At 39.0% G+C, this 72,089-nt stretch overlaps 3 protein-coding genes, 1 long non-coding RNA gene, 1 other non-coding gene and 1 pseudogene across 6 annotated transcripts in view; 1 reads left to right on the top strand and 5 right to left on the bottom strand.

Moving 5' to 3' along the window:
- PSKH2 (protein serine kinase H2) overlaps positions 1–12,597 on the bottom strand; it is a 15,484-nt gene extending 2,887 nt beyond the window's left edge. The window contains exons 1-2 of the mRNA XM_069466264.1: positions 12,413–12,597; positions 7,748–8,414 (exon numbers count right to left, since the gene is read on the bottom strand). Of these exons, the coding sequence (XP_069322365.1) occupies positions 7,748–8,414; positions 12,413–12,597 (852 nt within the window). The remainder of the gene's footprint in view (positions 1–7,747; positions 8,415–12,412) is intronic.
- Positions 12,598–22,559: 9,962 nt separating this feature from the next.
- On the bottom strand, positions 22,560–30,384 carry LOC138381771 (uncharacterized). Of its 2 annotated transcripts, none has more exons than XR_011233173.1 (5): positions 30,309–30,384; positions 26,969–27,085; positions 26,067–26,106; positions 24,350–24,404; positions 22,560–22,980 (listed from the first exon to the last, which is right to left on the bottom strand). It is a non-coding gene; the product is annotated as an uncharacterized lncRNA (long non-coding RNA). The 2 variants fall into 2 exon arrangements; XR_011233172.1 differs by lacking the exon at positions 30,309–30,384 and adding an exon at positions 30,018–30,214.
- An 18,543-nt stretch (positions 30,385–48,927) lies between these two features.
- On the bottom strand, positions 48,928–49,036 carry LOC138382095 (U6 spliceosomal RNA). The gene has a single exon (XR_011233263.1). It is a non-coding gene; the product is annotated as a U6 spliceosomal RNA (small nuclear RNA).
- Positions 49,037–49,954: 918 nt separating this feature from the next.
- On the bottom strand, positions 49,955–57,520 carry LOC138381390 (SNRPN upstream reading frame protein-like). The gene is made up of 2 exons (XM_069465608.1): positions 57,391–57,520; positions 49,955–50,181 (listed from the first exon to the last, which is right to left on the bottom strand). The coding sequence occupies exons 1-2, from the start codon at positions 57,518–57,520 to the stop codon at positions 49,955–49,957; spliced, it is 357 nt and encodes a 118-aa protein (XP_069321709.1).
- Positions 57,521–57,988: 468 nt separating this feature from the next.
- LOC138381389 (solute carrier family 7 member 13-like) lies at positions 57,989–71,887 on the top strand. The gene is made up of 4 exons (XM_069465607.1): positions 57,989–58,673; positions 63,591–63,722; positions 68,837–69,198; positions 71,621–71,887. Exons 1-4 carry the CDS (start codon positions 57,989–57,991, stop codon positions 71,885–71,887), a joined length of 1,446 nt encoding a protein of 481 aa, XP_069321708.1.
- On the bottom strand, positions 59,213–59,313 carry LOC138382099 (U6 spliceosomal RNA; annotated as a pseudogene).
- Positions 71,888–72,089: the final 202 nt, after the last annotated feature.

Raw genomic sequence — 72,089 nt, 5'->3', positions numbered from 1 at the left:
CTCCCAGGTTTGGTCAACCCTACTCTTTGCCTCAAAAATTCCCCTTGTTTGGCTTTTCTCAGTAGTCTCAGGTAGACACTGCCCAGGCCAGCCTGTTAACTCATCTTAATGTGAAAAATGCATGAGGTCAGTGTATCTGGGCTGGACAGGTTGTCTGGCCACACACGTCTCTGCAACTTCAGGGTCTCCATCTCCTTTTCAGAAAAATGGGGATCACCATATCTCTTTCACAAGATTGTTATTAGGACCATATTAGATCAAGGATGTGACAGATGGTTTTCAAAGTATAAAATACTATATAGACTTTTGTGGTTGTTCTTTTTACTATTCAGTCCTCACAGCTGAACTCTCTCCTTGGTCCTTTTGTGGACACATTCATTGACTGTACTTACAGAACTGGAATATGAAAATTGTCCAGTATTTCTCAGGCCAATTCCACTTATTAAAGTGTGATAAAGGTGTGCCCTCAAAACAAACAAACAGACAAAAAAAAAACTTCTGTGTTAAGAGGTAATGAAAGGTAGCACTTTCTTTTATCCCAAGATTATTCAATTAATTTCTTTGCAAGTAAATTGTAATATTAGCATAAAGAGATTTGGTCATGAGGGAAGGAATGTTCCTACTTCTTTACCCATAAGAAAAACACTAAATTTAAAGAGCGTTGGGCCTTTACTTTTTTCCTTCTTTTTTCATTTCCTCATCTGGTTTTTTTGCCTATTTTTCTGTCTTCTCCCATAGACACGGGCTTAACTGTATAAAACAACAATAACCAAAACAGAGGTGTAAAACTGAAATTTAGTACTAGTGATTGCACTACTTACTGGCTTTGGAGGAATAAAAGGAATTTAGAGGGTTGCTATCTTATATGTTATAGATGTCTTGACTCTCACCTTCAGACAGAAAAAAAGTAAGCAATGATTGCAGTTTGTTACTTTCCAGTTTCCTGATGAACAATCTTCTAATGGTTGCCTAAGTCCAGGCCCTTTAAAAGAGCCTCACTCTCTTAGCACTGCACAGCCTGGAGCCCGCCCTGGTGAGGACCTGGATGGATCATTCTCCAGGACATCCTCCCACTTCCTCTCAGTCTGTGGCTCTCAGTCTCTGACCCATCTTCCCACCTTTTCACCCACCGGCTCTCTACTCCAGCTCCATCCTTTCCTGCCCTCTACCTCCTTCCTGCCCTCCTCCTTGGTCTGGCAATCAGACCTCACTTTCCTCTCCAGTGTTCTACATCAGCTCACAAAGTAACTTCTCTGTTCAGGGTTCTTTTTATCTAGGGGTTGCCCGCCACTTTGTGCGCCAAAGGCCCCTTCCCTCCCCTCCCCACTATGAGCCCCTAGGGTCCCCATGGAGAGCTATGGCACCCCCTCCAGGAGACAAAAGAGTCACATACTTAAGATTAACATTTTCATTCTCTTCTTTTTATGAACACCAATTAATGGGGCTAATGTAATAGCTTGTGCAAAAGATTGATAAATATACAAAAACTGACTAAGTAACTGGTTTAAAGAATCAGGTTTGATTCCCAGCTAATGTACTAGGCCAACAACAACGACAAAGAATGAATAATATTCCTACAACTAGTCAAAGCTTTCATATTTATTTCTTGGTTCCTTTGCATAAAGGCCCACAAAGAATCATTATTAAAAATAATTATTAAAAAGCTAGACACACACACACACACACACACACAAAACATAGACACAGTTCCTAAAATTTCAGATGCAAACCTTTGAATTTTAGCATTGTAATTAACATTGCAATTTGCTAAATGTAGCACTTACTAAAGTATAGGGTAATTACTGGTAGATTTAATCAAAGAATTTTCAGAAAAGCTACAAAGAGCTATTTTTTCAAATAGATGGATAAGCTATTGTTCAACCCCTTACACTAAAAGCACTCAATGTAGCATTTATCCACTCAAAAATAGTAATTTTTATCAAAAATTTCTATTGGTAACAACCTTCTGATTCATTTTCCTTCCTTCTTTGATCATTAGTGTATGGTCTTCATAGGATTTAACTCAAGGCTCTGCAACCAACTTTTATGCAAATGTGCCCCGAAATACTGACTAACTCTTCCTGACTTTGTTAATTGTAGACTTGGCAAAAATCATTCTTCTTCACCTCAGGCAGCAGGAGATTCCCTACATCATCTTTATGTCATAGATATTTGACTGTTTTTCTTTCTTTATAACTCAATCTACAGAACAGATTTTAAATTGTGCTTTATCTTTGCCAAAGGTGAAAATGCTCAACATGTCAGAATGCTCTATCTATTGGGGTATTTGGAAACTCTGGAAAAAAGTGAATAAACATTCACAAATTATAGGTGACATCTAATTTTAAAATGGAAAGTTACTTAATACTACTATATCAGGCTCGCAAAGTGGGTATTTTTGTGAGTAGAGGTTTAGATATGAGGGAAGGGATGTTTCCACTTCTTCACTCACAACAAAAACCCTAAATTTAAAGAGGGTTGCATAGAGTTTGAGCACCTACCATTTTTGGAAGCACCAGAGGTTAAGAAGAGAGGTATTTTATCTTCTCCAAGGAAAGAGGAACAGAAAAAGAGTGACCAAAATGAATGGATTGGACTTTGAACCCCAATTCAACAGTTGCCTCGTTCTTCTATACCTAATATATATTTAGAACAAGTTCCTGTAGTATAAACCTCATAAATCATAATATAAACAATATAAACATAATATTAAGTTGGTTTCTAAAAACTTTACTCAAATAGTTCTTTTCTCTTCAACTCCATAAATTCCACTGATGATGTCAAGGTCAAAGAACTGCAATGTAATCCAGGAAGCAGATAACATGCTACTTTTCCACTCCAATAACTATCCCCTTATATCTAAAGGTAATATCTACACAGTCAAAATGAAATGCACCACCACCACTTTAATTCCTAGAAACACTCATTCTTTGTGATTGAGTTTAAGGGAAGAAGACTTATATCTGTTCAATTTAAGACAAGTCAAAGAAGAGATGAAGATGAAAATCAACTCATGGTGGATAACAGACTTAAACCTAAGGCATAAACTATAAGCATTCTAGAAGAAAATGTTGGAAAAACTCTTACAGACATTGGCCTAGGCAAAGAATTTATGAAGAAGACCCCAAAGGCAATCACAGCAACAATAAAAATAAATAAATGGGACCTGATCAATTTAAAAAGTTTCTGCACAGCCAAGGAAATTATCATGAGAGCAAACAGACAATCTACAGAATGGGAGAAAATATTCACATGCTACATGTCTGATAAAGGGCTGATAACTAGAATCTATATAGAACTCAGGAAAATTAGCAAGAAAAAAATCAGACAACCCCATCAAAAGGTGGGCAAAGGACATGAACAGAAACTTTTCAAAAGAAGGTAGACTAATGGCCAACAAACATATGAAAGAACGCTCAACATCTCTAATCATCAGGGAAATGCAAATCAAAACCACAATGAGATATTACTTAACTTCAGTGACAATGGCTTTTATCAAAATGTCCCAAAACAATAAATGCTGGCAGGGATGGTGGAGTGATAGGAACACTCATATACTGCTGGTGGGACTGCAAACTAGTACAACCTCTGTGGAAAGTAATATGGAGATACCTCAAAGAGCTACAAGTAAACCTACCATTTGATCCAGCAATCCCATTACTGGGCATCTACCCAAAGGAAAAAAAGACATTCTATAAAAAAGACATCTGCACTAGAATGTTTATAGCAGCACAATTCACAATTGCAAAGATGTGGAAACAACCCAAGTGCCCATCAGTACATGAGTGGAATAATAAAATGTGGTATATGTATACTATGGAGTTCTACTCAGCCACAAAAAACAATGGTGATCTGGCACCTCTTGTATTATCCTGGATAGAGCTGGAGCCCATTCTACTAAGTGAAGTATTCCAAGAATGAAAAATAATCACCACATGTACTCACCATCAAATTGGTATTAACTGATCAATACTTATGTGCACATTTAGTAATAACATTCATCAGGTGTCAGGCAAGTTGGAGGGGGAGGAGAGGATGGGTATATTCACACCTAATGGGTGTGCACCATCTTGGGGGATGGACATGCTTGAAGTGGAGCATGCTCGGGTGGGACAAAAGCAATATATGTAACCTAAACATTTGTACTCCTGTAATATGCTGAAATAGAAAATAATAATAAAATAAAATAGAAAATAAAATAAAGTATGTTTAGTAAAATTTTATAACTGTTAAAATTATTTTCCATAAAATATCTTTTAAAATAAAAATATCATTAAAAACTATTGAGCACCACATTTTTATTTTTTGGTAAGCATAAGTATTTAGAAACTAAACCATAGGAATGAGAGCCAAATTACAGGAATTATGGCTTAGCAGACCTAAATGAAATATGGAATAATAGTCATAACATGAATAGAGAACAAATAGAATAAGGATAGAATAAACGAAATTAGTGGAGAAAAAGAGACAAAACAAAACTGGGGTCCAGGCTAGTGCAAATGACCACAATCCATAAAAATGTCACTTCTAAGGGAGTATATCAATAAATGCTTTTCTTGGCCAGGCGCCGGTGGCTCACGCCTGTAATCCTAGCACTCTGAGAGGCCTAGGTGGGCAGATCGTTTGAGCTCAGGAGTTCGAGACCAGCCTGAGCAACAGCAAGACCCCATCTCTACTAAAAACATAGAAAGAAATTAGCTGGACAACTAAAAATATATATAGAAAAAATTAGCCTGACATGGTGGCATATACCTGTAATCCCAGCCACTTGGGAGGCTGAGGCGGGAGGATCGCTTGAGCCCAGGAGTTTGAGGTTGCTGTGAGCTAGGCTGATGTCATGGCACTCTAGCCCGGGCAACAGAGTGAGACTGTGTCTCAAAAAAATAAAGAAATAAATGCTTTTCTTAACAGTATAGGAATCACAGGTAAATCTAAGCAGATGGAAACCATTTTCTATCAATGTCTGAGTGGGTCTTGCTCTGTGTTCTGTCACCCGGGCTGGAGTGCAGTGATGCAATGATAGTTCACGGCAGCCTCAAACTCCTGGGCTCAAGTGATCCTCTTGACTCAGGCTGGGACTACAGGTGCCTGCCACCACATCCAGCTAATTTTTCTTATTTTTTGATAGAGACAGAGTCTCGCTATTTTGCTCAGGCTGGTGTTGAGCTCCTGGCCTCCAGCAATCCTCCCACCTCAGCCTCCCAAAGTACTGGGATTACAGGCATGAGGCACCACAGCTGGCTTAAAATTTTGTTTTTAGTATCAGTGTCTATCCTTGTCAGCTGGATGATATGGTTATAAGTCTCATTTTATTATCAATTTATTTCACACCAAAAAAAAATAAACTACTGTGATACAATGGAATATAGACAAGAATACATGATTCCCAATTCATGGGCAAGAATTCTTATAATTTGTCATTAGTGTTAAAGTTCTAACACCACACTTTTCTCACTATTCCATGTAAAAGATAAAAAAGGTATACTTGATAAATGAAGTTTGTACTGCAAAAATAAACCCATAAAACTAATGATTTGCTTAAGCAAAATTCAAACTTTCAGTCCCAGTCTCATATGCTAATAGTGACAATAGCATTTCTATATAACACTGATTCTATATGTATTAATATATGGAGCTTTTCTGGGCACTTATATCTATTAGCTCATTTGATCTTGGCAACAACCCTGTTAGGTAGATACCATCATGATTACCATTTTACAAATGCAGAAACTGAGATACAGAGAAATTTAAAAACATGCCCAAAGTTATTTAGTAAATGGCAGAGCTGTTAATGGAATCCAGCCAGTATTGGTCCAGATTGTGTTCTTAACCATCATATTACACTGCTTTTCAAAATACTCATATCAACATGCATGCATGTACACACACACACATCCAGACTCTTATGTTTCACTAGTCAATTTTTTCCCTTTTACATGCTTTTGCAAATGTTGTTCTGTCTATTTGGAATATGTTAATCTCCCCTTCTAGAAACTCCTACCCTTCCTCCAAGACAGCTCAAATGTGGCCTTCTTTAAGGAATCTGGCCCAACTTTCCTAAGCAATGATAGGTTCTCTTCCATTGCTCCCGTGAATTTTGAGACTTTGTTCCTACTCGTATTAAAGCACTTATACTTGAAGAAATATGTAATAATACTTGGTCTGTCAGCCAAAACCACTAGATCCCTAGAGCAGGGACACTGAGCATTTTTCATGTGAGTATCCCCAGAGCTGAGCAATATTCCTGGCCTGATTAGAAGGAAGGGGAGGGGACCACATAATGAGGCACTCAAACAGTCTTTAGGATGAGTCCTTTACTTACCGTCTCCAGCACGAGCTCTGCCACCCTGTGGAAAGCCCTGGAGATGGCATTGCTAATCAAGCAGATAAATGAAGGCTTCCCTCGTCCAGTGGGAAGGAAATCTTTGTTCTCTTCTATTCCTTCTCCACCATCTGCTGTGCCTTTCTACCTTGGTTGCTCCTCGAGCATTGCAGGAGGCAGCTAGAAAGGGGAACTCCCACCCTAAACCTGCAAAACCCTGGGAATCTCTTCATAATAAATCACTTGCACAAGAATCTTCTCAGTGTTGCTTCTAAGGAACCCTCTGAAGTAAACCTAACAAAAGGAGCTTTTAACAGAATATCATTCTTTCATATTAAAAAATTAATTGTGATATCTAGTCTAATTACAGCCCCAATGGACCACACCCCCAATAGCCACACTCTGTGTGGTTGCCTCCTGCATTGAATCACAGTTGGCCCAGGACTCCTAATAACCAATAGAACGAGGCAGAAGGGAAACTGTGCTATTTCCAAGTCCAGCCTTGAAGAGGACTGGCAGCCTCCATATCTCCCTCTTGGAATGTTCCCTGTTGGAAGCCCTAACTTGCCATGTTTAATACATGTACAATAACGTACTAAAGTTCTGTCAGATATAGAAAATATTACACTTAAATTTGTTAACTTTAATTTTGCTTATGTTGTTGCTGTACCTACAGATGTTACATTTTAAGTAGCTACAATCAAACTATCAATATTTTTATGAGAACTTAAAAGTAAAATAAATGTGCTCATTTGCTCTACATGAAACAAATTTCCTATTTTGTCAGGCTTCCCACACACAAGCATTGGCAACTTTCCTTCCCTGCCCAAAAGAACAAAAAGTTAACACATTCATGAACACTGGGAGTTTCAAGTTTAAACAATGGGTAAATATTTCACACAAGCTGTGAGGTTAAACATTCCACTGTGAAAACACTACATCACAAAGAGGGCTTGGATCGCCTACATTTTAGGCAGAAAATCTCTGCCAAACACCCAAGCATCCCGCTGAGCGTCTGAGTACACACGGGTTTAGGCAGCAGCTCAGGCTCTGCATACTGATTAAAGAACAAACACACTGCAGACAAACCCACATATCTACTTGATCATCAATTTCAAGTTCTAACTACAGGCAGCTCAGTGACCAAGGCCCTTGTTACCTGAGAGCAACAGCTCTCAGTCACAGCAATTTTGCCCCACAGGGAGCATTTCACAATGTCTGGAGATATCTGTGAGTGTCACAACTGGGGGAGGTGTGTCACTGGTATCTAGTGGGTAGAGGCTAAGGATGCTGCTAAACATCCTACAGTGCACAGGACAGCCCCCCTCCCCAGTAAAGAACCATCCAGCCTCAAATGTCAATAGTGGCAAGGTGAGAAACCCTACTCCAGGCCAACACAACAGGAATAACATAATGATCTCTTACCTCTCCTGTGTAATTATATTTGCCTTTCAGAATCTTCCTGTAAAGTCTTGTATGGCTTTCATCATCAAAAGGCAGGAATCCGCTCAGTAAAACGTATGTGATTACACCAAGAGCCCACATGTCCACTGCACTGGTATAAGGTTTCCTTAGCAAAACCTCAGGGGCTATGTACTCTGGGGTCCCACAGAGTGTCCTCATCATCCAGTCACCTCTTTTGTTCCCAGAGTGTGCCAAACCAAAATCTGTGATTAAAATTTTTGACTCAGCACCTGGATGATAGTATAAGAGATTTTCAGGCTTTAGGTCCCTGTGAGTGATTTGCAAAGTGTGCAAATACCTAATCCCCTCAGCAACCATCCGGAGGATTCTGACGGCGTCCCCCTCCGTAAAGGATCCCTGAGCGATGAGTCGGTCGAAGAGCTCTCCTCCTGTAGCCAGCTCCATCACCACGTAAACTCGATCCTGGGCCTCAAAGATCTCTAGGAGCTGGACAATGTAACAGTGGCGAACCCGCCTCAGGACGTTGAGCTCAGAGTCACACACTTCTCTGCCTTCTCTCACTCTGGTTTCCATCACTTTTATTGCAAAAGGCTTCTTGGTGGTCTTCTGCTCTACCCTGACAACCCAGCTGAAACTGCCTGTCCCAATAAGAGCCTTGATGTCATATCTGTTGGGAAGAAAAACCAAACCTATCATCCTCTGAAGTGTAATTCTCAAAATTAGGTAAGTCCATGCTTTATACCATCTTTTCTATCCTTATATTCCCTCCACCAGATTTCCTTGCTTATTGTTACTTAACTGTGTTTATTATTTTTGAAAGCTGCCCCAAATCCTCTTTTGAAATGGAGGCAAATGATATAAAGGTAATTAGTTGATAGAAAGACAGTTTTAATAACAATAGCTACCATTTATTATACACTTATGCCACGCATTTTATTTTTTTTAAATTTTATACTTATAAAACCCTACTAGGTGATATAATAATGTCCCCCTTCATCAGATAGGGAAATTAAGACTAAAAAAATATTAAGTGATTTCTTAAGGCCACACAGATTGTGGCTAGAGTGGATGGGATTCAAATGCAACCCCTCAAAATGCGTTTAACCAAAATTTCTTTAAAGAATTTTAGACATTCCTTTTACCATTTTCTTTCTTTCCTCCAGCCCTTGTTTTTATCATTCTTCAACAACAACCAAATAAACTGGGAAGAATAAGGAAGAAGCTTACTCCTGTTTATAACTTCTCAAAACAGGGATCCATGTAAACCTCTACTAAAGTTAAAGAATCGTACCAAATTAAACCCTCTACCTTTATTTTAGACATTCTGAGAAAATGTTAGACTTAAAACCATGATTTTACAGCTGGAATTATTAAAGAATGATTTAACTGAACCCCTCATTTTACAGATGAGGAAATTTGAAGAACAGGTTAGCCAATTGGTTGTTCATGTTGTAGAGTCAGGATTGGAACCCAGATCTCCCTACGTACACCATAATGTAGTCTCTTCTCACTTTATTAAAAACCTCTCCCAAGTAAGGATCCCAGAGAATGGAATGTGCCCAGGGAGTACCCAAGGAGAAGGCAATGTTTTATATCACATATTCGATACCAAAGATTCAAACACAAATATCAATCTGTGCTTTAAATAGCCTTATTTCTTTTTGTGGAGCTTATTCTTCCTGTAATTTTTATTTTTTGCCCTCTTATTTGTTCCTTATATTCCTGTGCATACTGAATAAAAATGACATTTGGCTGAACTAGTCTATAGAAAACAGCTTTGTTCTCCAGAGTGCATTTAATTTTCTGGCCAATTACCTTATCAAAACAGATAGCAATTTAGTAAACTTGAATAGATTCTTTCTCCTCTTCCCTTTGCAACTTTGCTTTTTTGATTCACGTGCACTTCCAGTGTGATTTTGAAGATAATCACAGGCATTTCAAATTCTATTGCTTTGCAGACCAGCCAGGTTTTACATTACTTCTATGTAAATGAAAGCACTTTGCAAATACTAATTTATCGCTATGCTCTCAAAACTGCCAGCAAACTCATTTGTTCACTGAATTAATCATCAGATATTAGACAAGCTACCACTTCTGAGGACCTATACTGGTTTGCTTGAATAAAAGAGGCTTTTTTCAATACTGCTAAGGGAGCTTCATATTCCAAATATTTGAAAAAATGCTGGTGATTTGGCATTGGAGGAAACAGTAGGCTTTAAGACAAGATATTGAGTAGTGGGAATAAATGCCTCAGACTGTTATTCAACTTGTCCCATAACAAATTCTTATAGCTACAGCCTTGCTCATGAGTACCCAATGGCCATAGATGGTGTCCATCTTTATGACTTGAGTGGCTAGACCTTGTAAAGTGCCTAGCACAGAGGGGGCAGCAATGAATGCTGAATGGAAGAGACATTCCCTGAATACATATTTTTCCTGCAGCATCACATTTATTTTGAAAATATTAAGAATGCATTTGCAAGGTCTTTTCATTCCCTCCACTTCCACTCCACCCCCACCAAACAGTAGCCTCGTGGTCAGTTTTGTAGATGGTTCAATTTCACATTATTCCAGAGATTATGTAAATTGGAAATATTTAACCAATATCAGCTATAACCTCAGCTGATACACACTGTGAATTTTTTAACATGGATAAAAAAATGATATATGGAAATAATGATATCATGCCCTGTTTGATAGAGGTAATTGTAATGTACACCAAAGAAAAAAGTAATATAGTCAGATTTAAATTCTATCATCTCTATTCTGCAAAAGTTTTAGATGGAATCCCAATGGAGAGGGAGGACAGCTGTGCTCTAGGCCCAATTCTGCCATTAACTTGGACAAGTCACTTCTTACCCTTCTGGGGCTCAACTCCTCACCTGTTAAAGATGACCCTTGAGTTAAAGCCTTCTGCTTCTATGATTCTTGTATACTCTAAGGGGCTGGGACTAATGTGGGGGTAGGGATTAGGAGGGTGGATAAAGTTCAGACCAGAGAAGCATCATCTCCCTGACTACAGATGACCAGAGATACTGCTTAACCCATTCAGTCTTGCCAAGACCCCATATCTACTCAGATTCAAATTCACTCACATCAGCCAGCCTTCTTCTTCTCTAAACTGGACTGATTCTCTAGGAGTCATTGTAGTAAAAGTTCTCAAGGAGGCCAGGAAATGGCCCTACATGGACTCTGGGCAGAGCACTGTGATGAAGTGAGCATCCAGTTCTAGAACTAGAAGTGCCCTTGGAAGCCAGCTGAGCCATCCACCATTGTGTCCCACCCAACACTGCAGAAGGGAAGGAGATTCTGGGATTTCCTCACACAACATGTCCAACATGGCACACTCTGAGGAAATGATTTCTCAGACCAACCAACTGCAATCTTTGCTTATTTTCTACATAGGGTCAGCCAGGTCTTACTTATACTTCATGAAGGCAATAGTAAGCGCTGCATCTATTCCTTTAAATGAGGACTTGTGCCATACACTGTGCAGCATAATTTAGACATATTACTTTAATTATCCTCACAACAATCTTTTGTGATAGATATTATTATTAATTCTATTTTAAAGAGGCAGAAACTGAGGAGGAAGAAAAGTTAAGGAACATTCTAAATGGCACATGATCGAAGAGATGGGAATGGATCACAAGTCAGGCAGACTTAAAGGCTCGTTCTATTCCACTAACTATAATCCCAATTTCTAGAATTTAGTAGAGGATCCTTCACACAACAGGTCTGGTGGGACCCAGCCCCAGTATATGGGTGGCAACGCTCCCTTCTTCCATAGACTCTGCCGGAGGCTGGGAGCCGGTGCCCCTCCCCTCCCCAGGATGGGATCACCCTTCCTTTTTTGTTGCTGCTCCTGCTCTCCTTCCCCATCCTCTTCACTCTCTGCTCAGAGATGTCAAAGAGAAAATGTACTGGCATGAAAAACAGCAAGGAAACCCAGTTGTGATGGCTCATGCCTGTGATCCCACACTTTGGGAAACTGAGGCAGGAGGATCACTTGATCACCGGAGTTCAAGAGTAGCTTGGGCAATAGCGAGCGAGACACAGTCTCGACAAAAAGTTTTAAAATTAGCTGGATATGGTGGCTGGCGACTGCCTGCAGTCCCAACTACTCAGGATGCTGAGGCGGGAGGATCACTTGAGCGGAGGAGTTGGAGGCCACATTGAGCTGTGATCAGGCCACTGCATGCCAGCCTGAGTGACAGAAGGAGACAAAAACAAACAAACAAACAACAACAACAACAAAAACAGCACAACAAGGAAGACGTTACCCCAGATTCAATGGCAATATGACAATAGGGGTAAAGACTGCTGCAATAGCGGAGAGAGCAGAGTCCTGGGATTAGGCCATCTGCGTTTGCAAACTGGCCTTAGGAAAGTGGAAGTCAGGCTCCCACCCTCCCACAGAGACTGGGAAATAGCGGCCCTAAAGCTCTTCATCACGTTTCAAAGGGATTGCTCCTGATCCCAGAAAAAAAAAGACATTCCTGGGTTGGAGAAGCTTTACAATTCAAAGGGGCAGGGAAAGAATTAGGGAGGTCAGTGGTCTGTAACCCAAAAGAAGCCTGTCCAAAGTTCAGCCCAGCTGGAGGGAGCTTTGGGCGGTCTATCTTTCTCTACCAGCCCCACGCCCGCCCAAGCGCGGCGCTTTACCTGGCAAGGACCCGGGGGTCGAACTTGGCTCGGAAGCGAGCCACCTGCATGCTGCGCGCCACCTGGGCCGCCGCCTCCGGCCCGGGCCCTGAGCCTCCGGCGCTGCCTGGGCTTTGACCCCGGTGTTTGACCTCGGCCCTCGCGGGCGGCTCCGGGACCACCTTCCTGCTGGCGCTGCACCCCATGCCCGCAGATGGCAGCCCGCGCCCCGCCTGGCCGCCCGGCCGCCCCTTTATCCCAAGCACAGCGGGGAGGGGGCGGGACACTCCGAAACAAACCCCGCTGCGGGGTCTTTGTTAGGATGAAAGCCTGCTGAATGCCCACCTGGGTCGGACGCCTTCATCCTCATGGACCGCTCATCTGCATGTGCAATTTGACGCGGTGAAAGCAAAGTGAACTAGAAGGCAGGAGCCTGGGCTTAATTCTCTGGGCTTCACTTTTCTCATCTCTAAACTGAGGCAGCGAATATGTAAACTTACAAGATTCTGTGAAGGATATTGTCCCTCTGAAAGACTTTGATGTCTCCATGGCTGAACTCATATCTGGATAACATAAACACTCTCTCTCTATATATATTTTTATATATATATGCACACACACACATACACGTTTATATTGACATATATTCTAAGAGCTTATAAAATTTAAAGCATAACATCACTGCACTCTATTGCATTAAGTAAAAAGTCGACACTAGTCTGTGTCTGGCACTCCTGACTCTCACTCTCAGGGTAATTCATCTGAGATAGAAAAACTCAGGCCTGAAACAAATGTCTAGAACCCAGCAGAACAACCTAAGCAAATTACAAGGATAAAATGTGTTTTTAAAAGTATATATAATAATCTTATATTTTCTATATATTTTGCTCTTGTATTCATATATATACACATGTATGTATATATAATACAATATTTTATTAATATAAATATTCTGACAGCTATTTTATATATTGTTTATATTCTTATATCAGCTATCATTCATACTGATCAACTATACATATATATACACACACACATATATACATATATGTAAATGATACAAGGGAAGTGAAATTCAGTTAAGGCCAAGCAAGTCCAGATCACATACCTAGCAAATTTTAAAACCGGAACTGGAAGCCAAATCTCCTAATTTCCAGCCCAATGCTCCTTCAGTGTGTGTCATTTTCCTTCTAATTTTATCTAACTAGTAGTTTAGTTTAACAGGAAACGTCTGTGATGAGTAAATTAGTCATGAATTTTACCACAACTATATTTTGAAGGAAAATTTCAAATATAGCTTGAGTATAGCTGAGAGAAAATTAGCCCACCCTGAAAAGGGAACGTAACTACCAAATATAAGACTTTTCTTAGTAAAGAACCTTCGGAATTCTCCAACTACCAACAAACAAAGAGAGAAGTTTGGTTTTTAAGGAGGTGAACAACTTGTGCTTTTATGTCTCAAGCTCCTGAACTAATTTACGGAATAGGGAGGAAGTAGTGATGTGATTAGGCCAGTATGAGCAGAATGGAAGAGGAAAAAAAGGAAACAAACAGAAATCAAATGTTAAGGTGCTGCTCAAAAAATTGTGTCTGTTCCTCAGAAAGCCTGAGCATAAGTATTGTCTGAATAAGCGTCACCCAGCAAATAGGAAACATCTATTAAAATGCTAAACCTGGGCAGCAGTGGAGGCAGCAGGTACTTCCACAGGCAGGCAGTCCCTCTGCATGTCTGGCCTCTCCCAGCAGCAAGCTACTTCAGAGCAGGATGCAAAAACCTCACCTGTTCTGGCTACAACTAGCTGCACAGCAGAAAAAGCTTTGTCACCAGTCTCCCCCTAAGCCTGAACCATGTTCCTTGAACATTACCTAATACAGTCACTGATTTTAAAGCCCTTTAATAATGAAAACCTTACTAAAACCACTGATTAGTTCCCTTTTGGAAAGCACCAACTATTAACTGGAAGTGTTGTTGATAATATAAATTCTGTGCCTGGAGACAAAATTTAACTACTTATGCATTTGAAATTTTTACTTTCAAGGATTTTTACCAACCTTTCCAATGTTAAAATGATCACAAGTATATTCTCTTAATCTAACTAATCTCTGAGAAAGAATAATTCCTAGTGTGTAGAATAATATCCTACCATATAGAGTCTCCTGCGTGTATTTCTCTTTATTGTGCACAATTGCTTCATTATATGGGAGACTGCTCAAGCATTGTTGGGAAACACATGCTATTCCTACATTAATTAACTATTTATGGTTATTTAAATTATATGTTTTAACCTAATTAAAGCAATAAAAATTTTTAAATGAGCTCTAGAGTTAAGACCAGTTTTAAATGAACTTTTATTTTTATATCAGTATGTTTAGTGCCTATAAGGGACTTCCAGTGACACTTAAATCAACTGAAAAAATGGAAATGGTGTTTAGCACTTGGTTCTGTGATATGGTGGTTGATGAAGATTGGACCTCCAGCATCTAAACAAAACATCTTACCCCAGCTGCCATTATTCTCCAAGTCAAAAATTCTTACTAAATTGTCAGCTGTAACATTCATGACAATATGGAATACATTGCTCCAATCACTCAGTGCCAGATTCCATCTTACACCCAGTTTTTAAAAACCAGAGTTAGGAGGCCACATAGAGTTAAATCCCGGAATTTGTCCGGGGCAATAGAGATTCTGAACCCATAGAAACTTCCTAGAATAACTCTCTACTTATATTTCATATATTGATTTAGTTAAGTAACTTGATTAGTGAAAGATATACTTCACAAGTTATAATCCTATCCCTAAAGAGTATTTTACTGAAGAGATTTAAGGAATTATGCCAAATCGAAAACTCATTAAAGACTTAAACTATCATTTAGGGAAAACTCATTTCTCTTTTACATGAACAATAATATATTGGTGGGAAACAGGAAAAATATATATATAAACATTTTATATTCTATTCTATTGTCAGTTTTTAGTATACTTCAGTAAAATAAAGCCAGCCAAACAAGTAATTAGGGGTATCCTAAGGAGTGATATACTGGAATCCCTATAACACTATACCATTCTATATCTTAAAACTAAAAAGATACAAAAGGCACTTTAACAGGTAAAATGAAGGATTTGTTTCATTTAGAATTAGTTCCTCTTGAAATAGCTGCACTCTTCTTGTTTTCCAAGTTTTAGTTCTCTTTAGAGCCCCCCTACTGGGATTAATTTTCTCTACAGAGATCTCCTGCTTTAAACATCAATTTGAAGGTATTTATGTTATTCGCTTGCTTTTTCCCCAAGGTGTAGGATTTGTGTTTGTAATGACAACTAGCATGGGGCCCTTTTAAGCCAATTTCACATACACCATGATGTGTGGAAGCAACAGTGCGAAGCTACTCTCAGAGCTTCCTTCCCACAAACAAACAATAATGAGCCTGTGAGTAGGATGTCTTTGTGTGAAACTCAGAGGGTAGGAACTCTCCTGCCATCTTTGCCAGGCTATTTCTCACTATCACAACCCCTTACAAAAATAGGACTGTAACAATTCACACACGTCAGTAATAATTTGTCAATTACTGAAAACATTTTTCCATCACTACACTAGTGAATAATTCATGTTACCTTGCATATATTTACATTTAGCACCAAAGAAAGAGTATTCGGCTTTTGTAGGATTACAGGTTGTGCAAGTTATTTGTCTTTTAACTACAAAAGAAGATAAATATTAGTAATAGTAATAAGTTATAGGTAAAATCTCTACTGTCAAGTAAAAACACAAATTTCCCTTTTTAGAGTGGTGACTCAAAGAAGTCACCAGCCATGGCAGTGAATGAAGTTCCCTTGCTTTAGTGTATCAGCTAAAAAAGATAAAGTGACAGAGTATTTTGCTACATTTTAGCAGATTTGCCTAAAGAATACTGCCTTTTCAAGTTGGCAATTTGCATCCAAAGCCTTAAAAAAAATGATAGCTAGAAATATGTTCACTTACACAGAAAAATAGTCACAATATGTTGCTGGGAGGGAAAAAAGCCTATTTAGTGTGATCTCATTTTTAAAATCACTAATGAATTAAATTCCTATGGTGAGGAATGGCGGCCTCTGGCTGACAGAAAGCAAAGAACTGAGGCTGGCTGACACTACTGGAGTGAGCCTGGGAACAGACTCTCCACCCCAGACTGCAGCGCTGGCCTGCAGCTTGGTGGCAACCTCCTGAGAACTTGGCTGTAAAGGCAGACTTCCCAGACTCAAGTCCTGGTAACACCACTTACCAGTTCTGTGACCATGGGGAAATTAACCTCCCTGTCCCCCCAGTTTTCTTATCAGTGAAGCCAAAATAATAACACAAATGCCACTGTGTTGTTTAGAATAATTCAATTCATGAGAAGCATTTAGAACAGCAACTGGAATATTGTAAATGCTCAATAAATGCTTAAATAAGAGAATGATTTTAAGGGGTTGCATTAGCTATCTATTGCTACAGAACAAATTGCCCTCAAATTTAGCAGCTTTAAAACAACAAGCGGATTTATTTTCTCACATTGTCTAAAGCTTAAGTATCTAAGAGGGTAGATCTGGCTCAGGGTCTCAGGAAGGAGGTTGGAGCCAAGCTGTGTGATGAGGCTACAGTCATCTTGAGGCTTGACTGAAACTGAATCCCCTTCCAGGCTCATGCACGGGACTGTTAGCAGGCCCGTTCCCTGCTGGCTGTTGGCAGAAGGCCTCCACTCCCCACCACGTAGGCTTCTCCACAGGCTGCCTGAGTGTCCTCAAAGCATGACAGCTGGCTTCCCCTGCAGCCAGGAAGGAACGTAAGCCTGCAGGAGTGGATGAGCACCCAAAACAGAACCTTCAGTCTTTCCTTGCTTAATCTCAGAAGTAGCAACGTCCATCACTTTTGCTCACCTGTGCTATGACGTGGAAGGAAAGTGCACAAGGGTGTGACTACGAGGTGGGGACTTCCACCAGAATAGGAGGACTGAAAAGTGAAATTTCAGTATAAAGAGGAATTCTGAAAGTCAAAGATAGATCAAGAGATGGACATTACTCTCAGGAGGTTGCAGGCTGTCACTGGACCTGTTCAAGTGGAGTCTTGGTAGCGCTTGGCCTTGCTGAGGAAAAGGGTATTCAAGCACAAGGGTGATTGGACTTGAACGTTCGGATCGTTTCCAAGCCTGGGCTTCTGTGACTTTTTCTTTCATGGGTCAACTATAATCATAACTAGATAGGAAGCCTCTTGGCCTCTTCAGGACCTAAATCTTTGTGTCCAACCAAGTATTGAAAACAGAAGATCTGTACACATTTTTTAATTGAATTCAGTCTGTAGCCCAGATGACATTAAAACTATTATCAGACCGTATCAGTAAGAATTGACATGTTCATCTCTGTGTTTATATATTTTTAAATATATGTATATCTGTACCTTGTGATCAACTTCCTTGATTTTGCCATAGTAAGTCCTTTATATTTATTTCCATTCTATTTCTTTAGGGACTTCCCCCTCACTTTATAAACTTTTTAAAGGTCTACAATAACTATAAATCCATGTAATTTCAAGTGAAACATCTTGCAAGGAACTGTGCAGTTGCTAGGTGATAGAGAAATAAAAATAAAAAATAGGATCACATCATCAAAGATGTTTAAGAGGAGAGTGGAAATACAAAGAACTAAATAAATACTAGTGGTATCTCAGCAGAGTTGGACGTTGTTAAACTTTTCATCTCTGCAGTCCAGATTCCACTTTCCATATTCCTTTCTAAAAAAAAAAAAAATGCATTTCTATTCCTGCATCTCAAATTCAACCACTGTAACTTCCAATCAGGATACAATTCTGAGGGAAGATGCTGCAGAAGAGATAGTGCTATTCCATGTCCTCCAAGACGTAAATGCCAAGATAGGACTGAATGTGCAAGCACTTTACTAGATGAGGTGCCCATGTGAAAGAAAGTAAGGAGAATGATAGGAAAAGCTAGGAGAGCCATTGAAGAGCATTGGAACAAAGTGTCCTGGGGTGCCATGCAGAGAGTCACTGGGGAGTCCTTGAGCCAGTCAGCTGAGAAAGGAGTCCCTGTCTCTCAGGAACATTCAGTCATCTACTGAAGAGCTGGTCATGGGTAGTGAGGCCTCTGTGCAAACTCAAGGATGGATTTCAAAGCTCAGGGATGGGGACCCCAATCAACTGTGCTGCCCATAGTAGGAGGTTTGCAAGACACTATTCTCATGGCTGCCATAGACATGAAATCTTCAATGCAATTATTATAAAAAGAAAGCAGCATGTGAATACCTAGGCAAACTATTTTCAAATGAGCATTTTAACAAATAAAAATCAACTCTTGGCTTTTAATTGAAGAATTTTTATCTATCTTTCTTTTCTCATGACAAAATTATTTATCTAAAAGATGATTTTAAATGACTGACCAGCATCCTATCATACAGATATTCTGTAATTTAATTAAGCATTCATTCATTATTGAATACTTAGTGCCACTGTGCAGAGGACACTGGGATACACTATTATCCCCTTCAGGAATGAAGAGGACTTTTTTTAAGCTTCTGGAAATGCTCCCCTAAGACGGCCGACACGTAGTCTTTGGCAGGGTTGTGTTTTCTGTATGTGACCCCTGGCGCTATTCTAACATCTGTTCCCTCTTCACATATTTATTTGTGAAATAAAACACAAATAATAATAACCAGAAAAGAAACACAGGTAGCAAAAATTTTATTTTATTGAATTTTGCCGATATGAACAAATAAGTAATACTCTACAAAAAAGAAAGAGTAATGGACTAACACTTTTCAACTATATTCATGTATTTTGCAGGGGAGAAGGGGAAATTAGTCCTGTATATGGGTCTGTTGTCATACTGAATAGTAAAATTACAGTTACTGGTTTTGAGCTTAACTTCTGCAAATTTGTTAATGACTTCATTGAAATCAATCTTCTCATATGATGTTCAATTATCTAAATAGCCAGATTTGTGAATCTCCACCTCACAGTTGACAAAACAATTTCTATTAATCTTTAATTTTGAAAAGCTGCTTCGATGTGAAGCAACAGATACACAGTCACAAAGAATCTGAAATGTAAGGTTAAGTTGGCAGACGTCAATAAAAATTTCATTTTGTAATAAACTCCAGAAATTAAAATGTTGTCCATGTTATTTCTCCTAGCTATTAAATATCTCCTTCTTCAAAAATTTCCACTAAATGTCTTTTTTTTAATTTGTGTAAATTTATGGGATGCAAGCATAATTTTGTTATATGCATAGATTGCATACTGGTGAAGTTAGGGCTAACAGGGTATCCATCGCACAAATAACATACATTGTACCCATTAATTTCTCATCATCCCGCCAAACCCCAACCTTCCAAGTCTCCATTGTCCATCATTCCACACTCTATGTCCATGTGTACACATTACTTAGCTCCCACTTATAAGTGAGAACATGCAGTATGACTGAGTTGTTTCACCTAAGATAACGACCTCCAGTTCCATCTATGTTGCTGCAGAAGACAATTTCACTTTTTATAGCTTAATAGTATTCCATTGTAGGCCGGGCGCGGTGGCTCACGCCTGTAATCCTAGCACTCTGGGAGGCCGAGGTGGGCGGATCGTTTGAGCTTAGGAGTTCGAGACCAGCCTGAGCAAGAGCGAGACCCCATCTCTACTAAAAATAGAAAGAAATTATATGGACAGCTAAAAATATATATAGAAAAAATTAGCCGGGCATGGTGGCGCATGCCTGTAGTCCCAGCTACTCGGGAGGCTGAGACAGGAGGATCGCTTGAGCTCAGGAGTTTGAGGTTGCTGTGAGCTAGGCTGATGCCACGGCACTCACTCTAGCCTGGGCAACAGAGTGAGGCTCTGTCTCAAAAAAAAAAAAAAAAAAAAAATAGTATTCCATTGTATATATATGTACATTTTATTTATCCAATCATTCATTGGTAGACACTTAGGTTGATTTTGTATCTTTGCTTTTGTGAATAGTGTAGCAATAAACATAGAGATGCAGGTATCTTTTTGATACAATGATTTATTTTCTTTTGGGTAGATACCTGGAAGTGGGATTGCTGAATCAAATGGTAATTCTATTTTTAGTTCTTTGAAAAATCTCCATACTGTTTTCCACAGAGGTTGTGCTAATTTACCTGCCTAGCAACAGTGCATAAGCATTCCCTTCTCTCTATATCCTCACCAATATCTGTTCCTACCACACCCAATTTTTAAATTTCTTGTATGTTGCCCAAGCTGGTCTTGAACTCCGGCCCTCAATTGATCCTCCTGCCTCAGCCTCCCAAAGGGCTGGGATTAAAGGTATGAGCCCAAGTGCCAGTTTTTTGTCTTTCTAATAAGAGCCATTCTGACTAGTGTAAGATGATATCTCACTGTCATTCAAACGTGCATTTCTCCGATGATTAGTGTTGAGCATTTTTTCATGCACCTGTTGGCCATTTGTAATGTTTTCTTTTGAAAACTATCTATTCATGTCCTTAGCCCACTTTTTAATGGGATTTGTTGTTCTTGTTGTTTGAGTTCCTTATAAATTCTGGACATTACTCACCTGTTGGATGCATACGTTGCAAATATTTCTCCAATTCTGCAGGTTGTCTATTCACTTTGTTGATTATTTTGTTCACTGTGCAGAAGCTTTTTGGTTTAATTATGTACCATTTGTCTATTTTTGTTGCCTGTGCTTTTGACATGGTAGTCATGAACTCTTTGCTTTCCACTAAAAATCTTTACAAAAATAAATTCAACATAAATTTCTATTATACAGATGCTCCTCAACTTACATTGGGGCTACATCCCAACAGACTCTTTGTAAGCTGAAAATAGCTTAAGTTGAAAATGTCTCTAATACACTTAACCTGCTGAACATCATAGCTTAGCCTAACCTACCTTACATGGGCTCAGAACACTTACATTAGCCCACAGTTGTGCAAAATCATCTAACACAAAGCCTATTTTATAATAAAGTGTTGAATACGATACACAGATGAGCATTTTGTAGACATGATGGGCTGTAAAAACACAAAATAAAATATCCAAAAACAATGACAACAGAGTGAGCTGTAGAGTGTTGATTATTTACCCTCAGGATGGAGTACCTGACTGGGAGCTGCAGCTACTGCCTCTGCCCAGCATCACATCACAAGAGAGTATCATACCACGGACTGCTAGCCCAGAAAAAGTTCAAAATTCAAAATTTGAAGCATGGTTTACATTGAATGCATATACTTTTGTACCATTGAAAACACCGTTAAGTCAGGGATTGTTTTACTTCAAAAGTTCATACCACACATAATTGTTCGAACAGTTCCAGGGACAGTCATATCTCCCGCTCCTGTGATAAAACATATTTCTACATGTATTTAAAGGGTAGATTCAAAATAAACAATGCCAGACTGAGTTCTTACTCTTGGAGCGAAAGTGTGCCATGGAAGTTATTCCATGTCAGGGGCCAACTGTTTTTAACTAGGAGTTCTCCAAATTCATTTCCCTGTAAAATAAAATGCTTTTTAAAGGGTAATGTTAGAGATAGGAGAAACCTAACTCTCACACTCAATACAATACTCAGCACAGAACACTGTATTTCAGGTATCAAAACAGGTGTGTAGGCCGGGCGCGGTGGCTCACGCCTGTAATCCTAGCACTCTGGGAGGCCGAGGCGGGTGGATCGCTCGAGGTCAGGAGTTCGAGACCAGCCTGAGCAAGAGTGAGACCCCGTCTCTACTAAAAATAGAAAGAAATTATATGGACAACTAAAATATATATATACAAAAAATTAGCCGGGCATGGTGGCGCATGCCTGTAGTCCCAGCTACTCGGGAGGCTGAGGCAGAAGGATTGCTTGAGCCCAGGAGTTTGAGGTTGCTGTGAGCTAGGCTGACGCCACAGCACTCACTCTAGCCCGGGCAACAGAGTGAGACTCTGTCTCAAAAAAAAAAAAAAAAAACAAAAAAACAGGTGTGTGGGCTTGTCCAAGTGCAGTGGTGTTTACAAATAATGGATCACAACCAGTTATAGATTCCTTTGTTCCTTCTCCAATCCCACTGCTTCACTTGACTAGCCTTAAAAGTACATACACACATACAGACAGACAAACTAAATGGGTGTGTGGATTTCTCTCCACACACCAAGAAATTCTCTAGCGGACACCAACCGAGTATCATATAATTCACTTTAATTTTGACAATATTGATCTGAAGTTAGCACCAGATCCTGCAGGTTACAGGCTCAATCCCAGAAAACTGTCCCCTCTTCAGATGTCAGTCTTAGATGTCGGTGACAAGTCCCAGGTTGTGATCTGTGCTTCTGACTGACCAGCTATAAAGCAGTTTCCCATGACCCCTCCCTGGGTTTGATTAATTTGCTAGAACTGCTCAGGGAGTTCAAGGAAGCGCTTACATTTACTGGTTTATAATAAAGGATATTAAAAAGGATATGAATGAACAGTCAGATGAAGAGGTACACAGCGCAAGGTATGTAGGAAAGGGCACGGAGCTTCCATACCCACCTCAGGTGCGCCACGCTTCAGCCATCTCCACATGTTCAGCAATCTCAAAGCTCTCCTCATCTTGTCCTTTTGAGTTTTCATGGAGGCTTCATTATGTAGACATCATTAATTAAATATTAGCCATTGGCTATCAACACAACCTTCAGCACCTCTCCCCTCCCCTGAGTCTGGGGGTGGGGCTGAGCCTCCCAACTCCAACTCTGCCTTTGTCTTCCTGCTGACCAGCCCCCATCCTGAAGCTAGTTGGTTTTATTCACCCCTTTATTCACAAGTTTGGTTCCCCTGGCAACAGCCCCACATCCTGAGGGTATTCAGGAGCCAAGAGTTGCCTCATTAGAATAAAAACTGCTCCTATGACCCTGAAAATTTCAGGGGATTTAGAAGCTCTGTGTGGCAGGAACTGGGATCAAAGACCAATATCAGAACAAAACATTTTCCTAGGACAAGGGTTTTAGGAGCTCTATGTCTTTAGGAGCTCTATGTAATTGGGAGACAGAAATCTATATATGTGTGTGTATATATACATACATATCTCTTATATTAAATATCAAAAAATGAATAAAAGTGTACACATTTGAAGCTTACATATATTATATCTTATTAAAATCCATAGTAACCCAAATTATTTAGACCTTAGACCAACAAAATTTGGAAGAAGAATATTTTATCACTAACATTGTTTAGAATTTATGGTGTATGGTAGTACTAAAAAGCAGACCCATTTTGTAGACAGTTCATTATTGTTTTTAAATTCTCTGCAGACATTGCTCTTCCTTTTCACCTGTACCCAGAAATGTCTGTCCCTCTGCTTCACCCTCTGCTTACCCATCTCTGGGGATGCCTCAGCTAAACAAAATTGCCTTGCCCAGGGTCATGCCTCCCTTCAGGAGCAACACACGTCAAATTATTGATGGACAGAGGGCATAAAGGCCTGACTCTTGGTCTCTAATCTGGGACAACTCAGAAGGTTGTCCCAGCCCTGTAGCTGCCTGTGGGGTGGGCTGACGCCTTCCTTGAGTCTGCATCAGAGCTCAAGTTCTCCTTCTGCCCAATCTTATTTCTCTCCATTCCTTTCCACTGGTGTTGATCCCAGGGATCCTCCCTAATAAAGCTCCTGCACACTAAAACTAATATTAAAATTAAAATATAAAAGGTAAATACATGAAAAAGTCCTGCTCCATGGGGAAACCCAACCTGTAATACTAATTTTTTTCAGTTTTATGAAGACTTCAACAAAAACTGGTAGTTAGAATTGATATTGTTTTGATTATTAGAAAAGTTAAATTTTGTTCCTGACATTTTTGGGCCATTTGTACTTCTGTTTGTGAACTGTCTCTCCTTTGTTTGTTTTTCTTTTGGGTCACTCTCCCCTCAGCCCCCAACAGAATTGCCTCCCCTTTGTCGATTTTTCTTTCTTTTATTAATTTGCTCTTTATAAAGATAGTAATTCTTCGCCTGACACATTCAGGCCTGCCCAAAGTCACATTCCCTTCTTAGCAGAAGATTAAGCCTATAGGAATCAAAACAAACTTTGTCAGTCTTGTTTTTCAGTTTTGTTTATGATAATTTTTAAACACATAGACATTTCAAATACTTCTATCAAAATATTTCCATTTTTTCCTTTACTGTTTCTGCCTTTTGCATAGTACCCAGAAAGGACTTCCACATTGGACACATTGTGATGTTGAAATGCACTGTGCCATCACTCTCGGTTCTTTGGATTAAACTTCCTCATTTTCTACTCACCGCACAGACGTGAGATCACCCAAGCAAATTACACCTCAGGTTCAAGAATCATTAGAACTGGTTCTCACTGCTTTAGAAGCAAAGTGGAGTGGAAAAGTGGTGACCTCATTCTCCCAAAGCAAATCCCACCCACCCAAATCTTTACAACCTCCTATCTTTGGTGACTGCAATTCATCACTCTTTTCATTGACTCTACTGACGACACCTACATCTGAGGTTCCATGCTGTGCGCTATTCAGTAGCCTGCCATCTAGTGGTAGCAATAGAGGAGTACAGGTTTTCCCCCCACAGGAATAGCCCCATTTCAGAATACAGCTCTAAGGTCAACTGAATAATAAACCCCTATCTGTATAAAATTATGTATAGTTTTAAAATAGTGAAATTAATCATAAATCTGGAGTAATAATATCTTTGTTTTACCTCCAGTTCTGCCATTCTTGATTTGTGATGTGTGGTGAAAAAAAAAATTCTTTAAGCTTTCCCTTTGTTTAAAGTAAGGAGGCATCGTGTGTGTGTGTGTGTGTGTGTGTGTGTGTGTGTGTGTGTTTGAGACAGATTCTCCCTCTGTCACCAGGGCTAGAGTGCCTTGGCATCAGCCTAGCTCACAGCAACCTCAAACTCCTGGGCTCAAGCGATCCTACTGCCTCAGCCTCCCGAGTAGCTGGGACTACAGGCGTGTGCCACCATGCCTAGCTAATTTTTTTCTAATTTTAGTAGAGACAGGGTCTAGCTCTTGCTCAGGCTGGTCTTGAACCTCTGAGCTCAAGGGATCCTCCCACCTTGGCCTCCCAGAGTGCTAGGATTACAGGGGTCAGCCACCATGTCTGACCTACAAGGCTGTTTTTGATGTCCTAGGTTCTCTTGTCATTTCCAATATGTTCTGTAATTCCACTCCATGTGGCCTTTGAAGCACTCTTACACCAAAAAATTTCCTTTACAGAAAATAGAAAAATCATTTCAAATATTTTGAAAAGAGATTTTGTAGTAATTTTTAAAAAAAACACTTTGCCAACTAAATACTCTTTTTTAAAAAAGAACTTACATCTTGCAGAAATAGAACCAGTAGATTGGAATTCTAAGAGAACATGTTTTACTGTGCTAGGAAAAGTTATTTCTAATACTTGGAGATACATGAAAACTTAATTAGCCTCAAAGTTATGAGTTCTTCCTTATTTTTACAGTTGGTGTGACATTTTATCAAACGGCCTTGGAGGTCCCTTTGTACTTTGTTAGGATAAATCCTTTTCTGATTACAAATCTTTCTTCTGTGACATTTTTCTAGCCTTATAATAATGTAAAACAATGACCTTTCTACCTATAATAATTTTTCTTAGTTCATATTTTCTCATAGAAATACTATTCTTGACATAATAATGCCATTTTTATTCCCAGTGGTGAATTTTCCATCATTAGTTTATGTACTTACCATACAAGTTACTGCTGTAGCAAGACAGTTCCTGGGATCACTGCCATCAAAATAGAAAAAAAATTTAAAATGGGAAATATATTAAGGAGAGAGAAAATACTGTCAAGCTATTAAGTTTTAAAATACATGTAAATTCAAAAAACATAATTTCTTCCAGTTAAAAACATATTGAATGTTTATAAAATAGTGTGGTAAATAAGCTTTGTAACACTTCTCAAATAATTAATGTTATAAATCAGAATTTCCCAAATAATGTTCCAAAGAATACTTCTTCAGGTTGTTAAAGGTATTAATTACTTAAATAAAGGAAGTCATTGTCCAATCAATTGTTAGGAAAATGCTGGGTTAAAGTTAAGCAGCTTTAATTGCCAAAGGATTTCTCAGAGACTTGACCATGTTAATATGCACATTGTTTACAACAGGATACACTATCTATTGCATTTCCCAAACCTATGTATTCACAGAGCTCCCTTTTCCCCAACAAGCACCTTTCAGGGATCCTTTAACAAGATAAATTAGTTGTGAATATATACGGTAAATGAAACCAGAATGTGTAATAACAGACAAAAATGTCAAAAGTCACTTAGTGTTTAGGAGGAAGGGAAGAAGCATTTGTGATGAAGACCAGTGGTCATTTGGGAAATGGAGCAAGAGATAGGGAGTGACAGAACTCCTTGACACTTAATGACATGTCTAAAGAATCTCTTAACACAGACAACTGGAAGCCACTTGTTAAAATTTTGACATGACATTTTTCAAATTAAAAATTTACAGATAAGATGAACCAAATGAAGATACTTGTTATAGTGTTATAGTGACCTCTTGTGGTTCAAAAGCAAAACAACCCTTTGAAACATTAATTCCGCCACCCCAAGAAGCAAATATTTTGGCGTCTCAATCACCTTTCCAATGTTCACCCAAACTGTTTCAAGGGTTATCTCTTCAGAGTGGCATTCGGGAGACTTTCATCACATATATTTCTCTAATGGTTGAGGTTGTGCAAAAAAGTATGGATTGCTCTGGTAAGCAGAAAAGAAAATAAGGACAGAATAAAATATATAGGTAAATTATCATCTTTCTCAGGTAATTATTCATTTCATGGTAACTGGCAAAGAAAAGTGGCTTATCCCAACCTTTTCCAAGACACTGCAAACATATTATTTGTGAGATACAGGCTGCTCAAGGCTGGTGAAGGACAGAGTGACTAGCCAAGAAGCTCTGCTCCCCTAGGTCTCATATCCAATCCCCTAGTGCTGGGGAAGATAGATCCCTGCTCACCTGTGGCCCATTATCTGCAGGGGGTGCTGTCTGATCCAATTCCTGAGACTGGGTAAATCACTGCTTCCCAGCAATGTGGCTCTTGGGTCCTGCACTTTCTTAGTCCCAACTGCCCTCAAGTAGAGTAAGGCAATCCTGCCCCATGTGGTAGCATACTAGGTCAAACTGCAGAGACCCCAAATTTTCTCTTTTCTAACCAAAACCAGTGCTGGCTATTCCCATCTGTGTAGTAAGCCAAATGTGCTGTCATTTGCACTTTAGACACAGCTTTCCCCCTGGCAGGCTCAAACTCAAAGTCTACATTTGGGAAAACTAGTAAGCTGCTCAAGCTTCAGCTTCCAAAATAGTTTTCCCAAAGCCCTATTTTGGTGTAATTCAACTGATGCTGTACTTAAATAAAATTTGTGCTAGTTACATTGGTGGCCCCAAATGGATTCACCCATTTGTGTAGTCCCCTCCCCTTGAATCTGGGCTTGTGACTTGCTTTAATCAACAAAATGATGCTGTGCCAGTTCTAAGCTTATGTTTAAGAAGGCCTGGTTGCTTCTGCTTTTTGCACTCTAGTGAGTGCTAGGCCACTAGCAACCAACATGGAGAGGAAAGGGCCCAGCCAGCATGGGGTAAACAGCAAAGATTACTATCTCTTTGAAGGCCTTATCTGTGACATCCTCTACCATGCCAGGCTTCCAAAAACCATAACTCTTAATTACTGCTTTTCAAAACCATGATGTAGGTCTTATAAGCAGTCCTGCATTTCAAAGGAAGAACTATTTGAAAATGTATTTGAAAATGTCAAGCTATGTCTTGAAGAACTATTTCACATACTTTACACTTCTCAATTTGAGTAGCTCCCAGCACTTGGCCACTACATTTTCAATTTTAAAAATATTAACTATTTATGAAAAGTGATAATTTCCAGTCACAGCTAATTTACTACTTTATGGTTTTAAAAAAGTCACACAAATGAAAGAATGACTTTCCTTTATAAAAGGTGCATTTTGCTTGCATAATATATAGACTTGGTGAGACAGGTAAAGTAGACTTATACATAAGCATGCACTCCTGTAGAAAACTGCAAACAACTCTAAAGCACATATTTCAGTTAAAAACACCAAACAGGGGAAACAAAGATTACTGTGGACATTATTTTCTCCGCTCCTATTACTGTTTCCTCGATAGTGAGGGATCCTAGGTCTCCAAGGGATGAAAGTAGCTGCTGTTGCCCCCATCTTGGTCCTGCCCCACCCTAATTCTCCATACCTGGGGGAGGAGGGAATACCCTACACATCTGCTAATCAGAACTGGGCGCCCAGCTGCAAAAGAATGTGGAGAACTCTCTAGCTCATGGGGCTGAGGCATAGGTACCACACAGTCCAGAAATTGACCTAGAACACCCTGCATGCCTATTTAAGCCTGAGGTCATGTGACTCTAAACTGTCCAATCAAAGGCTTCTAATGTGACCTCTGAACCACAAGGGAGGTCCCAATCTGGGCTCTAGAAAACAAGATGCAGACCATAAGCAAGGTCTTTTGTGCCTTTCTTTTGGCTCTCACTTTGTTGCAACAGTGGATCCGGTTCTCATCGGTGGTAGGTACCAAGCTCTGTAAACCTTGTATCTTGCTCTTGCCCTATAATCCTGTATTTCCCCAATAAACTTCATTTTCATGCTTGCCTAACTTTGACGTCTCTGGTCATTCTTCCGCCAGGAGCATGCTAAGAACTGACGTTTGAGACTGAAACCGAACATTAGCAGTTGCATTTTAAAGCAGAAACTCAAATCTTGTTGCACAATAGCCTACACAAAAAGATAAAAAGTTATGAAATAGAAAAAGAAATCTAAATCAAGCCCCTGGGAAATATTTTATTCTCGAAGAGTGAAAATGTCAAAATTACAACAGATACTCCTCTTCATTGGTTAATGAAGGTTTCATATAATTACCACAGCAAAAAGTACTCAACTCCAAATTGACAGAGCAAAGAAGGGACTGTGAACAAAACTGATCATTTAAAGGTTGTAAAAGGAAGGGGTAAACTACAAAATTTAAATTTCAAAAAGAAAGAAAAAAGATGGCAGGAGAGGGTTCAAGTCACAAGTTAGATAAGGACTGGTGAAATCTGCAAGGTCACTGGGACCTACCAGGTCACAAAGGTGGAGGTGGGGGTTGTGTTGGGGGGAGCTGCAGAGTCGGTGAAGAACCGGGAGTGACAAAAACACGTCAGAAAAAGACATTCGAAGGCTGGAGTCCTTGGTTTGGGACGCTGCAACTGGGGTGAAAGTCAGGGCACCAGGAGTGGTGAGTCCATATATTTGTGTTTTGCGGGAGGTGTTAGGGAAAGGCAGAAAGGTAGAAAGGCGGCGCAGAGAAGACTAAGGAAGCTTGAGAACCGCGTCTGCAGAGTCACGGAAACACTTCGCTCCTCTCCAGTATCATCTGCACAGGCCCGTGCCAGGGCCAACTCGGGGCAAGACCCGTGACCCCACCCCAGAAAACTCCTGGCCTTCGGGCTGGAGAAGGCGGCCTGGGCTGCGCGGACCGACCCCCGACGGCCGCTCAGAGGACCTCGCCCCGGGACGATCGGCGCCGGGTCCCGGCACCGCGGCGAAGGCTCCGGGCCCGCGCCCCGCGCCCCGCCCCGCCCGCGCCCCCTGCCCTGCGCCGCGGTGTCCTTACCCGGCGCGAAGCTGTCGGCTCCCGGCAGCCGGGCGGCCACGGCAGCGGCACCTCCTCCTGCGGCGGGCGCCCTCACCCATCCGCGCCCAAGATCGCCATCTCGCAGCGGGCGCGGCAGCGGCAGCCACCCAGGCGTTGGCCCCGGAAGCCCAGGCCGCCTGCAGCCACTCGGAACCCGCACGCCGCGCTCGCCGACACCCGACCCTCCTCCCACCCCCTCCCCGGCCACGCGCCTCCCCCAGACGACCCCACACCTCCCTGCCTCGGGAGCGCGCCGCGTGCTCGTCTCACCGGCCCCGGCACAGCGCGCTGTACTGCGGCCACCCAACGTCCCCAACCTCGGACCCGAATCCGAATCTCTCTGAGCATGAGCAGTGAGGGCACTCCGATGCTGCGTGAGGAAAACTCCGCTCCGCCGGGTCTTCGGGGCGTTCGAGTGGAGGGGGAGGGCCGGCCAACGCGGGGCGGGGGAGGGGCGCGGCGAACCTGTGGAAGGGGCGGGGCCGCCAAGGAGATCTAGGAGGCGGCTACTCTAAACTGGCGACAGGTGCTGCTGACTTGACTTTCTGGTGGGTGGCCAAACCCCAGGCTCTACCTTGTCAGGCCCTCGGGGCACTCGCATTCTTCTCTAGAAAGCTTTGCAGCAAAAGCAGGCTGCAAAGCTTGACCTCAGTATTTGACTTAGAACCCATTGCAAGAGTAAATAATTGCATTTAGCAGACGGTGATACACAAAGACTTGTAGTCCATTTTTATTATTAATAGTTATTTACAAAACATTCACTCCCCCAGCCCCTACATCAGCCCAATACTAAAGCTAATACGTATTGAGCAAGTACATGTCGGCGCAATTAATCCACACAGTACCCCATAAAGGTGTGTCTATTATCTCCGTGACACAAGTTAACTGGTTTAGAAAAGTGCTGTTGGTTATGTGTTTTGCTTTCAGAAGAAAGGCCACTCTGCAAATAGAAGTCAGTGGTGACCACATTACATGCCAGATAACTCAGTCTTCTGCTTCAAAGAGATAAAGGCGTGGATTTCTACAATTTTTGCCCAACCCCCACAAATTATACCTACATCCACACCCAAACTTACTAGTTTTGCTGCTGTTTCAGTGGCTAGATGTCCCTGCTCCTCTCCAAAGCAACCCTCTTCACTGCCAGTTCCCTCCTAAGACCCCTCCTTGGTATATTTTCAACTTCACTCTCTCTAATGGCTACAACTTCTCAGCATAATCACATTTTAAGACTTTTCCGTCCTGAATTTTCCCTTGATTTTAAAATTCTTTCCTACTTCTCTCTCCTTCCATCATAACTAAGCTTTCTGAGAGAATTGTGTACCAAAAGAGCACTGATGCTCCATGAGTACTTGTAGGAATCAGTAATTATGTGACTGAATAAATACATCTTCCCTTCCACTCCGGTGCATTAGTTCTTGCCTTTTGACTTCACACCTGAATTTTGTGCACATTATATCCACAAAGATCATTCTAAAATATACATCTGAGCATGTCAGTCCAGTACTTAAAATCCTTTATTGACTCTCCAGAGCTTTCATGACAAAGATTAACATGAAGTTCAAGGTTCCCTTCATGCTCACATGCTCTGTCTCTCCTGTTTTGAAAAACTCTTCACAGCTTCCTGTGTGTGCTCACTCATCTGTGTGCTTTCAACATATACTGTTTTGTTTTTCTTCACCTTTTTGCTGTCTGGTCCCTTTAAATAAATGCAACAACGTTCTAACACCCCTTCAGTAATTTCACAGTATCCCCAGCAGGGGGCGGCACTCCTCTCCTTCTCCACCATGTATGCTGCCTTCTTCCCCTTCCTGCTCTATTGTGTCTCACCTTCAGCTCCCAGATTGCTCAGTTTCCCCTTCAGCTCATCTCTGCAGAGAAGCTGTTAGTACTCACCTAGTCCTAGTTCCTACGTTGACACCCAGTATTGAACTAGCCTTTTGTTTTGACTATTTCTTTGGTTTCAAGTGAACACTATTATAAATAAACACCTTTTCATAAATTATCGTCCATGACTTTATTTACTGTCTTAGGTTAAATACTTAAAAGGAATCAAAGAGTATGAACAAGTTTAGCCCTTTTAAAACACATTGGCAAGTTGCCTTCCAGAAAGAACGTAGACTCAGGTGTCACATTGCTTGGGATTAAAACACAGCTCTGCCACCCAGCGCCACATTTTTTGTTTATTTACCACTGAACCACCCATGCCAGGGCCGCATTCTGACTTTCACAGGCCCTAGGCACTTTTACCTTTGTGGGCTACTTCCTCCATAAAATAATATGACGAGTAATATTTTATAACTGTATTCGTATAGAGACAAATATATTGACATTATACATTAAAACATTTTCTTTAACCTAAACATTCATATATTTTTTTTGCCTTCTGATTTTATAAAGCAATTCTGTGGATCCCTAAAAGTGTCGTTACCCTGAGGCACTGTACCTAATGGATGACCCAACCCCGCTGTCACCTGAGACCTGTGAGATTTGGCTAAATCACTTAATCTGATTGTACCTCAGCTAGAAAATTGATATAGTGCTTCCACATGATGTACTAAAAGGTAAATAAGTTGCTCCAAGTAAAATATACAAAGCTTCTTAACACATAAGCATGGCACATAATCAATAAATTACTGTTGTTGTAATTGTTATCAATTTTCCTACAGCCCCATATGAGAGTTATATGGTTGTGCTTCTTCAATGTGCCCAAGTCGTCATGGTATATTTCATCTGGGTAAATATGGTAGCTTATTGTTTGTCCTTTGTCCATTTTCTTACTGGAGTATTCACAAAAGAGCACTTTATGCGATGTGGATATTTATCCTATATAAAACTATAGGTCTTTTCCAGTTTTGCTTTCTTCCATTATTTTTTACTTCACACTTCATACTTTCCCACTGTGAGATTGTATAATTTATCTTCCTTTCTTATTTTTACTTGTTTGACAATTTTACTTTTTTCATTAAATAATTTAATACTTTGGTATTTATTCTGGAGTGGTGCTCTAACTTTCTTTTTTAATAGCTTATGGTATTCCCCAGCCCATTTGTTTAAAAAAAAAAAAAATCTTTCTCTAACTGTAATAGTTTTAAAAGATGCTCACAAATTTTTTGATACTCCTCCCTTCAAAAAGTGGAACCTAATTCTCTCCCATGTGAATGTGGGCTATAATTAGTGCCTTGTTTTTAATAGATACAACATAGCAAAAATGACTGTGTCACTTCCAAGGTCATAAAAAGGCATTGTGGATCTCTCCACTCTCCCTCAGATCATTCACAGCTGCCATGTGGCAAAGTTACATCAAGCAGCTCAATGAAGAGGCCCTCACAGCAAGGGCCTGAGAAATCCTGCCAAGAACCAGCAAGGTCTGAGACCTCCTGGCAATCACCATGTGAGTGAGACATCTTAGAAGCGGGTCCTTCAGCCTAAGTCAAGCCTTCAGATGATTGCATCTCGACTACAGCCTCATCAGAGAGCTTGGACCAGAAACATCCAGCTAAATTACTCTCAAATTGTTCACTCATAGTAACTATAAATGTGAGATAAGTGTTAATTTTTTTAAGCCACTAAATTTGGGGGATAATTTGTTATCCAGCAATAGATAACAAATATATAACCTGGGGCAATTTTGCATCCCAGGGGAATTTGGCAATGGCTTAAGACATTTTTCATAAGGAGGGGTGGAGAGCATTCTATTGGCATCTAGTTAGTAGGGGCCAGCAATGGTACTAAACATCCCACAGGGCACAAGACAGTCCCCTCACCCCATTCAAGCAACACAGAATGATCCGTCCAAATGGGATTAGTGCTGAAGATGAGAAACCCTGCCCCAACCTGTTTTCCCTTGCACCTTGAAAGTTTCCTTTTTCACTTGTGCTTGCGAAAGAGGTGGGGTTTGCTTCATTTCCGTTACTCATTTGGATGCTGTTTCATTTGTTTCTAACCCTCTTTAGTATTCTCCTCATGCTCCCCTGCTGGTCAAAGCCTGAAGCTCATAGCTGGATGGCGTAGACAGCTGTGCCTCTTGGACAGTCTGCTGCTCCCTTGAGGGCTCCTTTGACAGCAGTGAAGTGTCCTGGCCTCTTCCCATGGGCCTCTCTCCTATTCACCTTTCTGCAAGTACCGCACAGAGTAATCATGTATGTCAGACTTCAGGGTTGAAAATAACTTAAGCAATTATATATTATGAAAGAAGGCCGGGAGTGGTGGTTCACGCCTGTAATCCTAGCACTCTGGGAGGCCGAAGTGGGAGGATCACTTGAGGTCAGGAGTTATTGACCAGCCTTAGTAAGAGTGAAACTCCTGTCTCTACCAAAAATAGGAAAAATTAGCCGGGTGTGATGGCATGGGAGTGGTGGCATGTGCCTGTAGCCCAGCTACCCAGAAGGCTGAGGCACAAGGATCACTTGAGCCCAGGAGTTTGAGGGTGCAGTGAGCTATGATGACACCACTGCACTCTACCCAGGGAAACAGAGAGAACCCTGTCTCTAAATAAATAAATAAATATTCTATGAAGGAAATCATTTTTGGTGATACTTTTTAAAAATTTGCCTGATTGAAGTATTGCCTACATACACTAAAATAAACTCATTTAAATGATAAAGTTCAACGAGTTTTGACAAACGAATACACCAGTGTAATTACCACCACCACGTTTCCAACACTGTAGAAAGTACCCTCAAGCCCTTCCTCAACCCAGCTACTCCTAGTCCTAGGCAACCACTGGTCTGCTTTCTGTCACCATAGAATAATCGTACTTTCTCAAGAATTCGATATAAAAGGAATCATTCATTCAGTATGTACTCTTTTGTGTGTGATTTCAGCTCAGCATGTTTTAGAGATTCACTCATATTCTTGTGTGTAACAGTCATTTCTTCTTTTTTATTGCTGAGTAGTATGCCCTTGTATGGATTTGCTACAATTTGCTTATTTTTGTCCTATTGATGGATATTTACTTTGTTCCCAGTTTGGGGCCATTATGACTAAAGATGCTATGAACATTTGGTTAAAAATCCTTGTCTGGACATATGTTTTTATTTTTCTTGGGTATATAATTTGTAGAAGTGAAATAGCAGCATCATATAGTCATACATTTAACCTTATGTGAAATTGCCAAACTGTGTTCCAAAGTGCTTGGACCACTTCCATTACCCCTAATGTATGAGAGTCCCACTTGTCCCATTTCCTCTCCAACACTTGGTAGTTGTCAATCCTGTCTAATGTTAGCCATTCTGGTGGGTGTGAAGTGGCAACTCAATGTGTTTTAATTTGCATTTTCCTGATGACTAATGATGTTAAGTACCATTCCCTGTACTTATGGGCCATTTGTATATTTTCTTTTGTGAAGTGTCTGTTTAAATCTTTTGTCTATTTGAAATTGGTTTTGTCCTCTTCTTACTGAAGTATGGATATTCTGTATAGATTCTATCTTTTATACCTGTCCTTCGTCAGATATATAAGTTGTGAATATTTTCTCCCAGATTGTGGCTTTCTTTGGCAAGTCAGCCTCCACGATGGACCCCATTGATTCTGGCCTCCTGCTATCTACACGCTCTTGTACAGTCCCTTCCCCTATGGAGCTGACCTGTGTGACAATGAGGAAATTATAGAAGGGATAATATGTGGCTTCTGAGGCTAGACCATAAAAGACAATGTAGCTTCTACTTTGCCCTCTTGAGTTGCTTCCTCTAGAGAAAGCCAGTCCTTTGGCAAGGCCCATGTAGAGAGGAACTGAGGCCTGTTGATAAATAGCCAGCAGCAATAATTTGCCAGCCATGTGTTGCACCTTGGAAGTGGACCCTCCGGTCCCTGTCAAGCCTTCATATTACTGCAGTCTCATTCAACACTCTATGCCAGACTGGCCAGGCAAGTAATTCATATATCCCAGATCCTCAAAAACTGTGAGAAGTAATAAATGTTTACTTTTGGTTTTGGCCACCGGGTTTTGGAGAAGTTTCTTACACAGCAACAGATACACTTGTGTTTCCATTTTCTTAGCAATGTGTTTTGAATAGTAGATATTTTTATTTTGATGAAGTTCCAGTCATTTATTTTAAATTTTTTTTCTTGGAGGTGGTCTTGCTCTGTCACCAGGCCTGGAGTGCAATGGCATCATCATAGCTCACTGCAACCTCAAATTCCTGGGCTCAAGTGATCATCCTGCCTCAGCTTCCCACGTAACTGGGACTACGGCCACATACATGCCCATGCCCAGCTAATATTTCTATTTTTTGTAGAGATGGGGTCTCACTCTTGATCAGGCTGGTCTCAAACTCCTGACCTCAAGCAATCCTCATGCCTCAGCCTCCCAAAGTGATAAGATTACAGGTTTGAGCCACTACACCTGGCCTTGTTTTGTTACTTATGTTTTTTGTGATATATTTAAGAAATTTTACCTACTCCAAGACAGTAAATATTTTTTATACTTTTTCTCCTTAAAGTTTATAGTTTCAGCTTTTACATTTTAGTCTATAATCCATTTCAAAATAATTTTTGCATATGGTAAAAAGAAAGAGTCAATGTTCATTTTTGTCTAAATGGATATACAGTTATTTCAACACCATTTGTTGAAAAGACAATCCTTTCCCCCATTTGTTTACTCTGGAACTTTGGGGAAAACTCAATATCTATTTTTGGACTCTCTATTCTTTCCATCAAACCATATTTCTATACTTATACAAATATCATACTGTCTTTATTACTATAACTTTAGAAAGTTTTGAAATTGGGAAGATTCCGAATTTTCCAAATATGTTCTTTTTCAAAATGATTTTGAATCTTACAGGTTCTTTGCATTTCTATATGAATTTTAGAATTACCTAGTTAACTTTTATTAAAAATATAAACCATCAGGAGTTTGATTGGAATTGTGAATATATAGGTCAATTTAAGAGAAATTGACATCTTAGTGATATTTAGTCTTATGACATATGACTATAGTATAGGTCTCAATTGATTTAGGTCTCCTCTAATATTTCTTATCAATGTTTTGTATGTTTTATAGTATTGGTATCGCATATACTTATCCTTAAGTATTTCCTGATATTTGATGCTACAAGGAGTCCTCAACAAGTTCATGGAAAATAATGAAAACATTATGCATGGATTTCAAAATTTCTTTGCATCAAAATAAACTTGTACTACCTTGCTATAACATGTCTCATCTAGTTAGAGGCGCTAAGAAGAATAAGACATCAATTTGAAAATAGCCCTATCAGAACAACATAAAGTCTTCTAAAATTGAACAAGAACAAACATCAAATTTATGGGAAGACTTGAATGAAAAATGGTGAAATCACTAATTCTTTACAGAAAGTTTATAGGGACAATGCTCCAAAGAAATCAGCAGTTTACAAAAGGATAACCTATTTTAAGAAGGGATGAAACCATGTTGAACATGAGGCCTGCAGTGGCAGATCATCCTCATCAATTTGCAAGAAAAAAATTCATCTTTTTCAGACCCTAATTGAAGAAGATGATTAATAGCAGAAAAAATAGCCAACACCATAGACATCTCAATTAGCTCAGCTTACACAATTCTGACTGAAAAATTAGAGTTGAGTAAACCTTCCACTCTATGAGTACTGAAACCATTGCACCCATATCAGCTTCAGACAAGAGCAGAGCTTTCAATGAACATTTTGAATAAGTGGGATCAAGATCCTGAAGCATTTCTTCTAAGAATTGTAACAGGAGATGAAACATGGCTTTGCCAGTATGATCCTGAAGACAAAGCACAATCAAAGCAACAGCTACCTAGAAGTACTGGTTGTCCATTCAAAGTAAAAGAGGACTGGTCAAGAGCAAAGTTCATGGCAACAGTTTCTTAGAATGCTCAAGGCATTTTGATTTGTTGATTTTCTGGAGGGCCAAAGAAAAATAAGATCTGCTTATAATGAGAGTGTTTTGAGAAAGTCAGCCAAAGTTTTAGTAGAAAAATGCCTGGGAAAGCTTCACCTGAGAGTCCTTCTCCACCACAACGATGCCCTTGCTAATTCCTCTCATCAAACAAGGGGAACTTTGCGAGAGTTTTGATGGGAAATCATTAGGCACTTTACAGTCCTGCTTTGCCTACTGCTGACTTCTTTTTGTTTCCTAATCTTAAAAAAATCTGTAAGAAAACCCATTTTTCTGTAGTTAATAACATAAAAAAGACTCTGTTGACATGGTTACATTCCCAGGACCCTCAGTTCTTTAGAGATGGAATAAATGGCTGGCATCATTGCTTACAAAAGTGTCTTGGCCTTAATGGAACTTATATTGAGAAATAAAGTTTATATTTTTTATTTTTATCTTTTAATTTCATTTTTCCATGAACTTTTTGAAGTCCCCTCATATTATAAATTGTATTTTAATTTCATTTTATAATGGTTCATTTGCTGGTGTATTTAAACACAATTGATTTTTAAATATTTGTCCTGTACACTGAGATTTTTTTAAATAAACTTATTCTAATAGTGTTTTATAGTTGTCTTTGGATTTTCTATGTATGCAATTATGTTTCTGCAAATAAAGAGTTTTATTTTTTCCTTTCCATTCTATATGCTTTTCTCTTCTTTTCTTTTCTTGCATTATTGCACTGACTAGAATATCTAGTATGTTGACCAAAGGTAAGGGCATTTTTAAATTATTCCTGATTTTTAAAAAAACATTCATTGTTTTACCATTAAGTATGATGCTGTCCATAGGTCTTTCGTATATGCTGTTTACCAGGTTCAGGAAATTCCCTTCTTTTCTTAGTTTGCTGAGAACTTTTTTATTATGAATAAATGCTAAATTTTATCAATTATTGAGATGATTTTTTTTCATGTTTACAAATTTACGTGCCATAGAACAATATTAACAGGTAGGACCTTTAAAAGATGTTTATGCCATGAGGGCTCTACCCTCATGGGTGGGATTGGTTCTATTATAAAATAGTGTGTTCAGGCCCCTCTTTCCCTCTCTTTGCCTTTCTATCTTCTGCCAAGTGATGACACAGCAAGAATACCTTCCCCAGATGCCACCACCTTGATCTTGGACTTCCCTGCCTCCAAAATCATGAGCCAAGAAATTGAAATTCAAAGATAAATTACCCAGTCTCAGATATTCTGTTATAGCAGCACAAAAAGGACTAAGACATTTAGTCTATATATATCCATAAGCATATATCATTGGTTTTGAGCAATTTGATTATTAAGTACCTCTATGTGATTTGCTGTGTATTTACATACATAGGCCTACCCCTTGAGATTTAAATAAAATTTAGCTTTTCCAAATTGGTGATAAATTGGTGAGATGTAATAACTCTCATTTAAATACCTGAAGACAACCATCATTATGCCCTCTAGTTCACATTTCTCTAGGCTGAACATTCCAAATTTCTCTGCAAAATATCTGGTTATAATTTGATTTATCAACCTGACCAATTTTCTCTTCTTTATATATTTTTGAAATACACACAAGAATGAATGCAATCCTTTTAGATAATAGTCTTATAAAGGTTGTGTAGAGCAGGATAATCTAAATATTGAGTGTTTGGAATCCCAAATGTCATAAATCTTTAACGAAAACTAGAGGCTGAGAATTACATTTACCAAAGATAGTAAATAAGGCTTCCCAGAGAACATATTCTTCTAGAAAAAGATAAAAAGAAATTAGACAACAGTGTTAGAAAGGATAAATATAAAATTAGTATTTAAGGAAAGTAAAATAAATTTTTAACACAAATTGTCTATTGTATTTGAAGATAAGGACTTAAAGAAAAAATGTCCAGTAAATTTGTTGTTTTCCAATTCTTTCTTTACAGACACTGAACATCCATGTTTATTCTGGGAGCCATGCTTATGTTGAGTGATGTAAAGTTTGTATTAAGGATCTTTTTTTTTTTGGAGAGCCACATGTAGAGACTGAAATAAGATCTGCACCTAACAGACTTAAACCTAAGGCATGAAACCATGAGAATTCTAGAAAAAAATGTTGTAAAGACTTACAGCCTAGGCAAAGACATCAGCCTAGGCAAAGAATTTTTGAACAAGACCCCAAAAGCAATCACAGCAACAACAAAAATAAATAAATGGGATCTAATCAAATGAAAAAGCTTATGTACAGCCAAGGAAATAATCATTAGAGCGAATACACAACCTACAGAATGGGAGAAAATACTTGCATGCTATACATCCCATAAAGGGCTGATAACTAGAATCTATATAGAACTCAGGAAAATCAGCAAGAAAAAAATCAAACAACACTATTAAAAAGTGGGCAAAGGACATGAACAGAAACTAATGGACAACAAACATATGAAAAAATGCTCAATGTCTCTAATCATCAGGAAAATGCAAATCAAAACCACAATGAGATATCACTCAACTCCAGTGAGAATGACTTTCATCAAAAGTACCAAAACAACAAATGTTGGCATGGATGCAGAGAGATGGGAACACTCATACTGTGTTGGTGGGACTGCAAACTAGTACAGCTTCTATGGAAAGTAGTATGGAGAGACCTCGAAGAACTAAAAGTAGAACTGTCATTTGATCCAGCAATCCCACTACTAGGCATCTACCCAAAGGAAAAAAAGACATTCTATTAACAAGACATCTGCACTCAAATGTTTATAGCAGCACAATTCACAATTGTAAAGATGTGGAAACAACCCAAGTGCCCATCAATATATGAGTGGATTAATAAAATGTGGTATATGTATACCATGGAGTTCTACTCAGACATAAAAAAATGGTGAACTACCTCTTATATTATCCTGGATGGAGCTGGAGCCCATTCTTCGAAGTGAAGTACCACAAGAATGGAAAAACAAACATGACACGTACTCACCATTAAGTTGGTACTAATTTATCAAAACTTATGTGCACATGTGGAAGTAACATTCATTGGGTGTCGGGCAGGTGGAAGTGGGGAGAAAGAGATGGGTAAATCCACACCTAATGGGTGCAGTGTGCACTGTCTGGGGGATGGGCATGCTTGTAGCTCCTACTCAGGTGGTGCAAAGGCAATTTATGTAACCAAAGCATTTGTACCCCTATCATATTCTGAAAAAAAAGAAAGAAAAAATAATTAAAAAATAAAGCTGTCTAAATAAATTAATAGCTATTTCAGCAAATTTTGCACTATTCTTTTCCCAGTACTTTAATGTAAACAACTCAGTAGGCTTGTTGTTTTTTAACTTACTGATTCTTGAACCCTGTAGGAAAAATTTTAAATGATGCTTTCTAGGTATTCATAATTTACTCTCTAAAGTTCTGCTTCTTCACAGCTTTTCCTGCATATGAATATTATTCACCACAGTTTGTTTCAACTGTGTGGAACACTTTCACATTCACAACCATAACCATTTCTGCTTCTGTTTTTAAATTTTAATTCCTATAGAAAGGAATCTGCCGGCTCAGCTCATCTCCTTGATCAAGTGACACAGAGCATTCCTAAGTCACTGAACAGTGTGTGTTGTTGGGCCACGCACCTACTCCTGGTAGACACAGATGCTGAGGCTACGCAAGTTCTCATAGAAAAGGTGTGCAACGCCCAGCACTTTTGGCATATTACTACTGGGTATAATAAAAGGTAATAACCTAAAGGTTACCCTAGTTCCTCGAATATTTAGTTCTTTTGAAATAAGTTCCTTACAGTTTGTTATGGCACTCTTGAACTTCATTCAAGGATCTTTGAATAAACAATTAAAAACAGCTCTTGAAAACTTGCTGACACTGTTGGTTGACTGACCCAACAGTTCTTCCTACCCCTCAAGCTGGAGAATTTCTGTGAATTTTCTTGATTTTCTGGTAAAAGAAACATGTGAGACAGCATGACCACCCTCCTCTCTGCCTCTTGCCCGGGTTGCTGGTGCTGTGCCTAACCCTCCAGCAGCCATCTGTGACCATAAGGGACTTTGACAAAGGTGAGTCATTGATCTGAAGTCTACCTCAGGCTTCCACTCTTGCAAGAAAAAAAGACAACCCTAATTTTTAAAAATAATTACTCACATTTCCTATAACTTGGTTTGGAAGAAGTCCTAACTGATATCATGAGGTGTGGTTACATCAAATATGGCTACACCAAAGTATACTTGTACCAAATACTTAGAGCACCGATGATATTGAAGCCAAACTCTTGTCCCATTTTCCAATGCAACAAAAAATTTCAACACCAATTTCAAAATTGAAAAGTGCGTTTACTAGTTTGCTTTTTTCCCTTTCCATTTTTCTAAGTCTGGTTGTAAGTACCACCTCATATGAACTGAACAGAACTGAACAAACTGTATCGTTTTACAAGCAGAGGTTTTTATAAATTGGCTATTTCCCCCAAAACATTATTATATGCCAATATAAAACCTTCTGCTTTGGAAGAACTCCTGAGATTTACAATTTAATTAATAGCAAAAGGATAAATTAGTCACCTTCCTTCCTTTCTTCTTTATCTCTCTTTCTCTCAACTCTTTCTTTTCTGAACATTTTTCTTTAGTCTTCCCATTGTCTATTTTTTTGTCTTTCTCATAGTTGGTTTTTTTAATCAGTCTAATTTGATATATTTTTCATAAAGGATCTAGAGATTTTTCTTGGTATTTATATTATAACTAAATGCTAAGTTATAAGGAAAAGTGTGACAGGCGTTTTCCTTATGATTTTGTGAGGTTTTTTTTTTTCTTTGCCTGTATGTTATACAACCTGTTATGCAACATAACTAGTAATGGAAAAGTTTTCCATATTTTCAATTTCAAATAATTTCCCCTCATCTTTTTCTGTAGAAATATAATCCTTGTCTGAAGTACATGCCATTATATCACAATTGTGAATTTTTGATCCAAGTGAAAGTATAAGATTACAAATTATAGTTAACATTTGATGATTTATATTTTTCTATTCACATGTATAAAAATACTGCATATTTTAATGTTGTATCTATCAGCTAAATGTCATAATGTGTTTGACAAATAAGTCAGGCTAAACAACACTAGCTGGTATGTTATAAATGTTTCAAACTGAACAGTACCAGAAATAAAATGCTTAATGTTGAATAAAACATATGAAAAGCAAGCCTATATCACTTCCTTACACAAAAGGGCCACTGAAATGATATATAAATGACAGAAACACAACAGAACATCATGCCTCTAGTTTTTACTAAAGTCAAGGAAGTGTAAAAGAATGTATTGAAACAATGTTTCTTTGCCCATATTAGTTTTAAAATCAAAATGGACATTATTTAACCAGATTCCAAAGTTCAGGGGCAAGATAGTTGAAAGATCTCCAATTTTAAAATCACTGTAGAAGTAAACGTTTGTGCCCAATTGGTAAATTATTAAAATAAATAAATGATGAGTTATCAGGTTTCCTCATTAGGTCTTACATATGCAATGGTTTGCTTATGTACCTCACTCATTCTCTGTAAATTGGCAAAGGATACATGGGTACTAAGTGACTACCAGCATATCCTCAGATGGATTTCAGGTTAGCTATTCTTGCCACATTCTCTTGGAGTTAAAGTTTGAGAACCTCAGTGGAGGGTAGAATTCTTGCTCTAGACACTTCTTGAGTGTCCATTCTTTTATTTTCTGTATAATTCACTTTGGGTTTTTTTTGTCTCTAGCTTCTTGTTTTGCCTGAGGCAGAAAACTTAGTTTGGTCATTTTTAAGTAAAAATAAATTCAGTTACTTTTCAGTCATTTAATTTTGAAATTTAATCATATTCAGGATGTTTCTCCTTTTCAGTCTTTCCTTGCCCTCCTTTTTCCTGGGTTGGAGATTTAAATTTTAGTTGGTTACGTAACTGCCCCTGTGGAAGGGGCCTGATCTCATCCAGGTCTTCATTTGTTTGGTCCTAAACTGGATTCTTACTTTCTATTTAATTTGTCCTATCAGATGCTTGGCGAAAGCTAAGTATTATACTTTAGCAAACAATAACCTGGATAGAACGTGGCATCATTTTGGAATCTACTCTGTCTAGCAACACTGGTGATGCCCTGAGCCCAATTGTTATCCCTTCTCTTTGGAGGGCAGCCCACACGGGACCTGTCAGATATGTATTATCTGCTCATCCCAAGTATAGAACCATGCTGTGGTCTAAGTAGTTCCCCAAAAGGCATGTGTTAGAAACTTAATCCCAATGCAATAGTGTTGAGAGGAGGGCCTAATGGGAGGTATTTAGGTCAGGAGGGCTCCACCCTCATGAATGGATTATTGCCAATAATTAAAGGGCTTGAGGCTTCAAGTTAAATCTGTCCCTCTCTCCTCTCTCCCACATGTTCTCTCACCATGTGATGCCTTCCACCACGTTAGGACACATCTGCCTCTTGCCAGATGCAGCCCCTCAATATTGGGCTTCCTAGCTGCTAGGACTGCAAAAAATAAATCTCTGTTCTTTCTACATTACACAGTCTCAGATATTCTGTTACAGCAGCAGAAAACAGGCTAAGACAGAAAATAGGGATCAAGAGGTGAAGCTGTTGCTATAATACAGTATCTGAAAATGTGGAAGGAGCTTTGGAACTGGGTCATGAGCAGAGGCTGCAAGAATTTGATGGAGGCCATTGTCAAAAGACAAAATTACACTTTTGGTTTAAAGATTTTAATTGGCTTTTATTACAATTTTAGAATTGTACAACACTTCATTCTAGAAAACGGAATATAAATATTCTTATGACTTAAGAAGAGTGGGTTAATTTTGTAGACAGAAAAGAGCTGAGGAAAGAAGCAACAGAGATCAAAAACTGGATTGGTCTTTTCAAAGTTACTGTCCTCGTAAGGCAGAGACAGGGAGACAGAACAATTGAAAAATAACTGATTGGTTAACATCAGGTTACTTTTTGTTATAAGAATTAAAACAGAGAGAACTTCATTATCATGCTGACTGAGGATTGAAACTGGCCTGTTTGGGAAATTGGCTATTATCTCTCTCCTGATTTCTCAGAAGGTCAGTTAATAACTTAGTTTCAGTTTGGTGACGTGGAACTATAGCATCGATGACTCCATCTTGATTTTTAGCCAGGTGTTGGGGCCTAGTGCAGGAGCTCAGTCCAAAACAGTGGCCCCCTATAATTTTTGTTTAACACTAGAAAAAGCCTATTTGCTTTTTAAAAATAGTTGTGAATGAAGCATTAACAGAAATTCTGGTGAGGGCTCAGAAGACAAGAGCTATGGGGAGAGCCGAAATCTCCTTAGGGATTATCATAAGTGGTTGTGATCAGAATGTTGGTAAAAATACAGATGGTGAAGGCCATTCTGATGAGGTCTCAGATGGAAATGAGGAAGACGGCATTGGAACCTGGGATCAAGGCCATCCTTGTTACACAGTTACAAAGAACTTGGCAGAATTGTGTCCATGTCCTAGGACTCTGTGGAAAATAGAACTTAAGAGGGATGAACTAGGCTACCTGACAGAAGAAATAATAGAAGCAACAAAAGTGCTCAAGTTCTCATGGCTTCCGTTGGCTGCTTACAGAAAATGAGAAAAGAGAGAAATGACTTAAGTACAGAATTCATAATTAAAAGGGAAGCAGAATGAAAAGGTTTAGAAAACTCTGAGCCTGGCCATGTAAAAAGCTCGTTCATGAGACAATACTAAGGGTGTGGCCAGGTGACTAACCAGATTAATAAATTACTAAAGAGCTTAATAAAGACAAAAGGAAGTCAGATTCTTTTCCCCAAGATAATGGGAGAAGGATCCCAAAGACATTTCAGAGATCTTGGGGCAAGCTAGGACCTTGAGGGCAAGGTTTCCAGACAGGCTCCTCTGGGCCTCAGCACTCTGGTCTGCATGGCCTCAGGACTCTGCTCCCTGAATTGCTGCAGTGCCCTCACTGCCCTAGCTGTGGCTCAAGCAGGCCTAGGGGTGGCTTCACCTGCCACTCGGCTCTGAAAGGTATAAGCCACAAACCTTGGTGGCATCCACATGGTCCTAATTCCGCAGGCGTGCAGAATGCTAGAGCTGTATAACTCCACCTGGATGGCAAAGGATGTATAAAACAATCCAGAGCCCCAGAGACTTGTTGCAGGGAAGGAGTCACCTCAGAAAGCCCCCACTAAGGCAATGCCTAGTAGAGCCGTGGGAATGGAGCAGGCTCCAAAATGGAGAACTGTAGGGCCGCCAACACGCAACTCCAGCCTGGGAGACTGCAGAGGTGAGACACCAACTCCAGAGAGCTGCTGGGTGGAGTGAGCCCAGCACAACCATAGGGGCGGGGCTGCCTGAGGCCATCCCAGCGTGACCAGGATGTGGGACAGGGAGTAAAGAGGATTATTCTCCAGCCTGAAGACTTTATGTTGTTTTCCCTGTTGGGTTTAGGACTTTCTTGGGGCCTGTTATTCCTTTCTTCTTGCCAATTTCTCTTGTTTGGAATGGAATGTCTATGCTATGTGTGTCCCACCATTGTATTTTGGGAGCATGTAACTTGTTAACTTCACAGTCTCACAGCTAGAGACAAATTTGCTGCGGGATGAATCGTGTCCTGAGTCTCATCCACATCGGATTTAGATGGGACTCTGGACTTTGGATTTTGGATTTGGTGGTGGAACAAGTTGACTTTGGGATTATGGGGACTGAACGAATGTATTTTGCATTGGATGAATTTGGGGGTCCAGGGGCAGAAGGCTATGGTTTCAGTATGTTCCCCAGAAAATATGTTGGAAGCACAATCCCCAGTGCAACAGTGTTGGGAAGTGGGGCCTAATGGGAGGTATTTAGGTCATGATATTTAGGTATTTAGGGCTCCACCCTCATCAATGGATTAATGCCAATTATAAAAGCATTTGAGGCTGTGAGTTTGAGATATCTATCTATCCATCTCTCTCTCTCTCTCTCTCTCTCTCTCTCGCTTGCACTGTTTCGCCATGTGATGCCTTCTGCCATGTCAGGACTCAGCAAGAAAGCCCTCGCCAGATATGGCTTCTCTATCTTAGACTCCCAGCCACCACAACTGTAAGAAATAAATCCCTGTTTTTTATATTAATACATGACCTAGTCTCAGGTACTCTGTTATAGTAGCAGAAAATCATCTAAGGCAGACCCTCTACAAAGGCAATCAGGCTCTATCCCAGCCAGCTTTCATGGTACCCAAAGAGCCCAAAAGGAATTTCAGAGCCTCTTCTGCAGTTGGCAGGTGCCATAGGTACCTTGGGAGGCTGTGTATGTCTCTCTAAGTTCCAGGCATGCCACGTCACCACCTCCATTTCCCCACCCTTTTCCTAATTTCTTGTGGGTACAGTAGGCTTCTGGCTTTCAGAAATCCCAGGTGAAAATCAGGACACAAGTTATTCTATCTACTGGTTTCTCACCAATACCCTTGCATCAATCCCTCAGGACTTGGCTCAGAAGATATGACATAAGAGTAGGATAAGCAACTCTTCCGATTTGTCTGAGAATGAAGGGATCCTCAGCATGCAGGATTTTCAATTTTCAAACACACAAAATTCTAGAGTTGGTCGTCCTAGAGAAGGTATGTCCTCTAGTGTTCCTAACTCTCTTTTTCCACTCTAAAGTCTCCTACTTCTTGCTCAGAGGATTCCTTATCTAGTGATGGCTCCTTCAAATTGTTTTTTCTCCTTTAAAATATCTTCTGTTTGGACAGTGCCTTTATAGCTTAGAAGTGCAGAATTTGACATCTGTTTTTCTTTCTCTTCACCTTGGAAATCACTAAAAGAAATATATACCCTCTTCTCCTGTGTAGTTAAATTTGAGAGGATAAATAGGAAACCAGGAGGGATAAAAGAAAATACCAATTAGTACTTTATATATCATGCTACCATACTTTTTGAAAAGAAATAAAACTTTATTGAGGCATATTTTACATATTATGAAATTTACCGCTTCCTTTCACGTGTAAAGTCAATATTTTTTCATAACTTCAACAAGTAGATAACCATCCTCATAAAACAGTTTTAGAATATTTTCATCCTCCCGAATAATATCCCTCATGCCTATTTATAGTTAATTCTCATTTCTGCCTCTAGCCCAAGGCAACCACTAATATATTCTCTATCTCTGTAAATTTGCCTTTTTAGGACATTTTATATAACTAAATCCTACAATATGTGATCCCTTTTTGTTTGGCATCTTTCACTTAGTGTAATGTTTTTAAGGTTCACCCATGGTATACCATGTGTCAGTAGTTTGTTATTTTTATTGCTAAATAATATTTCATTGTATGGATATACCACATTTTTTATTCATTCATTAGTTGATGGACATCTAAGTTGTCTCCAATTTTTGGTTATTATAACTAATCCTGCTATAAACATTTTTGTGCAAGTTTTTGTGTGGACATATATTTTTCTTTCTCTTGGGCTTAGGAATGGAATTTCTGGGTCATATGATAGTTTAATGATTAATATTTTGAGAAACCACCAAACTGTTTTTCAAAAAGGCTGTACCATTTTACATTATAGTCATCAATGTAGGAGGGTTCTTATTTCTCCACATTATCACCAACACTTGTTATTATCTGTCTTATCTATTACAGCCATTCCAGTGGGTGTGAAATGGTATCTCCTTGTGGTTTTAATTTAAATTTCTCTAAGGACTAATATTGATGAGCATCTTTTCATGTGCCACTGTTTCATTAGCCCTTCATAGACCTTCTTTGGTAAAATGTCTGTTAACCTGTTTGGCCATTTTTGATGTAGTGTGTCTTATTATCGAGTTATAAGCATTCTTTGTAAATTCTGGGTATGAGACCTTTATTGGCTATGTGTTTTCAAAATATTTGCTCCCCATCTACTGTTCATCTTTTCATTTTCTTTGTGTGTGTGTGTGTGTGTGTGTGTGTGTGTGTTTAAGGTTGGTAAGGTTTTATTAGGGTCAAAGAGAAGAGCATTTTCTTTTTTATTTTATAATTTCTTGCTTGATTTTTTTCAAGCATGCATTTGAAATTTCAAAAAAGAAGTTTTTTAGATATGTTGGCAAAAATATGGAACACTTTACAAATTTGCATGTCATCCATTCTTACTCAGGGACCACACTAATCTCTTGTATTTTTCCAATTTTAGCATATGTGATGCCAAAGTAATCGCTATTTTTTCATTTTCTTAACAATACCTTTAGAAATGCAAAATTTTAAACAATTGACAGGTCCAATTTATCAATTTTTTCTTGTGTGAACCATGCTTTTAGTCTTTGCCTAACCCAAGATCTGAAAGACTTTTTCATAATATTCTTCTAGAAGCCCATTGTTTTAGCTCCTACATTTAAGTATGATTTACTTGGAGGTAATTTTTGTATGTGGTCTGAGGTAATGGCCTAATTTTATCTTGTAGCCTGTTGATATCCAATGGTCCTAGCACCATTTGTTGAACAGACTATACTTCCCCAGTGAATTCCCTTGGCATCTTTGTCAAAAAATCAATTGACTAAAATATCAGGCTTTATTTTGGGTCTCTCAATTCTGTTCCATTATTATATATGCCTATATGTCTTTATGCCAGTACCAGACACTGTCTTGATTACTCTAGCTTTTATAATAAGTTTTGAAATTGAGAAGTAAAACTCCTCCATCTTTGCTTTTATTTTTCAAAACAATTTTGGCTACTTTAAATGCTTTGCATTTCGATATAAATTTTGAGTTCTATTTGTCAATTTCTGCAAAAACTTAAAACAAAAAGCCTCATGGAATTTTGATAGGGATTGTGTTGAATCTATAGCTCAATTTGGGAAAGAATTGCTGTCATAACAGTATTTATTCTTCTAATACGTAAACATGAATTGTCTATTTAGATCTTATTTAATTGACTTCAGCAAAGTTTTGTATGAATGGAATTGTATTCCTAATTTCACTCATATTTAGAAATACAATTGATTTTTATACATTGATCTTGTATCCAGCAACCTATCTGCACTTTTAAAAAATTAGTAGACTTTTTAAATGGATAATATCTTTATTACACTGTCTGGGTTTTGCTTGGAATCAGCTTCCTCACTGTTCCAATACTGCTTTAACCACCTGTTGGGGTCTGGGGTAAGAATGCTGCTCTCAGTTCCACCTGGAAATTCCCCACAGGTACTTGCTGCTGCTGAGAACACCTCGGGTACAAGGGACACTCTTGGTTGCTCAGGGAGGCTGTCCTTCTGTGTGTGACTGGGACTTCCACCTTGGACGTGTGCTGTTCTGTAGTTGCTATCAGGTGTAAGTGATCCCTTGCTCGCTGTATCGTGTCACTGACTGCTCCTCAGGTCCAGGCATCATCAGACATCTCCAGCGGCTGCTCTTCTCTGCCAACAGAGTTTATTATTTAAAGCAATTTCAGGTTTACAGAAAAACTGAGCAGAAATTGCAGAGAATTCCCACATACTCCGTCTACCCACAACCACTGACCTTTCATGCCCCCAGTTTCCCCTAATGTTAACGTCTTGCATAAATGTGGTGCATTTGTTACACTTGAAGAGTCAATATTGATACATTATTAACTTAAGTCCATAATTTACATCAGGGTTCACTCCACAGTGTATATTCTATGGGTGTTTACAAATATAAAATGATGTGCATGCACCATTGCAGTATCATATAGAATATTTTCATTGCCCTAAAAATCCCTTGTGCTCCACTTGCTCCCTCTCTCTCCCCAAACCCCTGGAAAATATTTATCTTTTTGCGGTCTCCATGCTAGTGCCTTTTGCAGAATATCATATAGTTGAAATCATGCATGTAGTCTTTTTATTTATTATTATTTTTTCTTTTTCTTTCTCTTTCTTCTTTTTTTTTTCTGGAGACCAGTTATTCTGCTGTCTAGGCAGGAATATAGTGGCCTAATCATAGCTTACTGTAGCCTTGAAATCCTGAACTCAAGCAATCCTACTGCCTTAGCCTCCTGAGTAGCTGGGACTTCAGGCACACACCACCACGTCCTGGTAATTTTTAAATTTTTTGTAGAGATCGGTCTCACTATGTTGCCCAGGTTGGTCTCGACCTCCTGGCCTCAAGCGATCCTCCTTCCTCCACCTCCCAAGGTGTTAGGATTACAGGCATGAACCATCATGACCAGCCTGTATTCTTCTTAGATTGGCTTTTTTCACTTAGCAATATGCATTTAAGGTTTTACTATGTCTTATTGTGGCTTGGTTCCTCATTTTTTCATACAGTATTCCGTTGCATGAACATGCTGCAGTTTGTTTATCAATTCATCTGTTGAAGGGTCTCTTGATTGCTTCCAAGTTTAGCAAATTATGAATAAAGTTGCTATAAACCTTCCCACACAGGTTTTTGTGTGAGCATTACAACTTACTTGGGTAAATACTATGGAGCGTAATTGCTGGATAATATGGTAAGCCTATGTTCATTTTTGTAAGAAATTGCCAAACTGTCTTCCAACTTGACTGTATCATGTTTGCATTCCCACCAGTAATGAATGAGAGTTCTCATTGCTCCACATCCTTGTCAGCATCTGGTGCCCTCAGTGTTTGGGATTTTAACCATTTTAATAGGTGTGTTGTGGTATGTCACTATTGTTTTAGTTGGCAATTCCCTGATGACATATGATGTTGAAACTCTTTCATATGCTTACTTACCATGTCCATAACTTCTTTAATAAGGTGTCTGTTCAGTTCTTTTGCCCACTTTCTACTTGGGTTGTTTGCTTTCTTATTGCTGGGTTTTAAGAGTTCTTTGTATATATTAGATACAAGTTCTTCATCAGGTATGCATTTGGCAAATATTTTCTCTCAGTCTGTTGTTTGTGTTTTCATTCTCATAACAGTGATATTTTTTGCAGAACAAAGTTTTCCATTGTAATGAAGTCCAACTTATCAATTTTTCTTCCATGGATTGTGCTTTTGTTGTTGTATCTAAGAAGTCATCACCAAACCAAATGTACTTATTTTTTTTTTTTTTTTTTTGAGACAGAGTCTCACTCTGTTGCCTGGGCTAGAGTGCCATGGTGTCAGCCTAGCTCACAGCAACCTCAAACTCCTGGGCTCAAGTGATCCTCCTGCCTCAGCCTCCCGAGTGGCTGGGACTACAGGCATGTGCTACCATGCCCAGCTAATTTTTTCTATATATATTTTTTAGTTGGCCAGCTAATTTCTTTCTATTTTTAGTAGAGACGGGGTCTCGCTCTTGCTCAGGCTGGTCTCGAACTCCTGACCTCGAGCGATCCTCCCGCCTTGGCCTCCCAGAGTGCTGGGATTACAGGCGTGAGCCACTGCACCCGGCCCTCAAATGTCCTTAGATTTAAGATCTCCTATGTTAACTTCTAGACTTTGTACTTTCTTATTTTAAATTTAGATCTATGATCCATTTTGGATTAATTTTGTGAAGGGTGTATGGCCTATGTCTGGATTCATGTTTTTACATGTGGATGTCCAGTTGGTCTAGCCCCATTCATTGTAAAGACTCTCTTTTCTCTATTGAAATGCCTTTGCACCTTTATCAAAGTTCAGTTGACTATATTGGTGGATCTATTTCTGGGCTCTCTATTCTGTCCCTTTGATTTATTTGTTTATTCTTTTGCCAAAACCCTACTTTCTTGACTACTACAGTTTCCTTCTGGTCTTGATTTATACTTTAACTTTATTTGTATGATTTATGTCCTTCTAAATTTATTAATACTTATTTCATGGATTAACATATGATTTATCCTAGGGAATATCCCACATGTGGTTGAAAAGAATGTGTATTCTCGTGTTGACGCATATTAGGTCAAGTTGGTTGATAATGTTTTTTATATATCCTTGCTGATTTTCTTTCTATTTGTTCTACCAATTTTTGAGAGTGGAGTAATAAAGTCTACAACTATTATTATTGAATTTTCTATTTCTATATTCAATTCTGTAAGTTCTAGTTTAGCATATTTTGGGCTCAGTTGTTAGGTTTTTATAGTTTATAACTATGATCTATTCCTGCTGAGTCAATGCTTTTATCATTATAAAACATCTCTCCTATACAATAGCAATTTTTTCTTAAAGTCTATTTTGTCTTTTATTAGTACAGCCTCTCTTGCTCTATTTTGGGTATTGTTTGCATCATATATATTTTTATATCATTTTACTTTTAACCAATTTGCATCTTTGAAGCTAACTTATCTCTTGTAGCATATAATTAGATCATGTTTTTTAATCCACTCAACCTGCCTCTGTCTTTGAGATTGGAACATTTAATGATTTACATTTTATAGAATTATTGATAAGGTAGGATATATGTCTGCCATTTTGCTATTTGTTTTATATATATCTTATGTCTTTTTTGTTCCCTGATTTCTTCATTACTGACTTCTCTTGTGTTAAATAGATACTTTCTAGTGTACTATTTAAATTCCTATGTTGTTTCTTTTACTCTTTTTAAAAAAGTTATTTTCTTAGTGGTTGCCCTAGAGAATACAATTGCCATCTTAACTTAAAGCAATCTAGTTTTGATGAATACTAACTTAATTTCAGTAGTATGCAGAAACATGGCTCCAGTATCACTCCATTGCCTCTCCCATGCAATAGTATTATTATACAAATTACATCTTTATATATTGGAAAATCATCAACACAGATTTATATTTATTGCTTTATGCAGTTGTCTTCTAAATCAGATAGGAGAAGAAAAGAATTCCAAAAATTACATTTATATTTTATTTTATAATTATTTGTGTGGTTACCTTTACAGATACTAGTATCTTTCATTTTAGGGTAAAGAGGCCCTCTAGGTCAGATCTGCTGGTTGTGAATTCTCTCAGCTTTTGTTCATCTTGGAATACCTTTATTTTTCTTACAATTGAAAAATTATTTTGCTAGATATAGAATTCTTGGCCAATGGTTGCCTCCTCTCTCCTACACTGTTAGTAGATCATACAACTCCAGATATTCTATTTGGTTCTTTTTTATAGTTTATAATCTTTATTAATATTCTCTGTTTGGTGAGATGTAATTGTCATACTGTAAGGTTTTACAATATGTTTCCTTTGGTTCTATGAATATATTTGTAATAGGTGATTTTAAATGTATGTCTGGTATGTCCAACATTTTGGCTTCCTTAGGGAGAGTTTCTATTCACTGCTTTTCTCCTGAGTATGTGCCGTACTGTTCTGTTTCTTTATGAGTCACATATATTTTTGTTGAAAACTGGACATTTTAGATAATGTAATATGGCAGCTCTGAAAATGAGGTCCCTATTTCCCTGGGTTTGTTGTTATTATTGTTTTAATTGCTGCTGGTGTGTGTGTTTGTGTGTGTGTATGCGTGTGTGCATTTAGTCACTTTCCTGGATAATTCTGTAAAGTCTATATTATGGGTTGAATTATGTTCTCTCAAAAAGACATATTTAAGTTCTACCTCCCAGTACTTCAGAATGTGTCTTCATTTGAAAATAAGGTCTTTATGAAGATAATCAGTTAACATATGATCATTAGGATAGCCCTTATCCAATATGACTGCTGTCCTTATGAAAATGAAATCTGCACACAGAGGTGGGTACAGAGGGAAGATGATATGAAGACCCACAGAGAGAAAAGAGCATGTGACTATAGTGATATATCTATAAACTAAGAACATGGCCCTGCCAACATCTTGATTTTGGACTTCTAGTCTCCAGAATAGTGAGACAAAATATTTCTGTTGTTTTAAGCCACCCAGTTTTTGGCGTTTTGTTATGGCAATCCTAGGAAAGTAATACAGTCTATATTGCCCATGGTGTGCAGCCTCTGAATTCTCTACTAAGAGGGGCTAGTATTCAACTGATGACTGATTAGAGATTTCCTTAATTGCATTGAATGAATAAGTCTTCCACTGTTTGTCAAGGAGTTCTGTGTATATGTGTTGAGGGATTCTGATGCTCAGGCAGTTTACCAGTCTGCCTTCAGCTCCACTTTCTGTTTGCACAGGGCATCAAGGTCAGCCAGAGGTGAGAAACTGGGGTCTCTGAGATATTTCCTGAGCATTTGCACAGCTCTGAACGTGCACATGACCTAGATCATCAGCAATATGCCAGAGTCTTTCAAAGGCTCTATAGAGACGTCTTTCCTCAGATAGTACAGACTGGGATTTTGTTTTCCTAAACTGCTATTGTTGCTTTAGGAAATTGTTGTGTTAAATAATTGCAGTTGATTGTTTAGACAAATGCCCAGAAAACAGAGATTTCCCCACAGAGCCACCTCTCAGTCAAACTAAATAACAACAATGCCCTGCAAATGGGACTTTTTCAAAGAGCTAAGACATATGTTAAATAAGAATAATGCCCTAGAAATGGGATTTTTTGGGAAGTACCTGGTTTGCTCCTGTCTAGTGGCTGAGAGACTGCTATTTTTCGTAGCCATAGTGACTTCAGGGATGCTGGTTTTTTTTTTTGTTTTTTTTTTTGTTGAGACAGCGTCTCACTTTGTTGCCAAGGCTAGAGTGAGTGCCGTGGCGTCAGCTTAGCTCACAGCAACCTCAGACTCCTCGGCTTAAGCGATCCTACTGCCTCAGCCTCCCGAGTAGCTGGGACTACAGGCATGCGCCACCATGCCCGGCTAATTTTTTCTACATAGATTTTTAGTTGTCCATATAATGTCTTTCTATTTTTAGTAGAGACGGGGTCTCGCTCAGGCTGGTCTCGAACTCCTGACCTTGAGCAATCCACCCGCCTCGGCCTCCCAGAGTGCTAGGATTACAGGCGTGAGCCACCGCGCCCGGCCTTAGGGATGCTGGTTTTCAAGGCTACTTCAGAGCTGAAGAAATGAGGATGGGAATAGGATAGTAAAAAAAAACCCACAAGTGCCACAATTCTAGTAGAGGTTCAGAAGTTTTTTTTGGAATCAATTCTCCTCAGATTGTTACAAGATTTTCTGTCTCTAAAGTACAGGAAAAGTTTATTTTAACATTTTTTCTGGTAAGTCTCTGCCTTTATGGTGGAACAGATATAGGGAATCCTCAGTCTAACACTGTGGCTACCATATTTGTTTCTAAATCAGGTATATAAAAAGTAAAGTTTATACAGACACACTTTGCTTTATGGCACTTCACAAATATTGCATATTTTACAAATTCAAGGTTTGTGGCAACCCCACATGAACAATCTATTAATACTATTTTTTCCAATAGTATGTGCTCACTTTGGACCTCTAGGTCACATTTTGGTAATTCTTGCAATATTTTAAGCTTTTTAATTATTATTATATCTGTTATGCTAATCTCTGATCAGTGATCTTTGATGTTACTGTTGTATTATAATTGTTTTGGGGCACCACAATCCGTGCCCATATAAGATAGTGAACTTAATCGATAAATGTATGTATTCTGACTGCTCCACTGACCAGCTATTTGTCCATCCCTCTCCCTCTCTTTGGGCCTCCTTGTAGCCTGCTGTAAAAGAAAAACTACACTGAACACTTCTTAAAAATGGCAAGACAAATTTCAGTTGAGCTACTGCAGTAGAGAAGAGAAACTTCCATATAGAACTGAGCTTAACTCCGAATACAGCAAAGACAGCTGGAGATTTTTAGTCAATGAGCAGAGTGAGGGGGTCAGTGGCTGGAAAATTACCAAGATGAACTTGAGTAGATATGGGGTGGGGGGGAAATTGCTGCTAAACTGAGCTCAGCTGGCCAAAGATGAGGCCTAGGCAAGAAGGGAGCTCAAAGGAGCCTGACTATGGTTTGGTCATGGAGGGATTCCTTGTCAGTGTGAACTACCTAAATAACAGCTGTTTCACTTCTGTGCTCCAGATTTCACACAAAAGTCTTTCTTATGGTCCAGTCCAATTGAGAAATTTGGGAAATGTGTTTTAGCCTAGCCAAGGTAACAACGACCAAAGCGCCACACTCCTCTTTGGTGGCCGGGCTTCTTACCCTAGGCTTATTTTCCTGCAGTGAGATCCAGCACATGGGGAGTGGACTCCCTCACCATCGCCCCTAAAAGTAGATAGGTGTGTAGGGGATTTATTGGCAGGGCAAGGGCCTGCTTTTCCCCCTAGTTCTACTTTCTTTCTGTCTTCTGATGAGCTTTCTCCACTCCCAGGTCCTTGCCCCGGGGACAACAGGGGAGGCATGGTTCCATGTGGGGCTTGGGCCTGGGCCTGGTCACGTTTCCTGAGATCTGTGCAGTATTACTAGTGGACTTTCTTGGATGCAATCAGCCAGAAAACAGCTAGTATTCCTACAACCAAAGCAAAACCAATTTCATTTCACTTACTCTTAGGGGACAATTTAGAAATACTTTACTTCTGAGGTTTATGCGTGCTCCAGGCTTATGAGCCTTTGGAGATGCTCAGGACAGAGATTTGCGTTATAAAGGCAACAAATGTGAGAGCTACTAAGGCCCAAAGCTTGTTTAGATGGTTAGGACCCTCCTTCCCTCTGTCCACGGGGTCAGGCCTTCTCCTCTGCTCCTGCCCACAACTTTCTGTGACTATGGCCGCCAGAGTGATGGGTGGTGGTCAAGTGACAGGCTTATGTTGCAGGGCATTTCACTCTCTCACCTTGCTGCTTGGCGTCCGCAGCCTGATAAAAGGTAAATACTTTGTTTCCTGAAAGCTTAGTGACAAAAAATATGAAGAAGGAGACGAGGTAATAAGAGGATAGTAAGTGAGCTAATTCCTCTGTGTTCATGGCAGGAGGTCAGTATTTGCTTTGTAAAATTGAGATATAGAAATAAAAGTCTTTTCGTGTCATTTAGAGTTATTCAGGCAACCACCAAAAAAATCTAAAGCCATGCATAGTTTAAAATGTTTGTTTCCAGAGAAAGGAACAGGGATGCATTTGGGAGACAGTAGAGTACAGCAGGAAGTTGCAACTTTGCACTATAATCCCTGCCTCTTGGATTTCCTTTTTTCTGAATGCATTATTTCGATAATAATTAAAAGACAAGTCAAACTAAACCTTCCAAATAATCTTAGTCTATTGAATATGTCACATATATTTTGTTAATTATTGAAGCCAGGCTACATTTAATAAAGGTGGAACAGAAAGGACAGAGCTGCTTTATTTCAGAGAATCCATGAATATCCTTTTGAGCAATATAGGCAGGAAAATTCAGAAATTGTAATTTATATAGAATTTTAAAACACTTCAATTACAATGGATAAAGAGAAGAAAATACAGCTCAGGAGAGTGTTTGGATATTACCGGGGCACAAGTTTTATAATCATTAATATAATTGGTGCAGGAATTTTTGTGGCCCCCAAAGGGGTGTTGAAGTACTGTAGCATGAACGTGGGACTCGCCCTGTGTGTTTGGGCTGGCTGTGCCGTGTTGTCCATAACGACAACGCTCTGCTATGCAGAGATGGGTATAAACTTCCCATGCAGCGGATCTAATTACTATTTTATCAAGAGATGCTTCGGCTCCTTGATCGCTTTCCTGTATCTCTGGACGTCGGTGTTTCGGGGGCCAGGGATAATCGCTGGCCAAGCCCTGCTTCTTGCTGAGTACGGCATCCAGCCTTTTTATCCCAGCTGCTCTGCCCCAAAGCTGTCAAAGAAATGTCTGGCTCTAGCCATGTTGTGGATTGTGGGAATTCTGACTTCTCGTGGTGTGAAACAGGTGACTTGGCTTCAGATAGCTAGCACAGTGCTGAAAATGTCCATCCTTGGCTTCATTTCCCTCAGTGGAGTGGTGTTGCTGGTGAAGGGGAGAGAGGAGAATGTAGATCGGTTTCAGAATGCTTTTGATGGTGAATTTCCAGATGCCTCCCAGTTTATAGAAGCTGTCTTCCAAGGATATTTTGCATATTCAGGCGCGGGATGCTTCACCTTAATAGCAGGTAATTAACAATCCATTGGGGAAAAAAAAAAATCTCAAGCCATGACATTGTATATGCAATATGAAATGCATAGCATGTATTATATTTTGAGTTTTATCTTAAATAAATGATTCAATGTTTTTTTCTTCCTTATGACTTTCTAAATCAGGTCATACCAGCCTTGTGCTAGTCATCTACTCTTAATTTTTTTTCTGTTTATTCCAAAATACTTATTTGACTGGGCAACTTCTCTTTTCCAGCTTTCTTTTCTGGGAAAACAGATTTGGGACTTCTGTGTTAATCTAGGTTCCTTTCTGTTAATGAATGGATGCTGAGGTTGTGAAATTATTTCCTACCCATGAAGCTGTAAATGCAGAAATGATCTAATGCCAGAATGTGTTTGCATTGTGGGTGGTGTGACACACTTATTTATTTGGGGGATTATATTTTATATTTTATTATAACTTATTTTTCTTTCATTGACGAATGTAATATTAAGGGTTCATATAATAAAACAAACTGATTTTTGTTTTTTGGGTTTTTTGTTTGTTTTTCTTTTTACTTTTATGGAGTGCTTCACGAATTTGCATGTTACCCTTACACTGGGGGCCATGCTAATCTCTGTATCATTCCAGTTTTGGTATATATATCCTGCCAATGCAAGCACTGATTTCGGATCCAATTAGCCTTTTGCACATCAAAAGGCTAATTGGATCCAAATGATAAATTAATGAGAAAGCTATAATTTGCATGTATACATTATAAGAGCAGTCACCCTACAGCAAACTTGGATGCTTTAAATGGTAAATGAGCAAACTGCAAAGGTAAATGCTTGGGCCCACCACCTGTAACCATGACTGCAGAAGTCTGAAAGAGGCTCCCTTCCCTTCCCCACCCTCCAGACCAGCACTCCCCGCGCACCTGCAACAGCAGCTCTCTGACCCCTGACCCCGGCCAGATGGCAGCACTGGGCAGCAGGTGGCTGAAGTGGCTGCCCAGGAGGAACAGCACTGCATTGGCTCACTCAGAACCTCAGGGCAGAGCAGCAAATGCTGATTTTTGCCTTGCACTTGGACTGGGCTCTTAAGTATTTTTAAAGAGAAGAGAATCATGAATATTCTAGATTGCTCTGAGGCTGGATTTAAAACTCTTCAATGTCAGGACAAAAGTGTTTCTCTTTTCATTTCCAAAGTCAGTCTCTTCCCTTGAACTCTTTATCCTTTCCCTTCCACCTCCTTCAGGACTGTTCACATTCTTTTATTTCATTTTTTGGCAACTTCAACCTCTTTACTGGCTCTTTTTCTTGACATTTAAATATGAAGCTGTTGCTTCTTTGGCCTTTTGGCTAAGATCAAGTGTAAATATGAAGCCAACTATTGACTCTGGAACAAAATTTTTCTTTAATTTTAGGATCCTCCACTGATGTGTCTATCATTCACTAAATCATTTGAGCAGCAGGTATCTTTGTAAACACTGACTGTTTTTAAAACTCTGTGCCAGTGCCTGAAGATGAGTAAGATGTAGTCTTTACCCTAATGAGGCCTACAGCCTAGTAGAAGAGACAAGTCCTAGATTTTGTAGATAACTTGATCTCTGCCACTTACCAACTGTGGCAAGTATCTTCACCTCTCTGGAGTTTTTCTTTATCTGAAAAATGTACGTCATGGCTTAATATCACTGTAATTCTACTCTTTATAAGCAATTAATGACATATGGTGTTTAGTAAGTAGCCATAAGGAACAATGTAACTACTATAAACATTCAGTAGAAGGAAACGTCAATTTTCACTCTCACTGAGTGGAAAAGGTGACAATTTGAATGGAATCCAAAAAGTCCAGCAGTAGAAAAATAGGAGTGAAGCTGTGGCGATCAGTATGCAGGGTGGACGTAAGACACGGCATTAGTCTCGGGGGACTGCAAAATGATTCCCTCTGAGGGTCTTGAGAATGATACGATTACTAAGACAATTACACAGAAGAAGAACAAAATGGCATAGGATTGGAGACCAGGACTGGACAATGCCAACTTTTAGGCAGTAAGTAGAGAAAAAAGATCCAGTGAAGAAGCCAGAGGAGGCTCAGAGAATCATGAAGGAAAATCCCCAGAGGTTCCAAGAAGAGAGGGTCATCACTTGGTTAAATGCTTCGGAAGTCGAGGAGGGTGAGGACTGATCAGACACTTTGGCTGATACAGTGAGAGACCCTTGGTGAACTTGGAGCATGAGAGGAAGTTGATGTGCACTGAGTCAAAGAATAAGGTATTAAGGAAAGAAAGCAGTGAGGAAATCAGTCTTTTATGTGGTTTGTGATTAAATGGGCCGCTGCAGTTTGAGGGGCTGGCTGAGCAAAACTTTCTCTCTCTTTCCCATTGTCTCTCTCCTTTAAGGAGAGAAGAGATCTCTCTGGCTTTTATCTGAGCCAATTTCAACTTGTTCCATTGCCAGAGATGTTCCATTGTGAGATAATTATTCTCAGCTGCAAATAGATTTACAGGATTTACTAACTTACAAGCTATGATGAAATTCTTCACAAGCAGCTGGCAGTAAACCAAAGCTGGAAGAATTTCCGTGTGTGCAGGAGTTGTTAATTTACTAAATACATTTTAAGTAAGACCAAGTTCTAAGTAACACTTTTACCTGTCCAATGGTGATTTGTAGGCAGCTGACGTTGCATGGTGTAGGAATACCCGTCTTTTACGTTCCAGACCCAAGGATATTCATTACCTGTCTGGCTATTATAACCCTTCATGATAAATTAAGTTCTAGTCTCTACCTCCTCTCTATTAATCAAATATATAATGAGAATGAGTAAAAGGCCCAGAGGAAAGTATAGTTAATCTAAAAAATTGGCCTTCTGTTTGTTCCAAAGCATTCACTAATAACTATACTCATTAACAACAACCATTTCTTAAGTACTTATTATGTGCTAGGCCCTGAGATTGGAATTTTGTTGTCTCGATAGTTTCTATTTCAGGTAAGAAAATTAAAATCTTCACAGCCAATGCACTGTCCAGAAGTCCCTCAACTAGTAAGTGGTGAAGACAAGGCTAAAATTAGAGCTTTCTAATCCTTTACTCTTCAAGTGCTTAATCAGCTCATATTAGTGTGTATCACATGGGCATTACAGACAGCCCCTGGACAGATGCATAGCAGAAATTTGATACATGTCAAAGGATAAATATTTATTAGTGAGAGCTATTTGGTTTTTCTTTCTTTCTTTTTTTTTTTTTTTTTTTTTTTTTTTTGAGACAGAGTCTCACTCTGTTGCCCAGGCTAGAGTGCCGTGGCATCAGCCTAGCTCACTGCAACCTCAAACTCCTGGGCTCAAGCGATCCTCCCACCTCAGCCTCCCAAGTAGCTGGGATTACAGGCATGTACCACCATGCCCAGCTAATTTTTTCTGTATATAGTTTTAGTTGTCCATATAATTTCTTTCTATTTTTAGTAGAGATGGGGTCTCGCTCTTGCTCAGGCTGGTCTCAAACTCCTGAGCTCAAATGATCCGCCCGCCTCTGCCTTCGAGAGTGCTAGGATTACAGGCGTGAGCCACTGTCCCCTGGTGGGAGGTATTTGGTTTTAAGTAACAGAAACTAACACACATTGGCCTAACCGATAAAAGTGGAACTTACTGGAAGAATAATGCTGTATTTCAAGGAAGATCTGAGCAATTAATCTTCAGGAGCAACAGGAAATAGGAAAGCTCTAGGAATTAAAAAAACAAGATTTCTCACCCTGCTTTCTTTCTCTTTTTTACTACCATTGCATTGCTTTTCTCTTAATTCTCTTAGTCTCATTGACATTTGGTTCAAATTCTTGAGAGAAATTTCCTTGTGTGCTGGCCAGGCTTGGCTTCCAGTGGGTCAGGTGTCTGTGCTTGTTCTATTGCCAGTGGGCAGGGCACAGGGTCCCCTTGTACACACAGGGCTACAGATGCTCATTTCTTTGTGTCAGGGAGTGATTCTCAGAGGATGGCAAAATTAGGGAAAGTGGTGTGACAGATGGAGCAATATTTGAAAATAAGACAATCCTAAAAAATCCATTGTATATGTACTAAATCAGAATCTTTTTTCTTCTCTCTTTTTGCACTTAATATTGGCATAAAGAATGGGAAGAGCCTACAGGGAGAGAGAATTTATGACTGACTCTTACTCCTTTCAGTAGATGTTATGGGAATGCGTGACAGGGCAATTTTGCTAGCCAGGGAAGGAGTTTCCTCTCCTATTTCCTCAGAACAAGTTAGGACTTTGCTGAGTTCTGATGGAAGAGTAGAAGTCAGCTAGGCAACTAGGAAAGGAAAGAACATTCCACATCAGAGCACAGGCCCTATGGCAAGAAGGGGGAATGACATACTGGAAGAACTGAAAAAGGCCAGTCTGCCTATATGCAAAACACAGGTACCAAAGGGGACTATCAAATTGTCACATAATTTATACCCATTGCACTCTGTTTCATTTCATATGAACACTTACCATAGTCATTATGTTAACTCTTATCTATGTCATTGTTTAACTAATGTTTAGCTCCTCTTCTTGAGGTTAAACTTCATGTACATTTTGCTCACCATGGTTTTCCCACCACCCAAACCCAAGGCCTAGTCCCTGAAGACAGAATCAAATGGTACAAGCCCTATGGGCTCAGATTGCATTTTTCATTGTTATGCGTTTCTTCAGAAATTTTGCCATCTATGGAGAAAGTGAAGAAATTTTTCTGCTTTGCTTCATTTAGCACCAATTTAGGGGTGGGTAGGTATGTAGCTGTCCACTAACGTGGTGTTGTGTGCATGTGTGCACGCGCGTGTACGTGCGGTGGTGGTGGTGGTGGTGGTGGTGGTGGTAATGTGGGTAGGAAGAACCCAACTCAACCTGACACATGGAGAAATTTTAAAGATAAATTAAAAAAATATTTTTTACCAATTACCATTTTGTTCTTTTGTGTTATAGGGGAGCTGAAGACACCCAGAAAAACCATTCCCAGAATCACATTTACCGCAGTACCTCTGGTGACTATACTTTATTTACTGGTTAATGTTTCCCTCCTGACTGTTCTGACGCCCAAGGAAATTATCTCTTCAGGTCTGTACGCACATGGCTAAGGCAGTAAATAAAGTGCTGGTCGTTTCAGCATATCCTAAGTATCACTTTACCAGTTGGGACTGCTGTTTACTGTTCATTATTCTATATGTAGAATACACCTGTAATTTTCTAAATTTCTAATTTTCTAAAGTAACAGAAGGACAGAGAGTATGATTTGGCTTAGAAGGGAGAATCATATTTAAACATGGTTATGCATTTTCTGATAAGATGGAAAGGTGTATATATAGTGCTGGTGCATGGTGCAGACCAGATTCAAAATGTTAGAATTGCATTCACGATCTTGTCTCACCAGAGTGACAGACACTGGGTAATCGTGCTTATATCTACTAAAACTTTCAAAACATTTGATTCCCAAATGTTCTTTTGGTGACATCAAGAACGGTAACTTTGAAATGTAGGAGATTAGCAGTTTGAAAAGTAGATGCTAATGTTCAATTCACGCATATAATTCATATTAAAATTAATATGTAAAATAATGTAGTTTTTTATCATAAATAACTCTAAAATTTACGGTGGCAATAAGCCCTGAACATATGGAAATTTGACCAAAAAATAATTATCTCAGAGACCAAATTATAGAATCAAGAATAAAAGAACAAGAAAATCTTAAAGAAATATACATTTTTGAATGAGTACAGACTCAAGAAATAAAAGGAAATTTGAAAAGAAATGAGAAACAGGAAAAGTGGAAGATGAATAATTTTCTCAAACCAGCATTAAACCACCATCTGAGATAAACCTATTACCCTGTACCTTTAGGGCTAATCTCTTAGGAGCAGTCATAATTGTTTGGGTGCATCTTGGAGGCACTGGAGGTAAACCTAAGAAAGGTTTTTTTTCTCATTTTTTTTGTTTGGTTAGTATTTTTCTTTTTTTAATTTCAGAATATTACAGGTCAAACGTTTTGGTTACATAAATTGCTTTTGTACCTACCGTTTGAGTTAAGGTTATAAGTGTGCCCATGCCCCGGATAGTGTGCATTGTACCCATTAGGTGTGAATTTACCCACCCCCTCCTCCCCCTTTAAGGGAGGTTTTAATATGAAGATTCTGATAAACTTTGCCTCAATTCTTATGTCACCGCCACGCAGGATGCCGCCACGTGCAGCGTTGATTAACAGGGGCCTGGGTATCTCAGGGACCTGTCAACTAGACATAGTCAAGATTCTGAGTGTCTGTAGGAACCAACAAAATGCAAAACTGGGCAGAACAAGCAGTGATTTATTAACTACCTTGCTTATGTAAAGAATATATTTACACAGTTAGTGACGGGTGTGGTCAGGGCTGCTGCTCAGCTAGCTCAGCTGTTGCGCTTCACTGAAGCTGGCATCTGCTGTGACTGCCAGTGCCCCGGCCATGCGGGTTGTTAAAAAAGTTATGAATATCTCCTCTGGTGCATTATGATGGTGGCAACGATTTTGTGGGTGGCACAAAAGTTGTGGCAGGTGTGGAAGACTCGCGAAGTGTTTTAACCTTACTTGCTTGTGATTTGGTTTACAGTGCTCACTCTTTCAGGCATATAGTCCTTAGGTTCTTTCTTTAAATTCTGAATTAATGTTTTTGAATTCAAATATCTGCATTTTTATTGTATTAGTGCAATGCAATACAATTTAAATTAAGAAATAATCAAAAATGTAGGCCAGGCATGGCGGCTCATGCCTGTAATCCTAGCACTTTGGGCAGCTGAGGCGGGAGGATCACTTAGACCCAGGAGTCTGGGGCTGCAGTGAGCTGTGATTGCACCACTGCACGTCAGCTTGGGCAACAGAGATAGAGCCTGTCTCTAAAAAAAAAATTAAAATAAAAAAAAACCCAGCACATTCTACTTAAAACAATGTATGTATGGGACAAGCATCATAGCATTATGTATGATAGCAAAAAATTAAAGATCATCAAAATATTCAATAAGGTTGAAATAAATAATTTATAGAAATCCATATAATAGACCATTCTGAGCTTTTAAAAGCTTGATATTGTTGGTGGATACTTGAAGTAAAGGGACAATGTTTATTATGCAATAATGAGGGAGAAGGCAGGATGTATAAGACAGAAAGTAAATAGTTAACAATGGTGATCAACTGGTATGATATTGTGGATGATTTTTGCTTTATATTTTTACACTGAATTTTCCAAATTTTCTTTAAGGAAGTTCATAATTTATATAATAGGAAAAAGTTATAAGCAAAAGAAATAAGTTCTTAAGAAACTTTAAGGATTAAGGGGTGCAATTTTTTAATCAAACAGGAAAGTTTCCAAAGGATATAGAGCATTTATGATGCAGTGTGAATTGGGTGCTACATTTTATTTGAGGAACACTGAAAAGAATTACACAAAGCTGTGATAAATATTAGATTCTAATATTTATGATTTACATAGAAAAAGAAACAGTGGTATTAATCACATAATGTTGGTGTGTGTCAGTGCCAGAGCTCTGACTTGTTTCTTCAATTATTTTTCTCTTAGAAAGAAAAAACAGCCTTTATTGTGAATAAAGTCTATGACTGAGGATGAAAAGGTGTCCCTCTAGAGCTAAGTGTGTGAAAATGTTGCAGTGAGGAGCCCTGGTCCCAGCTTCTAAGCCCGAGGAGTCCAGCGTTCCTGAAGCCCTGCCGCAGGCTGCTGACAGGGGTGCCCACAGTTGGTGTTCTCGAGGGTTCCATGCCGTACAGGGCAAGATAATCAGAAACACTAAATAAATTCTACGGAAACAGAAGCTGAGAAGCGTTCCTTGTCCAGAGCAGCCTGCAAATAGCTGGTCCCATGTACACAGGTGTGGTTAAGAATTCTAAAAAGAAAGTAGGAATTTTAGAATCACTTCCTGGTAAATGGATGCAATCATATTTGGAGGTTGATACTGTAATATCACCCTTATTTATAATAAAAATGTATAAACCTTTGGACTCACAAGTTGCACTTCTAAGAATTTACTGTGAGGAGAATGGCACAACTATCAAGAATTGAAGGCACGAATGTTTCCATTAAAGCACATTTGTATCAGAAAAAAACTGTGAACAACCTACCAATCCATCAATATGGAATGAATAGATAAACTTATAGTTATATTATATAATGGTCCCAAAGTGCTGGGATTACAGATGTGAGCCTGGCCTTACAGTTGTATAAGAGAATACTGAGAATTCACTAAAATGATTAGATGGATGCTCTGTACTAATATGATCAAGATACATTGGAAAGTGAGAAAAGCAAGCCTAAGTGTGTGCACACACATGACACCTACATGCAGACCCATATACAACCCTCAACAATGCTTATAGTCATAGAAAATTTCTGGAAGATCCAAACATATCTTAATGGTAGTTACATTAGGGGTGCATGAAAGAGGGATTGGTGAGAAGACAGTTACTTTTTATATTATTTATTTTATGCTGTTTATTTTCCCAGAGCATATATGAAATAATTTGTAAAAGAAAAGAAACATGTGGAAAGGAGTTAAAAAATCACTCGTGGGATAGAGCTGAAGATTGTGCAGAAAGATGTCTAACTTTTGCCAACCGGCACTGGCAGAGCTGCCTGGGACCCTCTTCAAGTCATAACCAGCACATGTGTAGAATGCACACTGGGGAGTTGAAGGGAAAATCCCCTTGCATTACTGGAAAGAAATATTTTTAAAATGTATCTGAAACAGGAAATGTGTTAGAGGTATGGGTGTTCTAGAGGAACAACCAATAATACCTTATTTGAAATAAACAATAAGTGAGACAGGAGATAGTTTCAAACAAGACCCAATATTGTAGAATGGCACTAAGGAGAAAAGTGAAACAGCACTTGAGCCTATTTAAAACGGGCTAAAAAAAAATAGAGATCTTTACAAACAAGAACAATTAATAACCTGAACGATGGACACTTTTCTTCTTTGGTGTCTTTTATACCTACTGACTTTTATTAAATTAGTGTTCATAAGGTCTCTTCACCTTTAAGCAAAAAAAGCAGAATATTCTCTAAAGGCTGGTTTATAGCAGAGTTTCTCACTCTTGGTACTATTTACATTTTATACCATATAATTCTTTGTTGTAGAGGGCTGTCCTGTGCATTATAGGATGTTTAGCGACATCTTTGGCCTCTATCAACTCATGCCGGTAGCAACCTCCTGCTTCCCCAGCTGTGACAATAAAAAAAGTCTCCAGATATTGCCAAATGACCCCACAGAGCAAAATTACTTCCAGTTAAGAGTTGCTGGGCCAGATGCTGGGGCTCATGCTTGTAATCCTAGCACATTGGGAGGCCTAGTTGCAAGGACTGATTGAGGTCAGGTGTGCGAGGCCAGCCTGAGCAAGAGCAAGAATACTGTCTGTACTAAAAATAGAAAAAAATTAGCTGGATGTGGTGGCATGTGCCTGTAGTCCCAGTTACTCGGGAGACTGAGGCAGGAGGATCCCTTGAGCCCAGTAGTTTGAGGTTGCTGTGAGCTAGGCTGATGCCGCAGCAGTCTAGCCATAGGAAGGGAGCGAGACTCTGTCTCAAAAAAAAAAAAAAAAAAAAAAGAGTTGCTGGTCTATAGACAAGCCCCAAATGTCATAAATACTTTATGTGTGTGTTATTTATTTTCTCTGTCTACATAGTTCATTTTTCTGTTAAGTATTTCAAATTGCACTGTGATATGAGGAGGGCTCATTCCTGTGTCAATGGTGTTGCACTGCGCTTCTTTGACCCTAATGCAACTATCAATACTCTGTAAGCTAGTTTCAGAAAATATGCATGCAAACATCCGTTCAACTAATCAATTCACTTCACAAGTATTTATTAAAAACTCGCTATATATCTGTCACTGAGTGAAATACTAGTTTTATAGAAAAGAAATGAATGATCCTTGCCCTTAATAAGTTCCTGGTTAATTGGGGAAGACACATGAAATAATAACCCCTTATGATACAGGTTAATAGGGCTAAAATGGACACATGCATAAGGTGTTGTGTAAGTGTAAATAAGGAAATAAACAAAATTAAACAAAATTATTAATAAGTGCTTAATTACTTTTTAAATGTTCTGCTTTCATTTTGAAATAATATTAAAGGGTTTACCATTAGTATCTGTCTTTTAACACAATTTCTTTTGTGTATTTTTGTCTTTCTGTAGACGCTGTGGCCATCACATGGACTGATCGAGTTTTCCCCTCATTAGCATGGGTTATTCCTTTTGCTATTTCTGCCTCATTATTTAGCAACCTTCTGATTAATGTATTTGAATCAGCAAGAGTGACATATATTGCAGGCCAACAGGGCCACCTGCCTTTGCTATTTCATACACTCAACAGTTACTCCTCTCCGTTTGTGTCTGTGCTACTGCTTGTCAGTATGGGATCCCTTGCAGTTGTCTTAACAAACCTCATTGACTTGATAAACTATTTTTTTTTTTTGTCTTCTTTCTGGTATATATTATCAGCGATAGGAATACTAAAACGGAGATTCCAGGAACCTGATGTACCTTCACCTTATAAGGTAAAAGTGGGCTTTCTAACTTCTTTCTGTGTGAAAGAAAAGATACTAGTGTACCCATATTTAAGAATATATTCAGAACATGAACATGTCTGAGTAGATATATTTATTTGTTTATTTTACTACTCAACAGTTGAGAAACACATAGAATAATCTGCTTGTGATTTTAATTTTCATTTTTATTGGATTGATTTTGCTCAATATAAAATCTCTTAGGTTCCACTTAATGGTTTAAAACCTAATGGTTTATTAGAGAGAAAGATAGCTCTCTGGGTGGTTGGACAGTTCATTATGAGTCTTTTGACCAGAGATTACTTTGTCTACTTATGTAGCTACTTATGCACACCAGTGTGTTCCACAGTCAGGGTCAGAGTTAGCAGCTGGGAAACAAAAGAGGCAAGGCGAGGTCACAAGTGATAACCTCTACTGTCCTGAAACATCAGCTTAGCATTGACAAATTCGTCTTTTCAACTTTGCTTACTTGTAAACTTACTTTCAGTCCAGATGAGAAAAAAATTCCACAGGAGAGGAGACAAACTTTTAATCATAGAAAAAGAAATAAACAAAACTTGGTAGTGTAAGGATGTTGTTAGAGAAAGGAGGCCCTGATGCTCTGGTTATCAGAAAAAAAGTTGTCTTGGTTGGCTAATGGCACGTTCAAAGCTTTGCTTGGATGATCCCCTTTAGTCCTCTCGGAAATACAAAAGGTGAATTCTACTGTGATTCTCCTTTACAGATGAAGAAACAGATTTAGAACAGTTAAGTCATTTGCCCAAGCTCACACAGCAGGGAGTGGAGCCAAGGTTGAAATCCAGGTACTCTCTTTGGAGTGTTTGACTCTTACTAAGTGCAAAATACAAGAATGAACTCTGGGAGAAAGAAAGCAATGTTCTCACCACTGACTCTGGTTGAATTATGACCATCTTTCCTTTTCAATCTTTTACTTCTTTCATGCAACCATTCCTCAACTGTTGTGTATTTGAGTATTAGTTATTGAGCAGCAACCTTGCTAGGTACTCTGGGCACAGAAAGAGTTAAGACTTAGCTCCTGCCCTTAGACAGTTTATAATCCATCTGGACAGTCAGGTGATCCAAAAACCATGGTATGATGATAGCTACACAGTGGCCTCCAGAGGATGCTCAGAGAACACGTGGGGGAGGGGGATCTAATCTAGAGCAGGGATGACAGCCGTGGTACCCCTTGGAGGTGCCTCCCCATCATCTGCTCCCCTCATCCTTTCACATGTTGCATGTTTGAATGTGTTCCTTCTTTTCTGTTTTCTGACCTACACTTTTGTTAGATCACTGACCCTAATTAGACACAATTATAAAGAAGTTATGAACTGATCATGGATTTGTTATAACACTAAGACATAGTACAAGATAATCATTAAGAGCTTGGGCTCAAGTCCAATTGCTTGGCTTAGTACCTGAACTTGGTCTTGTTATTTAACCTCTGATCCTCAGTTTCTTCATATGTAAAAGAGTAATGAATAATACCTAACTCCTATTAATGTGGAATATATTAAATAAGTTAAGGCATGCAAACAATGCAGGGTCTGACATTGATGGCTATTAGTATTTATAATATTATTCAACATACATTTGCATCAAAAAGAAAGGCAAGGGAAGCCTTGAATATAAGTGGCTTGTGTACCCAAGAGCTTTTTTCTCCTCTCTCAATTATTTGCTAATTGATACTGAGCAGTGAGATAAGTTATGTTTCTCAGGGCTGCTTTACAAACTAAGAGGAGATTCTTAACGATTTAAGCTCCACATGAATGACCCTCTAATTACAGGGTTTCATAAATTGTGACTATCTAGGTGTTATATGTTTGGGGTGTGGATTCACATCTCAAAAGTGACTACCTACTGAATTTTCTCCCTAGATTGGAAAATGTTGTGTAGGACCCTTACAATCCTAACGCCAAGCAGGTACCAAGGATGGATCTTTAAGGGTTTTAACAAAACAAAAACAAAATCAAAACCAAAAATAGGAAGATTATTTTGGCTAAAATTTTTGTCTTGATTTCTTTTGTTTTTTAATATGCTAAGCCTATAAAGTCATAAAATTACCTTTCAATATTTACCTGAGTAACAAAGGGTCTTAGGATAGTCTTTGTGTTCTTGCCATGAACTTATTACTGCCAGGTGGTTGTTGTATCAGCAAATGGTCACTGTCGTCTCCATCCACGAACAGTCAAATGCTAGTTGCTCATTCCCTCCAACCTGGCAATGACAGTCTTCAACGTCTCCTTCTACTCAGGCATTTATCTCAGTTCTAAGCCAGGTTTATCTAACTTCATAGCTAACTTAGCCTGTTTTCTATCACTAGCTTATATCTTTTAATTGTTATTATACAAATATGCAGGTACCATATATGAATTTTCATATCTATTTTTTTTTTTAATTTTGCTCTTTTCAGGTCTCTTTGCCAATTCCATTGATAGCAATGGCCATCAGCCTGTGCCTGGTTTTGATCCCATTGGTGAAGTCTCCAAGTTGGAGTTATGTTTATGTGCTTCTCTTTGTTTTCAGTGGACTATTGGTTTACATACCTTTAATACATTTTAAATTGAGGTTCGTTTGGTTTGAGAAGATGACTTGCTATTTACAATTACTATTTAATGTTTGCCTCCCTGATGTGTCTAATGAACAGATGTCAGAAGTACAAACTGTTAAGAAAAAATAGCCTTCTAAAAAAAATCCCAAATTCCAGATAAAGATTAAGCACATGATAAAATATTCATGGTAAAATTCCTATCCTAACTCTCTTTCTCAAATGAAATAATGTATATAAAAGCACCTAGGACAGTCCCTGGCTGCAAAATCACAAAAAAAAATTGTCATGCATAACTAAAGCTCTGTTTTGTTTGGTAAAAAAGACTTAAGTC

The sequence above is a fragment of the Eulemur rufifrons genome, chromosome 3 (genome assembly GCF_041146395.1).
Source record: "Eulemur rufifrons isolate Redbay chromosome 3, OSU_ERuf_1, whole genome shotgun sequence".
NCBI classification, from domain to species: Eukaryota; Metazoa; Chordata; class Mammalia; order Primates; family Lemuridae; genus Eulemur; species Eulemur rufifrons.
This window is presented reverse-complemented; position numbering and strand designations above follow the sequence as displayed.

Coding starts and splice junctions, on each gene's coding strand:
- LOC138381390 (XM_069465608.1), bottom strand. CDS start 57,520: ATGAACACAGAGGAATTAGCTCACTTACTATCCTCTTATTACCTCGTC. Junction 50,182..57,390: donor TGCGGACGCCAAGCAGCAAG/GTGAGAGAGTGA, acceptor CCTGAGGAGCAG/TCAGTGACACGATACAGCGA.
- LOC138381389 (XM_069465607.1), top strand. CDS start 57,989: ATGGATAAAGAGAAGAAAATACAGCTCAGGAGAGTGTTTGGATATTAC. Junction 58,674..63,590: donor ATGCTTCACCTTAATAGCAG/GTAATTAACAAT, acceptor TTTGTGTTATAG/GGGAGCTGAAGACACCCAGA. Junction 69,199..71,620: donor ATGTACCTTCACCTTATAAG/GTAAAAGTGGGC, acceptor TGCTCTTTTCAG/GTCTCTTTGCCAATTCCATT.